Raw genomic sequence first — 72089 nt, 5'->3', positions numbered from 1 at the left:
ATTTCCAGACTCTCCATATGATAAATTAGAGAATTGTCCGGCTTGTGATAGAGTGGGGCTTAATGATGAGGATTCATATAAACAATGTATTTTCTGTGATTTAATTTTAATTAATGATAATAAGAAATATAAAAAAATATATAACTCTTTTAAATTAGAACCAAAAATGAATTACTTTACAAGATTAATAAGAGAGATGAATGTTAAGTATTGTGATGATAATACACCATTTCTTTCAAGGGAAGAGACTAATTGTATTGAGGAAATGTATAAGGGTTTAATGATATTTATTATTCAAAATAATTTTAATGGAAATGTTAATACAAGATACTATATAAATAAAATAATGGATTATTTTGAAATTAAACCCGAACTCAGGATAAAATATAGAGTTTCTCAAATAGCTCAAAAAAAGTTGGATAACTTGTTTTCCAAATATATAAATGAATGATTTTTTACCCGTTTGGGAAAATAAGATAAAATTTAATAACCATAAAAACATTCCAAATTCATTGAGATGTCTAATAGTTGGTTCAAGCGGATGTGGAAAAACCTGTTTACTTTTAAAGATGCTCCTTGGTTCTAATTTTTTAGATTATGATAATTTAATAATTTTTACAAAGTCAAGTTTTCAACCCGAGTATCAACTACTCTCACAGGGTTTTAATGCAGGTCTTAAAAAGGAAGACATTATCGGTTTATTTAAACTTCAAAACAAACTGAATGATTATAATATTGAAGATATAATACAATTATTTTGTGATACACAGAAATCAAAATCGAAACCCATAACTTGTATTCTCAGTGATAATACGGATGATATACCTTCACCTCAAGATTTAGATAAATCAAAAAAGAACCTCGTCATCTTTGATGATTGTGTTAATGAGAGAAACCAAACAGTAATGGATAGCTACTATACAAGAGGGAGACATTCTTCTTGTAATTGTATATATCTTAGTCAATCATATTTTCAACTCCCTCGACGCTCAATAAGAAACAATGCCAATACTTTTATTTTATTTAAGTTAAATTCAATAGATGTAAATAATTTTTGGAGAGATAATTGCTCTACGTTATGTAGTAAAAAAGAATTTGAAAATTATATGAAACACACGATTGGAAAATATAAATATATTGTTGTGAAACAAGATGAGATACTAAATGATATTTTTCAATAAATAAATACAGAAAATGAATACCGAAGAAAGAGAAAGAAAGTTTAAGGAACATCAACAATTAGTTTCAAAAGTTGTTAAACAACAGGAAGAGATAAAGAAGAAACGGAGACAGAAACTAACTGGTGAAGAAGCCTTTGAAAGAAAACAAGAGAAATTCTTTAAACCACTTTTGAAAACTCAACACTCACCTACAGTTCCCACGGTAGAATTTACTCCGAAAAAACTTCAAATGCTCAAAGATTTTAGTCAGATAACAAAACAAGAACTTGGTGAATTAGAATATGATGACGAGGGATTATTTCGGAAACTTGAGCAGGTAAATCAACCCCCTAATTATGTTGTGGAAGCTCTTCAAAACAATGAATATTCTGCGGGTTCAAAAACCAGAGCAGGTCTCATTCCAACAGAAGAACCAGCAGTGTTTCATCTTGTGGAAGAAAAGGTATTGATATTTAATGATGAATTGATGTTCTTGAGTTCTACTCAACCAAATGTTAAATTAACTCCAAGATTAATGTTTCTTCTAACAAACCCCGGATTCAGCGGTTCAAAATATTTTGAGGAACCACTTGATATGGAAAGAGAGGAAGATAGGGTATATATTGAGTTGTTAAATACACTTGATTATGGAGTTTCTGTTGCTGGTAAAAGTAAGAAGAATGAGAAGGAGAAACATATTATTGATGCTTTAAGTAAGCTTGGTTCGGGTGTTAGTTTTCTTCCAAATGACCCATCACAATTAGTTAATAGGCTATTATTGTTATTAGGTAGTAAGAAGGCTGGAAACAACAATTGTTTTAATGAATCCTCAGCCATTTTAGATCAGTTGATGAACATGAAAATAATTAATAAATGTCAATACAAAGATATTTTATTAGATATTAAATAAGATGAGAAGCACAATTCTTAGTTTTAATTTCACAACGAGCGATTACACAGCTTCATTCCCTTACCCACTACAACTTGACCCCCTTACCTCATATGAGGCATCTTTGTTGTCAATGGAAACTTACAATACCCTTTTTAATATCACAGAGAAAAACAACAAGTTTAGTTATAATCCAGGCACTGCCTACAAAACTATAACTGTTTCACCTGGAGCTTACGAGATTTCTCAAATATCTTCAGAAGTCTCTCGCCTTATGAAAGAAAAAGGTGATGAACCAAAAAATATTGTAATAGATATTCAAACACACACTTCAAAATCAACTATTAAACTGAAAAATAATTATAAAGTTGATTTCACGATTGAAAATTCGTTCAGAGAGCTATTGGGTTTCTCTTCAAAAAAGATTGAAAATAACGGGACGTTTTACAGTGATAATGTTATCCAAATATCCTCCGGTATAAATTCAGTATTAATTCATTGTGATTTGATTGATGGTGCTTATAACGATGGAATAAGAACAAATACAATATTTTCATTCAGTGCATACTCAACCCCGATTGGTTATAAATTTAATATGGAACCAAAAAATCTTGTCTATTTACCTGTGTCAGGAAAAACCATATACAGAGTAAATTTTAGGATAACCGACCAAGATAATCGTATGATATCCTTTAATGATGAAATTATATCCATCAGAATTCACCTACGTGAAGTTTTTCAATAAATAAATAATGGTTATTGTAAGAAAACACGAGTTGGGAAAATATAAAATAATTACAGGGGAGGGCATGTTCCTTTCACCAGACTATACAAGGTATGTGGGTAAAGGATACTATAAACCTAAGAGACAACGGGGTGTGGGTCATCAATTTCGAAATAAAGGAGATGGGATAATTGATACTCTAATGGGTATTGGTTCAACCATCCTTAAACATAAAGACCTAATTGATTCAACTGCTTCTGCCGTGGGCTCCGTTGCGGGTGCTATAAAGAGTATAAAAGATGCTCAAAAGGAGTCTCATAAATTACAAGCAATCAAAGAAATAAAAAAAGGTAAAACTCAACTATCTTCACAAGAACGACAAAAAATCATTAAAATACTTGGGTCAGGGTTTCAACAATTTTAATGCTATATAAATACAAGTATGGAAGCGATTGATAGTATCTATGATTTGGATGATACGATTATCATTTCAAACTCCACTAAAAAGGAAGACTATTTTAAGGTAAATGCTATAACAGGAACAGACTGGAATTCAAACGGAACAAAAAGTTTTGAAATAAATAATCAACAAACTTACTTGAATATAGCTGATAGTTTCTTGCTGTGTAAATTTAAATTCACTAAGGCTGCGAATAATACTAATGCTACACTCGTAAATGATTTCTTCTGGAAAATGTTTGACAGTGTCCGCCTGTATATTGGAACACAAGAGGTTGAAGCGGTTGATTATGTCTCTGCTACATCTGAAATGATGAAATTTACACTATATTCGTTTAGTGATAGAATGGGTAAGGGAGCTGTTGAAGGTTTTATTCCTGATATGTCAACGGGTACAAACGCAGACCCTGGTTATAGTCAAAGGAAGTCAATGTATAATGATGAAACAAAAGCAGTGAATAGTTTTACCGTAGCAGTACCTCTTAAAGGTATATTTGGATTTTGCGATTATGATAAAGTTTTGTATGGTCTTAAAATTAGATTTCAACTACAAAGGAATGATAATGTAAATAGGTTGCTTTTTGGGGATGAAAATGCTTTTGGAGACAACAATAAATTTGTTATTAATGATTTGTGTTGGTATATCAGTGAATATACTCCTAATCTTAAAACGGAAGAGATGTTAAATAGAAGACTTAACTCAAAGAAACCGCTAAATGTATCATACCTTAAAAGAAGATGTCAACACGTTAAACTGGAACACACTACCTACACTTGGAATTTGGGTGTTCTTCAAGGAAAGCCACGATACCTCTGGCTCATTTTTAAAAAACCAGATGGAGAGGACGGTACTAATAAGAATAATGCGCTGAGTGATAATGCTAAGGTGAAACAACTTCGGGTTTCTCTTGATGGCACATTTTATCCGCGAGATAGATTGGAAATTGATTGGGAAAAAAATGATTATGCGGAAGCCTACAAGTCCTACCAAAAGGTGTGTGAAAGTAATGGTAATAATGATCCTATTTTGGATATGGTTGCGTTTCAAAAACTTTATACAATCTACGCAATTGACCTGAGTTCTCAAAAGGAAACTATAAAGTCTAATCGAGTGGATACTTCTCTATACATTGAAAGAGGGGAGAATGAAGAAGTTGATGCTTATTGTTTGCTTTTGGAGGAAACAGAATTACAGATTAATACAGATAATGGTGTTATGATTAATATCACATAGGTTTTTTCTCATAAATAAATGGTAGGGGTATATGTTAATCAAATCAATCTTAATAAATTAACATCTTGTATTCAAAATCAAAAGCCTTGTATTATTAATGTTAATACAATTCAAAGAAAAGGAGCTGTAAGAATTGATGTTTTACTCACACACACACAAGTAAAAACACTAAATGATGTTGGATCACTTAAAATTAAAATGACGAAACCTATGTTAAAGAAATATTCAATAGACGAGTCAAGAGGAGGATTTCTCCCGTTTCTAATTCCTTTATTTGCTGGTTTAAGTGCGGCGGGAGCATTGACTGGTGGTATTTCAGCAGCGGTAAAAACTGCTAACGAAAGGAAGGCACAACTAAAAGCTCAAAAAGAATTGGAAAGACATAACAAGGAGTTGGAGAAACAAATTAGTGGAAGTGGTGTAATTGTAGATTTTGCTCAAAAACTTGAAAGTCTACCTGATAAAGCTAGATTGTTGGTTGGTGATATGCTTTCCTCTATCGCTCAAGCGGGTGTTAAACTAACTAAACGGGGTAATGGATTGTATCTTTCTCATAAATAAATGGATAAATGGTTTAAACAATTTGGAAAGAATACAACGTCAAATATAGAACTAGCCAAGTATTGTAAAACACTAAAAATTGATAATGTGGTAATCTGTATGAGAGATGAATTAATACATATAAATAAGAATACAAAGAATATTATTATGAATTTAGACACACAGAATGGTTCTCATTGGGTTTGTATTCATAATAGTCAGGATAAATATTATTTTGATAGTTATGGTATGCCACCACCTGTTGAAGTAATACAATTCTTACAGAATGGTGTTTATCAAACATTTCAAGTTCAAGAAATTAATTCTAAATGTTGTGGTCAATTATGTTTATATGTATTATTTCAACTCAACAATAATGAAAATTTTTATGATATCATTTTTAATCTAATATAAATGACTTATGTTGGAAAAGATGGTTCTATCTTTGGAAAATCCTCTCAGGATATTGATTTATCAAATTATTATACAAAGGCACAGGCTGAACGACAAAAATATAGTGTAAGTAAAAATATTAATATGAAGAATACTTATAAATTAATCAATTATCCAAACCCTACAGATGCGAATGACTTAATTAGATTAAGTGATTTATCACAATATATATTTTTAAAGAAAACAGCACGTTTTGTGAAAGAAGTAAAATTTACAACCACAACACCTGGTTATACTGACCATACACCTTTCCTCATTGAATTTAACTACCTGCTTACAATTGAATTTTATAAAGAAGGACATTTAGTTAATATGCGAATTAATAAATGGGGGTATGATATGCCTGATTTAGGGTATAATTGGTCTTTTTCAATAAACATAGAAGACCTACATGATTTAAATCAGTCTCGTAAAGAAGAATATTATCCACTTGGTGAGGATAAGGATTTATGTGGAAGTACAATTAGTAAACAACAAATACGTGATTTTAAGAAAAGAAAAATATATGATAGTATAGCGATGGTTCGCATGACAAAGAAGGAAGGTAATGAGATAAGGATAGAAAGCCGAGGAATACAAACCGATTTGGTAGTGGGAAGATGGGGTGGTATTACCTGTCATAATATTAATCTCACATATATTTCTGATACATAAATGGCAGGAAGAAGACTACAAGAGAATTATAATTTTTGTATTCAAGGATACCTACAAGAAAAGGGTGCTCGGTATTACATACCTTATGATTTGGAGCATATACATGGGAATTTTGTCATTAAAAACTGGCCTTATACTGATATTGTTAAACCCACAAATAGAGACTTGTTTAAAATATTAAATAAAAATGAACTTCTCAAAGTTATGAAATATAAAACTCTTTTAGAAATCGTCAACAAATCTTATTGGTATCCTATTATGAGAAAAATAATTATAGATACAAGAATATCTCAAAATCCAGATGAGTATATGTATAATATTCTTTGGGGTTCAAACTCAAGGGTAGCAAGGGATGAGGAAGGAGTTGAAGAAGAGAAGGAGGAAAGAGAGAAAAAGGAGAAGGAGGAAAGGGAGAGGGAGGAGAAGGAGGAGAGGGAGAAAAAGGAGGAGAAGGAGGAGAGGGAGAAAAATGAGAAGGAGGAAAGGGAGAAAAGGGAGAAGGAGGAAAGGGAGAAAAGGGAGAAAAAGGAGAAGGAGGAGAGGGAGAAAATGGAGGAGGAGGAGAGGGAGCAAAGAGAGAGGGAGGAAAAATATAAAAAGATGGAAATCATTGAGATTCATAAAAGATTGAGTGTATTAAAGCAAATAAATCAATCTCAACGCACCGAAGAGGAAATTAAAGAATTAACAACTCTTATGAAGATAATGGTTTCAAAAATAAGAACGTCAATGTCTTCAATTTCAGGGAGGAGATTTAAACGAGAAAGTGGTGAAGAAGAAGAAGAAGAAGAAGGAAAAGATTATGTGATTGATGATGTTGGTGTCATTGACTTTAGTTAGTTTTTATTTGTAAATAAATGGAGGAGAGAGTGAAGGCATTCCTTAGGATTCTTTATGTTTTAAAAATAAAGATTGAAATGTATATGTTGAAAACCAAAAAGGTTTTGATACTCTGTCGGAATTTTTCTGATAAATAAATATGAGTTATTGTCTCAAATGTAAAAAGAAAACTAAATCTAAAAATATCTCTTATGTTAAAGCTAAAAATAATAGAGTTTATCAAAAAGGAATATGTCAAGTATGTGGCTCTAAAAAGTGCCAATTCATCTCTCCTAAAAGAGGAGGAGACATACAAAAGTTTCTGTCAGGAAGTAAATTTACAACAACTGGAATTCCAGGGGAATTACACCTTCCAGGGTATTCTTTCTGTGGTCCAGGAACAAACTTGGATAAAAGATTAGATGAGGCTGACAATCCTAAACCTTGGTCTAAACCTACAAATAGGGTTGACGAAGTGTGTATGAAGCATGATATTGCTTATGGGAAAACCACTACGTTGACTGAAAAACATAAAGCCGACAGCGAAATGTTGTATAATTTGTCTTTGATACAAAATCCAACGTTGAGAGAGAAAGTTGATAGGTTTATTGTGAGAAATTTGATAAATGCTAAATTGAAACTTGGTCTTGGTTATTCCTCAAAAAACTATTAGGCTCTAATGATGTCATCAAGACTGAGGAGCTTTTGGCTGAAGAATTACACAAACCTATAATCACAAAGTTTAAAAGAAGGAAGGTTTATTCTAAATACACTGACCACATATGGTCCGCTGATTTAATTGAATTGAATAATGACAGGGGATACAGGTATGCTTTAACCGTTATTGATTTGAGGAGTAGATTTGCCTGGGTTGTCCCTTTAAAAAATAAAAGGGGTGATACTTTAATGTTAGCCTTTAAGCTAATATTTGATCGGGATAAAAGGAAACCAAAGAAGTTATGGACTGATGAGGGAACAGAGTTCTATAACAAAATATTCATGAAATTTCTTAAGGGGAAGGGTATTAAATTATACAGCACCTTTAATGAAGGAAAGGCAGTTGTTATTGAGCGTTTTAATCGTACTTTAAAAGAGAAATTATATAAAAAATTCACACAACTCGGTTCTCAAAAATGGGTGTATTTAATTCAGGATATTGTAGATAATTACAATAATACAGTTCATTCATCAACACAATCAAAACCATCAGAAACATTTACAAAATTAGAATATGAAAAGGAGATTAATTTGAGAAAGCCTAAGTTTAAAGTTGGTGATATTGTAAGAATATACAAATGGAAAAGTCATTTTGAGAAAGGTTATACACAAAAATGGACTCGTGAATTATTTAAAATCATTGATGTAATGGATACAGTCCCTTGGACCTACAAATTATATGATTTAAATGGAGAAGAAATCTTGGGTTCATTTTACTCACAAGAATTACAAAAAACACAAGTAAGCAGTTAATACCCTTGAAAATAATAAATAAATAAATAAAATGTAATGGGGATACGTTTTTAAATCTGTGAACCCCAAACACAGAATCCCACAACTTTTTAGTTGGGGCTTAACTTTTGTGTGTGTATAATGGGGATACGTTTTTAAATCTGTGAACCCCAAACACAGAATCCCACAACTTTTTAGTTGGGGCTTAACTTTTGTGTGTGTATAATGGGGATACGTTTTTAAATCTGTGAACCCCAAACACAGAATCCCACAACTTTTTAGTTGGGGCTTAACTTTTGTGTGTGTATAATGGGGATACGTTTTTAAATCTGTGAACCCCAAACACAGAATCCCACAACTTTTTAGTTGGGGCTTAACTTTTGTGTGTGTATAATGGGGATACGTTTTTAAATCTGTGAACCCCAAACACAGAATCCCACAACTTTTTAGTTGGGGCTTAACTTTTGTGTGTGTATAATGGGGATACGTTTTTAAATCTGTGAACCCCAAACACAGAATCCCACAACTTTTTAGTTGGGGCTTAACTTTTGTGTGTGTATAATGGGGATACGTTTTTAAATCTGTGAACCCCAAACACAGAATCCCACAACTTTTTAGTTGGGGCTTAACTTTTGTGTGTGTGTGTATGTGCGAGTGAGTCATAATAATATACAAACCCTAACCCAACCCAAGCCCTAACCCAACCCCATCCCTAACCCAAACCCATCCCTAACCCAACCCATCCCTAACCCAACCCCATCCCTAACCCAACCCCATCCCTAACCCAACCCCATCCCTAACCCAACCCCATCCCTAACCCAACCCCATCCCTAACCCAACCCCAACCCTAACCCAACCCCATCCCTAACCCAACCCCATCCCTAACCCAACCCATCCCTAACCCTCACATTCAAAATCCCAACCCTAACCCAATCCCATCCCTAACCCAACCCCAACCCTAACCCTCACATTCAAAATCCCAACCCTAACCCAACCCATCCCTAACCCAACCCCATCCCTAACCCAACCCCATCCCTAACCCAACCCCAACCCTAACCCTCACATTCAAAATCCCAACCCTAACCCAACCCCATCCCTAACCCTCACATTCAAAATCCCACCCAAACCCTAACATAATCTTTCTTTTCTTCTTTTTTAAATACGTATTTCTTTTTTTTTTTTTCCTCTTCCTCCAATTCTGTCTTTCAAGGCTTTTAAGTTTGAAGAAGTAGAAATGGGAAGAAAGAATTTTCCAGCATTTTCTTCCTCGAACTTTCTTGATATTGCTTAAATCAAGCGTCATTAAATAAAGAACATTGTTCATTGCTTTAGAATCCAAAGAGTCTCCAAGAGGAACCCCACAGGTAGAGTCTCCAAAATAAAACCAACTTTCCAAGTTCCCAAGGTATAACCACATTCCTGTTGAGCCTCCAAGATAGGTATCACATTCCGAGTCATCAAAACAAAACCCCCATTCCGAGTCTCCAAAAATATAACCATCTTTCCAAGTCCCCAAGGTAAAACCACAATTTTCAGAAATATTGGGGGTTTCCGTGATAAGTCTCACATAGTATAACTGCGGACCATCAGGGAAAACTTCCCTTTCCCAATTTTTTAGGGTTTCTATGATGTGTCTCACATAGTATAACTGCGGACCATCAGGGAGAATTCCCATTTCACAATTTTTTAGGGTTTCTATGATGTGTCTCACATAGTATAACTGCGGACCATCAGGGAGAACTCTCCTTGCCCAATTTTTTAGGGTTTCTATGATGTGTCTCACATAGTATAACTGCGGACCATCAGGGAGAACTCTCCTTGCCCAATTTTTTAGGGTTTCTATGATGTGTCTCACATAGTATAACTGCGGACCATCAGGGAGAACTCTCCTTGCCCAATTTTTTAGGGTTTCTATGATGTGTCTCACATAGTATAACTGCGGACCATCAGGGAGAACTCTCCTTGCCCAATTTTTTAGGGTTTCTATGATGTGTCTCACATAGTATAACTGCGGACCATCAGGGAGAACTCTCCTTTCCCAATTTTCAGAAATTTGTGGGTCTCCAATGTATGACTTGTATTCTGGCTCATCAAGGTAGAACTTGTTCAGTGGGTTTTGTTTTGATAACTCACAACAAGTATCATCATGGTAAAACTCTTTTTCAGGATTTTGTGGATCTCCAAGGTATAACTCTTTGGCTGGGTCATCAAGGTAGAACTCGTTCTGGGGGTCTTGGTTGTTCAAAATGTCTTCAAACAAAAAAATAACTTCATCCCAAGTTGTGTTAAAAGCAGAATTTTCATTTCGTATCTCAGATACAATTTCCTGTGAAAGAAAATAACAATGTATTAATTTAATACAATATTTTTTATTTGTATAAATCAAGCTCTATGAATATTAAAATAAACTTTGTTAACTCTTACACGAGTCTCATCTTAAAAAAAAAAAAAAAATTAAATAAATAAATAAATAAATAAACAAACTTACCTCCATTGATAAGAGGTTCGAGTCCAGTTCATCAATCTGAAGGTTGAGTTCTACACAGGTAGTAGGACTCCATGGAATAGCAAAGTTATCCCATTCCATTTCGGCATAGTAGTCCATTCTCAAGTGAAGCAGAAAGCGTGTTTGAAAAAGCCTGTGTGGTCGGTGCCTTTTATAAGGACTGGGTGTGTCTTCCTGTGGAAATTCCCTGGGCGTGTCTTAACTGGAAATGATGTGATGGAAATTCCCTGAAAATGATGTAATGTATTACCTGGAAATGATACAATGCTGAAGAGTTTATAAAGTGGGTGGGACTTAGCAAAAGTGGGAGGAGCTTAGCAAAAGTGGGCGGGGCTTAGTAAAAAGTGGGCGTGGCTTAACAAAAAGTGGGCGGGGCTTAGTAAAAAATGGGCGTGGGTTACCAAAAAGTGGGCGGGGCTTACCAAAAAATGGTATGTGGCACTGGAGGCGCTCAAACAAGAACATTGAGGGAGGTTTACCATTTTATCTTAGCTCAGTTAAAATATCTTAATAAAGAACCAAACTCAAACATATTTTTTGTTAATATATTAGATGGTGAAGAGAGTTGTAGGAGAATTAAATTATTTCCCACGCATAAACAAATATTTGTAGGGTCGTTGTTTGAGTGGGTTATATTCACCAGATGATATTAAGAGTAAAAGGTTAAAAGGTCCATGAGGTCAGAAGGATCACAGGTGTTTAAGTGGTCTAATGAATAAGGATAACATGTCAAAAGGTTAGAAGGTTCGTAAAGAACAGGGTGAGAGAAATATAGGTGTTTAGGGGCAATGAGGGAGGGAAAGAATTAATATGGAAGTGAATGGGTCAATGTTTGAGTGGGTCAAAGATTAATCTGCCAGATGATATGTAGAAGAAGGATGATAGGTCTATAAGAGAAAACAAATATTTGTAGTGTTTGAGTGGTCTAATGAACAACATTAAGGATAGGTACTACAGACAAAAGGTTCATAAAGATGAGGGTGGGAGAAATAGAGGTGTTTATGATTTTTGAAAAAGACAAGGGGGTAAATGACATTAGATAGGGATTTCACATGTTAAACGGAGGTGTCCCAGAAGCAACATTATTACACTACTCTAACACAAGTGCGAAAAGTGGTTTTCCACACTAATACAAGTGCACAAGTGCTTTCCTGCACCAACACAAGTGCAAAAAGTGGTTTTTCAACACTAAAACAAGTGCGAAAAGTGGTTTTTCAACAGTAACACAAGTGCGAAAAGTGGTTTTTCAACACTATCACTAATGCAAAAAGTGGTTTTTCCACACTAATACAAGTGCAAAAAGTGTTTTTTCCACACTAATACAAGTGCAAAAATTGTTTTTTCCACACTAATACAAGTGCAAAAGTGGTTTCCTGCACCAACACAAGTGCGAAAAGTGGTTTTTCCACACTAATACAAGTGCAAAAGTGGTTTCCTGCACCAACACAAGTGCAAAAAGTGGTTTTTCAACACTAACACAAGTGTGAAAAGTGGTTTTTCAACACTATCACAAGTGCAAAAAGTGTTTTTTCCACACTAATACAAGTGCAAAAGTGGTTTCCTGCACCAACACAAGCGTGAAAAGTGGTTTTTCAACACTAACACAAGTGCGAAAAGTGGTTTTTCAACACTAACACAAGTGCGAAAAGTGGTTTTTCAACACTAACACAAGTGCGAAAAGTGGTTTTTCAACACTATCACAAGTGCAAAAAGTGTTTTTTCCACACTAATACAAGTGCAAAAGTGGTTTCCTGCACCAACACAAGTGCAAAAAGTGGTTTTTCAACACTAACACAAGTGCGAAAAGTGGTTTTTCAACACTATCACAAGCGCAAAAATTGTTTTTCCACACTATTACAAATGCAAAAGTGGTTTCCTGCACCAACACAAGTGCGAAAAGTGGTTTTTCAACACTAACACAAGTGCGAAAAGTGGTTTTTCAACACTAACACAAGTGCGAAAAGTGGTTTTTCAACACTAACACAAGTGCGATTTTTTTTTTCCCACACTAATACAAGTGCAAAAGTGGTTTCCTGCACCAACACAAGTGCGAAAAGTGTTTTTCCACACTAATACAACTGCAAAAGTGGTTTCCTGCACCAACACAAGTGCGAAAAGTGGTTTTTCAACACTAACACAAGTGCGAAAAGTGGTTTTTCAACACTAACACAAGTGCGAAAAGTGGTTTTTCAACAATATCACTGATGCAAAAAGTGATTTTTCCACACGAATAGAAGTGCAAAAAGTGTTTTTTCCACACTAATACAAGTGCAATAGTGGTTTCCTGCACCAACACAAGTGCGAAAAGTGGTTTTTCAACACTAACACAAGTGCGAAAAGTGGTTTTTCAACACTATCACAAGTGCAAAAAGTGTTTTTTCCACACTAATACAAGTGCAAAAGTGGTTTCCTGCACCAACACAAGTGCGAAAAGTGGTTTTTCAACACTAACACAAGTGCGAAAAGTGGTTTTTCAACACTATCACAAGTGCAAAAAGTGTTTTTTCCCCACTAATACAAGTGCAAAAGTGGTTTCCTGCACCAACACAAGTGTGAAAAGTGGTTTTTCAACACCAACACAATTGCGAAAAGTGGTTTTTCAACACTATCACAAGTGCGAAAAGTGGTTTTTCAACACTATCACAAGTGCAAAAAGTGTTTCTTCCACACTAATACAAGTGCAAAAGTGGTTTCCTGCACCAACACAAGTGTGAAAAGTGGTTTTTCAACACTAACACAAGTGCGAAAAGTGGTTTTTCAACACTAACACAAGTGCGAAAAGTGGTTTTTCAACACTATCACAAGTGCAAAAAGTGTTTTTTCCACACTAATACAAGTGCAAAAGTGGTTTCCTGCACCAACACAAGTGCGAAAAGTGGTTTTTCAACACTAACACAAGTACGAAAAGTGGTTTTTCAACACTAACACAAGTGCGAAAAGTGGTTTTTCCACACTAATACAAGTGCAAAAGTGGTTTCCTGCACCAACACAAGTGCGAAAAGTGGTTTTTTTACACTAACACAAGTGCGAAAAGTGGTTTTTCAACACTATCACAAGTGCAAAAAGTGTTTTTTCCACACTAATACAAGTGCAAAAGTGGTTTCCTGCACCAACACAAGTGCGAAAAGTGGTTTTTCAACACTAACACAAGTGCGAAAAGTGGTTTTTCAACACTAACACAAGTGCGAAAAGTGGTTTTTCAACACTAACACAAGTGCGACAAGTGTTTTTCCACACTAATACAACTGCAAAAGTGGTTTCCTGCACCAACACAAGTGTGAAAAGTGGTTTTTCAACACTAACACAAGTGCGAAAAGTGGTTTTTCAACACTAACACAAGTGTGAAAAGTGGTTTTTCAACACTATCACAAGTGCAAAAAGTGTTTTTTCCACACTAATACAAGTGCAAAAGTGGTTTCCTGCACCAACACAAGTGCGAAAAGTGGTTTTTCAACACTAACACAAGTGCGAAAAGTGGTTTTTCAACACTAACACAAGTGCGAAAAGTGGTTTTTCCACACTAATACAAGTGCAAAAGTGGTTTCCTGCACCAACACAAGTGCGAAAAGTGGTTTTTCAACACTAACACGAGTGCGAAAAGTGGTTTTTCAACACTATCACAAGTGCAAAAAGTGTTTTTTCCACACTAATACAAGTGCAAAAGTGGTTTCCTGCACCAACACAAGTGCAAAAAGTGGTTTTTCAACACTAACACAAGTGCGAAATGTGGTTTTTCAACACTATCACAAGTGCAAAAATTGTTTTTTTCCACACTAATACAAGTGCAAAAGTGGTTTCCTGCACCAACACAAGTGCAAAAAGTGGTTTTTCAACACTAACACAAGTGTGAAAAGTGGTTTTTCAACACTATCACAAGTGCAAAAAGTGTTTTTTCCACACTAATACAAGTGCAAAAGTGGTTTCCTGCACCAACACAAGTGCGAAAAGTGGTATTTCAACACTAACACAAGTGCGAAAAGTGGTTTTTCAACACTAATAAGTGCGGAAAGTGTTTTTCCACACTAATACAAGTGCAAAAGTGGTTTCCTGCACCAACACAAGCGTGAAAAGTGGTTTTTCAACACTAACACAAGTGCGAAAAGTGGTTTTTCAACACTACCACAAGTGCGAAACGTGGTTTTTCAACACTATCACAAGTGCAAAAAGTGTTTTTTCCACACTAATACAAGTGCAAAAGTGGTTTCCTGCACCAACACAAGTGCGAAAAGTGGTTTTTCAACACTAACACAAGTGCGAAAAGTGGTTTTTCAACACTAACACAAGTGCGAAAAGTGGTATTTCCACACTAATACAAGTGCAAAAGTGTTTTCCTGCTCCAACACAAGTGCGAAAAGTGGTTTTTCAACACTAACACAAGTGCGAAAAGTGGTTTTTCAACACTATCACAAGTGCAAAAAGTGTTTTTTCCACACTAATACAAGTGCAAAAGTGGTTTCCTGCACCAACACAAGTGCGAAAAGTGGTTTTTCAACACTAACACAAGTGCGAAAAGTGGTTTTTCAACACTAACACAAGTGCGAAAAGTGTTTTTCCACACTAATACAACTGCAAAAGTGGTTTCCTGCACCAACACAAGTGCGAAAAGTGGTTTTTCAACACTAACACAAGTGCGAAAAGTGGTTTTTCAACACTAACACAAGTGCGAAAAGTGGTTTTTCAACACTATCACTGATGCAAAAAGTGGTTTTTCCACACTAATAGAAGTGCAAAAAGTGTTTTTTCCACACTAATACAAGTGCAATAGTGGTTTCCTGCACCAACACAAGTGCGAAAAGTGGTTTTTCAACACTAACACAAGTGCGAAAAGTGGTTTTTCAACACTATCACAAGTGCGAAAAGTGGTTTTTCAACACTAACACAAGTGCGAAAAGTGGTTTTTCCACACTAATACAAGTGCAAAAGTGGTTTCCTGCACCAACACAAGTGCAAAAAGTGGTTTTTCAACACTAACACAAGTGTGAAAAGTGGTTTTTCAACACTATCACAAGTGCAAAAAGTGTTTTTTCCACACTTAAACAAGTGCAAAAGTGGTTTCCTGCACCAACACAAGTGCGAAAAGTGGATTTTCAACACTAACACAAGTGCGAAAAGTGGTTTTTCAACACTATCACAAGTGCAAAAAGTGTTTTTTTCCACACTAATACAAGTGCAAAAGTGGTTTCCTGCACCACACAAGTGCGAAAAGTGGTCTTTCAACACTAACACAAGTGCGAAAAGTGGTTTTTCAACACTATCACAAGTGCAAAAAGTGTTTTTTCCACACTAATACAAGTGCAAAAGTGGTTTCCTGCACCAACACAAGTGCGAAAAGTGGATTTTCAACACTAACACAAGTGCGAAAAGTGGTTTTTCAACACTATCACAAGTGCAAAAAGTGTTTTTTTCCACACTAATACAAGTGCAAAAGTGGTTTCCTGCACCAACACAAGTGCGAAAAGTGGTTTTTCAACACTAACACAAGTGCGAAAAGTGGTTTTCAACACTAACACAAGTGCGAAAAGTGTTTTTTCCACACTAATACAAGTGCAAAAGTGGTTTCCTGCACCAACACAAGTGCGAAAAGTGGTTTTTCAACACTAACACAAGTGCGAAAAGTGGTTTTTCAACACTAACACAAGTGCGAAAAGTGGTTTTTCCACACTAATACAAGTGCAAAAGTGGTTTCCTGCACCAACACAAGTGCGAAAAGTGGTTTTTCAACACTAACACAATTGCGAAAAGTGGTTTTTCAACAATAACACAAGTGCGAAAAGTGGTTTTTCAACACTATCACAAGTGCAAAAAGTGTTTTTTCCACACTAATACAAGTGCAAAAGTGGTGTCCTGCACCAACACAAGTGCGAAAAGTGGTTTTTCAACACTAACACAAGTGCGAAAAGTGGTTTTTCAACACTAACACAAGTGCGAAAAGTGGTTTTCCACACTAATACAAGTGCAAAAGTGCTTTCCTGCACCAACACAAGTGCAAAAAGTGGTTTTTCAACACTAAAATAAGTGCGAAAAATGTTTTTTCCACACTAATACAAGTGCAAAAATTGTTTTTTCCACACTAATACAAGTGCAAAAGTGGTTTCCTGCACCAACACAAGTGCGAAAAGTGGTTTTTCCACACTAATACAAGTGTAAAAGTGGTTTCCTGCACCAACACAAGTGCAAAAAGTGGTTTTTCAACACTAACACAAGTGTGAAAAGTGGTTTATCAACACTATCACAAGTGCAAAAAGTGTTTTTTCCACACTAATACAAGTGCAAAAGTGGTTTCCTGCACCAACACAAGCGTGAAAAGTGGTTTTTCAACACTAACACAAGTGCGAAAAGTGGTTTTTCAACACTAACACAAGTGCGAAAAGTGTTTTTCCACACTAATACAACTGCAAAAGTGGTTTCCTGCACCAACACAAGTGTGAAAAGTGGTTTTTCAACACTAACACAAGTGCGAAAAGTGGTTTTTCAACACTAACACAAGTGCGAAAAGTGGTTTTTCAACACTATCACTGATGCAAAAAGTGATTTTTCCACACTAATAGAAGTGCAAAAAGTGTTTTTTCCACACTAATACAAGTGCAATAGTGGTTTCCTGCACCAACACAAGTGCGAAAAGTGGTTTTTCAACACTAACACAAGTGCGAAAAGTGGTTTTTCAACACTATCACAAGTGCAAAAAGTGTTTTTTCCACACTAATACAAGTGCAAAAGTGGTTTCCTGCACCAACACAAGTGCGAAAAGTGGTTTTTCAACACTAACACAAGTGCGAAAAGTGGTTTTTCAACACTATCACAAGTGCAAAAAGTGTTTTTTCCACACTAATACAAGTGCAAAAGTGGTTTCCTGCACCAACACAAGTGCGAAAAGTGTTTTTTCAACACTAACACAAGTGCGAAAAGTGGTTTTCAACACGAACACAAGTGCGAAAAGTGTTTTTTCCACACTAATACAAGTGCAAAAGTGGTTTCCTGCACCAACACAAGTGCGAAAAGTGGTTTTTCAACACTAACACAAGTGCGAAAAGTGGTTTTTCAACACTAACACAAGTGCGAAAAGTGGTTTTTCAACACTAACACAAGTGCGAAAAGTGGTTTTTCAACACTAAAACAAGTGCGAAAAGTGGTTTTTCAACAGTAACACAAGTGCGAAAAGTGGTTTTTCAACACTATCACTAATGCAAAAAGTGGTTTTTCCACACTAATACAAGTGCAAAAAGTGTTTTTTCCACACTAATACAAGTGCAAAAATTGTTTTTTCCACACTAATACAAGTGCAAAAGTGGTTTCCTGCACCAACACAAGTGCAAAAAGTGGTTTTTCAACACTAACACAAGTGCGAAAAGTCGTTTTTCAACACTATCACAAGTGCAAAAATTGTTTTTTCCACACTAATACAAGTGCAAAAGTGGTTTCCTGCACCAACACAAGTGTGAAAAGTGGTTTTTCAACACTAACACAAGTGCGAAAAGTGGTTTTTCAACACTAACACAAGTGCGAAAAGTGGTTTTTCAACACTATCACAAGTGCAAAAAGTGTTTTTTCCACACTAATACAAGTGCAAAAGTGGTTTCCTGCACCAACACAAGTGCGAAAAGTGGTTTTTCAACACTAACACAAGTACGAAAAGTGGTTTTTCAACACTAACACAAGTGCGAAAAGTGGTTTTTCCACACTAATACAAGTGCAAAAGTGGTTTCCTGCACCAACACAAGTGCGAAAAGTGGTTTTTCAACACTAACACAAGTGCGAAAAGTGGTTTTTCAACACTATCACAAGTGCAAAAAGTGTTTTTTCCACACTAATGCAGGTGGCAAAAGTGGTTTCCTGCACCAACACAAGTGCGAAAAGTGGTTTTTCAACACTAACACAAGTGCGAAAAGTGGTTTTTCAACACTATCACAAGTGCAAAAAGTGTTTTTTCCACACTAACACAAGTGCAAAAGTGGTTTCCTGCACCAACACAAGTGCGAAAAGTGGTTTTTCAACACTAACACAAGTGCGAAAAGTGGTTTTTCAACACTAACACAAGTGCGAAAAGTGGTTTTTCAACACTAACACAAGTGCGAAAAGTGTTTTTCCACACTAATACAACTGCAAAAGTGGTTTCCTGCACCAACACAAGTGTGAAAAGTGGTTTTTCAACACTAACACAAGTGCGAAAAGTGGTTTTTCAACACTAACACAAGTGCGAAAAGTGGTTTTTCAACACTATCACAAGTGCAAAAAGTGTTTTTTCCACACTAATACAAGTGCAAAAGTGGTTTCCTGCACCAACACAAGTGCGAAAAGTGGTTTTTCAACACTAACACAAGTGCGAAAAGTGGTTTTTCAACACTAACACAAGTGCGAAAAGTGGTTTTTCCACACTAATACAAGTGCAAAAGTGGTTTCCTGCACCAACACAAGTGCGAAAAGTGGTTTTTCAACACTAACACGAGTGCGAAAAGTGGGTTTTCAACACTATCACAAGTGCAAAAAGTGTTTTTTCCACACTAATACAAGTGCAAAAGTGGTTTCCTGCACCAACACAAGTGCAAAAAGTGGTTTTTCAACACTAACACAAGTGCGAAATGTGGTTTTTCAACACTATCACAAGTGCAAAAATTGTTTTTTTCCACACTAATACAAGTGCAAAAGTGGTTTCCTGCACCAACACAAGTGCAAAAAGTGGTTTTTCAACACTAACATAAGTGTGAAAAGTGGTTTTTCAACACTATCACAAGTGCAAAAAGTGTTTTTTCCACACTAATACAAGTGCAAAAGTGGTTTCCTGCACCAACACAAGTGCGAAAAGTGGTATTTCAACACTAACACAAGTGCGAAAAGTGGTTTTTCAACACTAACAAGTGCGGAAAGTGTTTTTCCACACTAATACAAGTGCAAAAGTGGTTTCCTGCACCAACACAAGCGTGAAAAGTGGTTTTTCAACACTAACACAAGTGCGAAAAGTGGTTTTTCAACACTACCACAAGTGCGAAACGTGGTTTTTCAACACTATCACAAGTGCAAAAAGTGTTTTTTCCACACTAATACAAGTGCAAAAGTGGTTTCCTGCACCAACACAAGTGCGAAAAGTGGTTTTTCAACACTAACACAAGTGCGAAAAGTGGTTTTTCAACACTAACACAAGTGCGAAAAGTGGTTTTTCCACACTAATACAAGTGCAAAAGTGTTTTCCTGCTCCAACACAAGTGCGAAAAGTGGTTTTTCAACACTAACACAAGTGCGAAAAGTGGTTTTTCAACACTATCACAAGTGCAAAAAGTGTTTTTTCCACACTAATACAAGTGCAAAAGTGGTTTCCTGCACCAACACAAGTGCGAAAAGTGGTTTTTCAACACTAACACAAGTGCGAAAAGTGGTTTTTCAACACTAACACAAGTGCGAAAAGTGTTTTTCCACACTAATACAACTGCAAAAGTGGTTTCCTGCACCAACACAAGTGCGAAAAGTGGTTTTTCAACACTAACACAAGTGCGAAAAGTGGTTTTTCAACACTAACACAAGTGCGAAAAGTGGTTTTTCAACACTATCACTGATGCAAAAAGTGGTTTTTCCACACTAATAGAAGTGCAAAAAGTGTTTTTTCCACACTAATACAAGTGCAATAGTGGTTTCCTGCACCAACACAAGTGCGAAAAGTGGTTTTTCAACACTAACACAAGTGCGAAAAGTGGTTTTTCAACACTATCACAAGTGCGAAAAGTGGTTTTTCAACACTAACACAAGTGCGAAAAGTGGTTTTTCCACACTAATACAAGTGCAAAAGTGGTTTCCTGCACCAACACAAGTGCAAAAAGTGGTTTTTCAACACTAACACAAGTGTGAAAAGTGGTTTTTCAACACTATCACAAGTGCAAAAAGTGTTTTTTCCACACTTAAACAAGTGCAAAAGTGGTTTCCTGCACCAACACAAGTGCGAAAAGTGGATTTTCAACACTAACACAAGTGCGAAAAGTGGTTTTTCAACACTATCACAAGTGCAAAAAGTGTTTTTTTCCACACTAATACAAGTGCAAAAGTGGTTTCCTGCACCACACAAGTGCGAAAAGTGGTCTTTCAACACTAACACAAGTGCGAAAAGTGGTTTTTCAACACTATCACAAGTGCAAAAAGTGTTTTTTCCACACTAATACAAGTGCAAAAGTGGTTTCCTGCACCAACACAAGTGCGAAAAGTGGATTTTCAACACTAACACAAGTGCGAAAAGTGGTTTTTCAACACTATCACAAGTGCAAAAAGTGTTTTTTTCCACACTAATACAAGTGCAAAAGTGGTTTCCTGCACCAACACAAGTGCGAAAAGTGGTTTTTCAACACTAACACAAGTGCGAAAAGTGGTTTTCAACACTAACACAAGTGCGAAAAGTGTTTTTTCCACACTAATACAAGTGCAAAAGTGGTTTCCTGCACCAACACAAGTGCGAAAAGTGGTTTTTCAACACTAACACAAGTGCGAAAAGTGGTTTTTCAACACTAACACAAGTGCGAAAAGTGGTTTTTCCACACTAATACAAGTGCAAAAGTGGTTTCCTGCACCAACACAAGTGCGAAAAGTGGTTTTTCAACACTAACACAATTGCGAAAAGTGGTTTTTCAACAATAACACAAGTGCGAAAAGTGGTTTTTCAACACTATCACAAGTGCAAAAAGTGTTTTTTCCACACTAATACAAGTGCAAAAGTGGTGTCCTGCACCAACACAAGTGCGAAAAGTGGTTTTTCAACACTAACACAAGTGCGAAAAGTGGTTTTTCAACACTAACACAAGTGCGAAAAGTGGTTTTCCACACTAATACAAGTGCAAAAGTGCTTTCCTGCACCAACACAAGTGCAAAAAGTGGTTTTTCAACACTAAAACAAGTGCGAAAAGTGTTTTTTCCACACTAATACAAGTGCAAAAATTGTTTTTTCCACACTAATACAAGTGCAAAAGTGGTTTCCTGCACCAACACAAGTGCGAAAAGTGGTTTTTCCACACTAATACAAGTGTAAAAGTGGTTTCCTGCACCAACACAAGTGCAAAAAGTGGTTTTTCAACACTAACACAAGTGTGAAAAGTGGTTTATCAACACTATCACAAGTGCAAAAAGTGTTTTTTCCACACTAATACAAGTGCAAAAGTGGTTTCCTGCACCAACACAAGCGTGAAAAGTGGTTTTTCAACACTAACACAAGTGCGAAAAGTGGTTTTTCAACACTAACACAAGTGCGAAAAGTGGTTTTTCAACACTAACACAAGTGCGAAAAGTGGTTTTTCAACACTATCACAAGTGCAAAAAGTGTTTTTTCCACACTAATACAAGTGCAAAAGTGGTTTCCTGCACCAACACAAGTGCAAAAAGTGGTTTTTCAACACTAACACAAGTGCGAAAAGTGGTTTTTCAACACTATCACAAGCGCAAAAATTGTTTTTTCCACACTATTACAAATGCAAAAGTGGTTTCCTGCACCAACACAAGTGCGAAAAGTGGTTTTTCAACACTAACACAAGTGCGAAAAGTGGTTTTTCAACACTAACACAAGTGCGAAAAGTGGTTTTTCAACACTAACACAAGTGTGAAAAGTGTTTTTTCCACACTAATACAAGTGCAAAAGTGGTTTCCTGCACCAACACAAGTGCGAAAAGTGTTTTTCCACACTAATACAACTGCAAAAGTGGTTTCCTGCACCAACACAAGTGTGAAAAGTGGTTTTTCAACACTAACACAAGTGCGAAAAGTGGTTTTTCAACACCAACACAAGTGCGAAAAGTGGTTTTTCAACACTAACACAAGTGCGAAAAGTGGTTTTTCAACACTATCACAAGTGCAAAAAGTGTTTTTTCCACACTAATACAAGTGCAAAAGTGGTTTCCTGCACCAACACAAGTGCGAAAAGTGGTTTTTCAACACTAACACAAGTGCGAAAAGTGGTTTTTCAACACTATCACAAGTGCAAAAAGTGTTTTTTCCACACTAATACAAGTGCAAAAGTGGTTTCCTGCACCAACACAAGTGCGAAAAGTGTTTTTTCAACACTAACACAAGTGCGAAAAGTGGTTTTCAACACGAACACAAGTGCGAAAAGTGTTTTTTCCACACTAATACAAGTGCAAAAGTGGTTTCCTGCACCAACACAAGTGCGAAAAGTGGTTTTTCAACACTAACACAAGTGCGAAAAGTGGTTTTTCAACACTAACACAAGTGCGAAAAGTGGTTTTTCCACACTAATACAAGTGCAAAAGTGGTTTCCTGCACCAACACAAGTGCGAAAAGTGGTTTTTCAACACTAACACAAGTGCGAAAAGTGGTTTTTCAACACTAACACAAGTGCGAAAAGTGGTTTTTCAACACTAACACAAGTGCGAAAAGTGGTTTTCCACACTAATACAAGTGCAAAAGTGCTTTCCTGCACCAACACAAGTGCAAAAAGTGGTTTTTCAACACTAAAACAAGTGCGAAAAGTGGTTTTTCAACAGTAACACAAGTGCGAAAAGTGGTTTTTCAACACTATCACTAATGCAAAAAGTGGTTTTTCCACACTAATACAAGTGCAAAAAGTGTTTTTTCCACACTAATACAAGTGCAAAAATTGTTTTTTCCACACTAATACAAGTGCAAAAGTGGTTTCCTGCACCAACACAAGTGCAAAAAGTGGTTTTTCAACACTAACACAAGTGCGAAAAGTCGTTTTTCAACACTATCACAAGTGCAAAAATTGTTTTTTCCACACTAATACAAGTGCAAAAGTGGTTTCCTGCACCAACACAAGTGCGAAAAGTGGTTTTTCAACACTAACACAAGTGCGAAAAGTGGTTTTTCAATACTAACACAAGTGCGAAAAGTGGTTTTTCCACACTAATACAAGTGCAAAAGTGGTTTCCTGCACCAACACAAGTGCGAAAAGTGGTTTTTCAACACTATCACAAGTGCGAAAAGTGGTTTTTCAACACTATCACAAGTGCAAAAAGTGTTTCTTCCACACTAATACAAGTGCAAAAGTGGTTTCCTGCACCAACATAAGTGCGAAAAGTGGTTTTTCAACACTAACACAAGTGCGAAAAGTGGTTTTTCAACACTAACACAAGTGCACAAAGTGGTTTTTCCACACTAGTACAAGTGCAAAAGTGGTTTCCTGCACCAACACAAGTGCAAAAAGTGTTTTTTCCACACTAATACAAGTGCAAAAGTGGTTTCCTGCACCAACACAAGTGTGAAAAGTGGTTTTTCAACACTAACACAAGTGCGAAAAGTGGTTTTTCAACACTAACACAAGTGCGAAAAGTGGTTTTTCAACACTATCACAAGTGCAAAAAGTGTTTTTTCCACACTAATACAAGTGCAAAAGTGGTTTCCTGCACCAACACAAGTGCGAAAAGTGGTTTTTCAACACTAACACAAGTACGAAAAGTGGTTTTTCAACACTAACACAAGTGCGAAAAGTGGTTTTTCCACACTAATACAAGTGCAAAAGTGGTTTCCTGCACCAACACAAGTGCGAAAAGTGGTTTTTCAACACTAACACAAGTGCGAAAAGTGGTTTTTCAACACTATCACAAGTGCAAAAAGTGTTTTTTCCACACTAATGCAGGTGGCAAAAGTGGTTTCCTGCACCAACACAAGTGCGAAAAGTGGTTTTTCAACACTAACACAAGTGCGAAAAGTGGTTTTTCAACACTATCACAAGTGCAAAAAGTGTTTTTTCCACACTAACACAAGTGCAAAAGTGGTTTCCTGCACCAACACAAGTGCGAAAAGTGGTTTTTCAACACTAACACAAGTGCGAAAAGTGGTTTTTCAACACTAACACAAGTGCGAAAAGTGGTTTTTCAACACTAACACAAGTGCGAAAAGTGTTTTTCCACACTAATACAACTGCAAAAGTGGTTTCCTGCACCAACACAAGTGCGAAAAGTGGTATTTCAACACTAACACAAGTGCGAAAAGTGGTTTTTCAACACTAACAAGTGCGGAAAGTGTTTTTCCACACTAATACAAGTGCAAAAGTGGTTTCCTGCACCAACACAAGCGTGAAAAGTGGTTTTTCAACACTAACACAAGTGCGAAAAGTGGTTTTTCAACACTAACACAAGTGCGAAAAGTGGTTTTTCAACACTATCACAATTGCAAAAAGTGTTTTTTCCACACTAATACAAGTGCAAAAGTGGTTTCCTGCACCAACACAAGTGCGAAAAGTGGTTTTTCAACACTAACACAAGTGCGAAAAGTGGTTTTTCAACACTAACACAAGTGCGAAAAGTGGTTTTTCCACACTAATACAAGTGCAAAAGTGTTTTCCTGCTCCAACACAAGTGCGAAAAGTGGTTTTTCAACACTAACACAAGTGCTAAAAGTGGTTTTTCAACACTATCACAAGTGCAAAAAGTGTTTTTTCCACACTAATACAAGTGCAAAAGTGGTTTCCTGCACCAACACAAGTGCAAAAAGTGGTTTTTTTCAACACTAACACAAGTGCGAAAAGTGGTTTTTCAACACTAACACAAGTGCGAAAAGTGGTTTTTCAACACTAACACAAGTGCGAAAAGTGTTTTTCCACACTAATACAACTGCAAAAGTGGTTTCCTGCACCAACACAAGTGCGAAAAGTGGTTTTTCAACACTAACACAAGTGCGAAAAGTGGTTTTTCAACACTAACACAAGTGCGAAAAGTGGTTTTTCAACACTATCACTGATGCAAAAAGTGGTTTTTCCACACTAATAGAAGTGCAAAAAGTGTTTTTTCCACACTAATACAAGTGCAATAGTGGTTTCCTGCACCAACACAAGTGCGAAAAGTGGTTTTTCAACACTAACACAAGTGCGAAAAGTGGTTTTTCAACACTATCACAAGTGCGAAAAGTGGTTTTTCAACACTAACACAAGTGCGAAAAGTGGTTTTTCCACACTAATACAAGTGCAAAAGTGGTTTCCTGCACCAACACAAGTGCAAAAAGTGGTTTCCTGCACCAACACAAGTGCAAAAAGTGGTTTTTCAACACTAACACAAGTGTGAAAAGTGGTTTTTCCACACTAATACAAGTGCAAAAGTGGTTTCCTGCACCAACACAAGTGCGAAAAGTGGATTTTCAACACTAACACAAGTGCGAAAAGTGGTTTTTCAACACTATCACAAGTGCAAAAAGTGTTTTTTCAACACTAACACAAGTGCGAAAAGTGGTTTTTCAACACTATCACAAGTGCAAAAAGTGTTTTTTTCCACACTAATACAAGTGCAAAAGTGGTTTCCTGCACCACACAAGTGCGAAAAGTGGTCTTTCAACACTAACACAAGTGCGAAAAGTGGTTTTTCAACACTATCACAAGTGCAAAAAGTGTTTTTTCCACACTAATACAAGTGCAAAAGTGGTTTCCTGCACCAACACAAGTGCGAAAAGTGGTTTTTCAACACTAACACAAGTGCGAAAAGTGGTTTTTCAACACTAATACAAGTGCAAAAGTGGTTTCCTGCACCAACACAAGTGCGAAAAGTGGTTTTTCAACACTAACACAAGTGCGAAAAGTGGTTTTTCAACACTAACACAAGTGCGAAAAGTGGTTTTCAACACTAACACAAGTGCGAAAAGTGTTTTTTCCACACTAATACAAGTGCAAAAGTGGTTTCCTGCACCAACACAAGTGCGAAAAGTGGTTTTTCAACACTAACACAAGTGCGAAAAGTGGTTTTTCAACACTAACACAAGTGCGAAAAGTGGTTTTTCCACACTAATACAAGTGCAAAAGTGGTTTCCTGCACCAACACAAGTGTGAAAAGTGGTTTTTCAACACTAACACAAGTGCGAAAAGTGGTTTTTCAACACTAACACAAGTGCGAAAAGTGGTTTTTCAACACTATCACAAGTGCAAAAAGTGTTTTTTCCACACTAATACAAGTGCAAAAGTGGTTTCCTGCACCAACACAAGTGCGAAAAGTGGTTTTTCAACACTAACACAAGTGCGAAAAGTGGTTTTTCAACACTAACACAAGTGCAAAAAGTGGTTTTTCCACACTAATACAAGTGCAAAAGTGGTTTCCTGCACCAACACAAGTGCGAAAAGTGGTTTTTCAACACTAACACGAGTGCGAAAAGTGGTTTTTCAACACTATCACAAGTGCAAAAAGTGTTTTTTCCACACTAATACAAGTGCAAAAGTGGTTTCCTGCACCAACACAAGTGCGAAAAGTGGTTTTTCAACACTAACACAAGTGCGAAATGTGGTTTTTCAACACTATCACAAGTGCAAAAATTGTTTTTTTCCACACTAATACAAGTGCAAAAGTGGTTTCCTGCACCAACACAAGTGCAAAAAGTGGTTTTTCAACACTAACACAAGTGTGAAAAGTGGTTTTCAACACTATCACAAGTGCAAAAAGTGTTTTTTCCACACTAATACAAGTGCAAAAGTGGTTTCCTGCACCAACACAAGTGCGAGGAGTGGTATTTCAACACTAACACAAGTGCGAAAAGTGGTTTTTCAACACTAACAAGTGCGGAAAGTGTTTTTCCACACTAATACAAGTGCAAAAGTGGTTTCCTGCACCAACACAAGTGCGAAAAGTGGTTTTTCAACACTAACACAAGTGCGAAAAGTGGTTTTTCAACACTAACACAAGTGCGAAAAGTGGTTTTTCAACACTATCACAAGTGCAAAAAGTGTTTTTTCCACACTAATACAAGTGCAAAAGTGGTTTCCTGCACCAACACAAGTGCGAAAAGTGGTTTTTCAACACTAACACAAGTGCGAAAAGTGGTTTTTCAACACTAACACAAGTGCGAAAAGTGGTTTTTCCACACTAATACAAGTGCAAAAGTGGTTTCCTGCACCAACACAAGTGCGAAAAGTGGTTTTTGAACACTAACACGAGTGCGAAATGTGGTTTTTCAACACTATCACAAGTGCAAAAAGTGTTTTTTCCACACTAATACAAGTGCAAAAGTGGTTTCCTGCACCAACACAAGTGCAAAAAGTGGTTTTTCAACACTAACACAAGTGCGAAATGTGGTTTTTCAACACTATCACAAGTGCAAAAATTGTTTTTTTCCACACTAATACAAGTGCAAAAGTGGTTTCCTGCACCAACACAAGTGCAAAAAGTGGTTTTTCAACACTAACACAAGTGTGAAAAGTGGTTTTTCAACACTATCACAAGTGCAAAAAGTGTTTTTTCCACACTAATACAAGTGCAAAAGTGGTTTCCTGCACCAACACAAGTGCGAAAAGTGGTATTTCAACACTAACACAAGTGCGAAAAGTGGTTTTTCAACACTAACACAAGTGCGAAAAGTGGTTTTTCAACACTAACACAAGTGCGAAAAGTGGTTTTTCCACACTAATACAAGTGCAAAAGTGTTTTCCTGCTCCAACACAAGTGCGAAAAGTGGTTTTTCAACACTAACACAAGTGCGAAAAGGGGTTTTTCAACACTATCACAAGTGCAAAAAGTGTTTTTTCCACAATAATACAAGTGCAAAAGTGGTTTCCTGCACCAACACAAGTGCAAAAAGTGGTTTTTTTCAACACTAACACAAGTGCAAAAGTGGTTTCCTGCACCAACACAAGTGCGAAAAGTGGTTTTTCAACACTAACACAAGTGCGAAAAGTGGTTTTTCAACACTAACACAAGTGCGAAAAGTGGTTTTTCAACACTAACACAAGTGCGAAAAGTGTTTTTCCACACTAATACAACTGCAAAAGTGGTTTCCTGCACCAACACAAGTGCGAAAAGTGGTTTTTCAACACTAACACAAGTGCGAAAAGTGGTTTTTCAACACTAACACAAGTGCGAAAAGTGGTTTTTCAACACTATCACTGATGCAAAAAGTGGTTTTTCCACACTAATAGAAGTGCAAAAAGTGTTTTTTCCACACTAATACAAGTGCAATAGTGGTTTCCTGCACCAACACAAGTGCGAAAAGTGGTTTTTCAACACTAACACAAGTGCGAAAAGTGGTTTTTCAACACTATCACAAGTGCGAAAAGTGGTTTTTCAACACTAACACAAGTGCGAAAAGTGGTTTTTCCACACTAATACAAGTGCAAAAGTGGTTTCCTGCACCAACACAAGTGCAAAAAGTGGTTTTTCAACACTAACACAAGTGTGAAAAGTGGTTTTTCAACACTATCACAAGTGCAAAAAGTGTTTTTTCCACACTAATACAAGTGCAAAAGTGGTTTCCTGCACCAACACAAGTGCGAAAAGTGGATTTTCAACACTAACACAAGTGCGAAAAGTGGTTTTTCAACACTATCACAAGTGCAAAAAGTGTTTTTTCAACACTAACACAAGTGCGAAAAGTGGTTTTTCAACACTATCACAAGTGCAAAAAGTGTTTTTTTCCACACTAATACAAGTGCAAAAGTGGTTTCCTGCACCACACAAGTGCGAAAAGTGGTCTTTCAACACTAACACAAGTGCGAAAAGTGGTTTTTCAACACTATCACAAGTGCAAAAAGTGTTTTTTCCACACTAATACAAGTGCAAAAGTGGTTTCCTGCACCAACACAAGTGCGAAAAGTGGTTTTTCAACACTAACACAAGTGCGAAAAGTGGTTTTTCAACACTAATACAAGTGCAAAAGTGGTTTCCTGCACCAACACAAGTGCGAAAAGTGGTTTTTCAACACTAACACAAGTGCGAAAAGTGGTTTTTCAACACTAACACAAGTGCGAAAAGTGGTTTTCAACACTAACACAAGTGCGAAAAGTGTTTTTTCCACACTAATACAAGTGCAAAAGTGGTTTCCTGCACCAACACAAGTGCGAAAAGTGGTTTTTCAACACTAACACAAGTGCGAAAAGTGGTTTTTCCACACTAATACAAGTGCAAAAGTGGTTTCCTGCACCAACACAAGTGCGAAAAGTGGTTTTTCAACACTAACACAAGTGCGAAAAGTGGTTTTTCAACAATAACACAAGTGCGAAAAGTGGTTTTTCAACACTATCACAAGTGCAAAAAGTGTTTTTTCCACACTAATACAAGTGCAAAAGTGGTGTCCTGCACCAACACAAGTGCGAAAAGTGGTTTTTCAACACTAACACAAGTGCGAAAAGTGGTTTTTCAACACTAACACAAGTGCGAAAAGTGGTTTTCCACACTAATACAAGTGCAAAAGTGCTTTCCTGCACCAACACAAGTGCAAAAAGTGGTTTTTCAACACTAAAAGAAGTGTGAAAAGTGGTTTTTCAACAGTAACACAAGTGCGAAAAGTGGTTTTTCAACACTATCACTAATGCAAAAAGTGGTTTTTCCACACTAATACAAGTGCAAAAAGTGTTTTTCCACACTAATACAAGTGCGAAAAGTGGTTTTTCAACACTAACACAAGTGCGAAAAGTGGTTTTTCAACACTATCACAAGTGCAAAAAGTGTTTTTTCCACACTAATACAAGTGCAAAAGTGGTTTCCTGCACCAACACAAGTGCGAAAAGTGGTTTTTCAACACTAACACAAGTGCGAAAAGTGGTTTTTCAACACTATCACAAGTGCAAAAAGTGTTTTTTCCCCACTAATACAAGTGCAAAAGTGGTTTCCTGCACCAACACAAGTGTGAAAAGTGGTTTTTCAACACTAACACAAGTGCGAAAAGTGGTTTTTCAACACTAACACAAGTGCGAAAAGTGGTTTTTCAACACTAACACAAGTGCGAAAAGTGGTTTTTCAACACTATCACAAGTGCGAAAAGTGTTTTTTCCACCATAATACAAGTGCAAAAGTGATTTCCTGCACCAACATGTGCGAAAAGTGGTTTTTCAACACTAAAACAAGTGCGAAAAGTGGTTTTTCAACACTAACACAAGTGCGAAAAGTGGTTTTTCAACACTATCACAAGTGCAAAAAGTGTTTTTTCCACACTAACACAAGTGAAAAAGTGGTTTCCTGCACCAACACAAGTGCGAAAAGTGGTTTTTCAACACTAACACAAGTGCGAAAAGTGGTTTTTCAACACTAACACAAGTGCGAAAAGTGGTTTTTCCACACTAATACAAGTGCAAAAGTGTTTTCCTGCACCAACACAAGTGCGAAAAGTGGTTTTTCAACACTAACACAAGTGCGAAAAGTGGTTTTTCAACACTATCACAAGTGCAAAAAGTGTTTTTTCCACACTAATACAAGTGCAAAAGTGGTTTCCTGCACCAACACAAGTGCAAAAAGTGGTTTTTCAACACTAACACAAGTGCGAAAAGTCGTTTTTCAACACTATCACAAGTGCAAAAATTGTTTTTTCCACACTAATACAAGTGCAAAAGTGGTTTCCTGCACCAACACAAGTGCGAAAAGTGGTTTTTCAACACTAACACAAGTGCGAAAAGTGGTTTTTCCACACTAATACAAGTGCAAAAGTGGTTTCCTGCACCAACACAAGTGCGAAAAGTGGTTTTTCAACACTAACACAAGTGCGAAAAGTGGTTTTTCAACACTAACACAAGTGCGAAAAGTGGTTTTTCCACACTAGTACAAGTGCAAAAGTGGTTTCCTGCACCAACACAAGTGCAAAAAGTGGTTTTTCAACACTAACACAAGTGCGAAAAGTGGTTTTTCAACACTATCACAAGTGCAAAAAGTGTTTTTTCCACACTAATACAAGTGCAAAAGTGGTTTCCTGCACCAACACAAGTGTGAAAAGTGGTTTTTCAACACTAACACAAGTGCGAAAAGTGGTATTTCAACACTAACACAAGTGCGAAAAGTGGTTTTTCAACACTAACAAGTGCGGAAAGTGTTTTTCCACACTAATACAAGTGCAAAAGTGGTTTCCTGCACCAACACAAGCGTGAAAAGTGGTTTTTCAACACTAACACAAGTGCGAAAAGTGGTTTTTCAACACTACCACAAGTGCGAAAAGTGGTTTTTCAACACTATCACAAGTGCAAAAAGTGTTTTTTCCACACTAATACAAGTGCAAAAGTGGTTTCCTGCACCAACACAAGTGCGAAAAGTGGTTTTTCAACACTAACACAAGTGCGAAAAGTGGTTTTTCAACACTAACACAAGTGCGAAAAGTGGTTTTTCCACACTAATACAAGTGCAAAAGTGTTTTCCTGCTCCAACACAAGTGCGAAAAGTGGTTTTTCAACACTAACACAAGTGCGAAAAGGGGTTTTTCAACACTATCACAAGTGCAAAAAGTGTTTTTTCCACACTAATACAAGTGCAAAAGTGGTTTCCTGCACCAACACAAGTGCAAAAAGTGGTTTTTTTCAACACTAACACAAGTGCAAAAGTGGTTTCCTGCACCAACACAAGTGCGAAAAGTGGTTTTTCAACACTAACACAAGTGCGAAAAGTGGTTTTTCAACACTAACACAAGTGCGAAAAGTGGTTTTTCAACACTAACACAAGTGCGAAAAGTGTTTTTCCACACTAATACAACTGCAAAAGTGGTTTCCTGCACCAACACAAGTGCGAAAAGTGGTTTTTCAACACTAACACAAGTGCGAAAAGTGGTTTTTCAACACTAACACAAGTGCGAAAAGTGGTTTTTCAACACTATCACTGATGCAAAAAGTGGTTTTTCCACACTAATAGAAGTGCAAAAAGTGTTTTTTCCACACTAATACAAGTGCAATAGTGGTTTCCTGCACCAACACAAGTGCGAAAAGTGGTTTTTCAACACTAACACGTGCGAAAAGTGGTTTTTCAACACTATCACAAGTGCGAAAAGTGGTTTTTCAACACTAACACAAGTGCGAAAAGTGTTTTTTCCACACTAATACAAGTGCAAAAGTGGTTTCCTGCACCAACACAAGTGCGAAAAGTGGTTTTTCAACACTAACACAAGTGCGAAAAGTGGTTTTTCAACACTAACACAAGTGCGAAAAGTGGTTTTTCCACACTAATACAAGTGCAAAAGTGGTTTCCTGCACCAACACAAGTGCGAAAAGTGGTTTTTCAACACTAACACAAGTGCGAAAAGTGGTTTTTCAACAATAACACAAGTGCGAAAAGTGGTTTTTCAACACTATCACAAGTGCAAAAAGTGTTTTTTCCACACTAATACAAGTGCAAAAGTGGTGTCCTGCACCAACACAAGTGCGAAAAGTGGTTTTTCAACACTAACACAAGTGCGAAAAGTGGTTTTTCAACACTAACACAAGTGCGAAAAGTGGTTTTCCACACTAATACAAGTGCAAAAGTGCTTTCCTGCACCAACACAAGTGCAAAAAGTGGTTTTTCAACACTAAAAGAAGTGTGAAAAGTGGTTTTTCAACAGTAACACAAGTGCGAAAAGTGGTTTTTCAACACTATCACTAATGCAAAAAGTGGTTTTGCCACACTAATACAAGTGCAAAAAGTGTTTTTCCACACTAATACAAGTGCGAAAAGTGGTTTTTCAACACTAACACAAGTGCGAAAAGTGGTTTTTCAACACTATCACAAGTGCAAAAAGTGTTTTTTCCACACTAATACAAGTGCAAAAGTGGTTTCCTGCACCAACACAAGTGCGAAAAGTGGTTTTTCAACACTAACACAAGTGCGAAAAGTGGTTTTTCAACACTATCACAAGTGCAAAAAGTGTTTTTTCCCCACTAATACAAGTGCAAAAGTGGTTTCCTGCACCAACACAAGTGTGAAAAGTGGTTTTTCAACACTAACACAAGTGCGAAAAGTGGTTTTTCAACACTAACACAAGTGCGAAAAGTGGTTTTTCAACACTAACACAAGTGCGAAAGTGGTTTTTCAACACTATCACAAGTGCGAAAAGTGTTTTTTCCACCATAATACAAGTGCAAAAGTGATTTCCTGCACCAACATGTGCGAAAAGTGGTTTTTCAACACTAAAACAAGTGCGAAAAGTGGTTTTTCAACACTAACACAAGTGCGAAAAGTGGTTTTTCAACACTATCACAAGTGCAAAAAGTGTTTTTTCCACACTAACACAAGTGAAAAAGTGGTTTCCTGCACCAACACAAGTGCGAAAAGTGGTTTTTCAACACTAACACAAGTGCGAAAAGTGGTTTTTCAACACTAACACAAGTGCGAAAAGTGGTTTTTCCACACTAATACAAGTGCAAAAGTGTTTTCCTGCACCAACACAAGTGCGAAAAGTGGTTTTTCAACACTAACACAAGTGCGAAAAGTGGTTTTTCAACACTATCACAAGTGCAAAAAGTGTTTTTTCCACACTAATACAAGTGCAAAAGTGGTTTCCTGCACCAACACAAGTGCAAAAAGTGGTTTTTCAACACTAACACAAGTGCGAAAAGTCGTTTTTCAACACTATCACAAGTGCAAAAATTGTTTTTTCCACACTAATACAAGTGCAAAAGTGGTTTCCTGCACCAACACAAGTGCGAAAAGTGGTTTTTCAACACTAACACAAGTGCGAAAAGTGGTTTTTCAATACTAACACAAGTGCGAAAAGTGGTTTTTCCACACTAATACAAGTGCAAAAGTGGTTTCCTGCACCAACACAAGTGCGAAAAGTGGTTTTTCAACACTAACACAAGTGCGAAAAGTGGTTTTTCAACACTATCACAAGTGCAAAAAGTGTTTCTTCCACACTAATACAAGTGCAAAAGTGGTTTCCTGCACCAACATAAGTGCGAAAAGTGGTTTTTCAACACTAACACAAGTGCGAAAAGTGGTTTTTCAACACTAACACAAGTGCGAAAAGTGGTTTTTCCACACTAGTACAAGTGCAAAAGTGGTTTCCTGCACCAACACAAGTGCAAAAAGTGGTTTTTCAACACTAACACAAGTGCGAAAAGTGGTTTTTCAACACTATCACAAGTGCAAAAAGTGTTTTTTCCACACTAATACAAGTGCAAAAGTGGTTTCCTGCACCAACACAAGTGTGAAAAGTGGTTTTTCAACACTAACACAAGTGCGAAAAGTGGTATTTCAACACTAACACAAGTGCGAAAAGTGGTTTTTCAACACTAACAAGTGCGGAAAGTGTTTTTCCACACTAATACAAGTGCAAAAGTGGTTTCCTGCACCAACACAAGCGTGAAAAGTGGTTTTTCAACACTAACACAAGTGCGAAAAGTGGTTTTTCAACACTACCACAAGTGCGAAAAGTGGTTTTTCAACACTATCACAAGTGCAAAAAGTGTTTTTTCCACACTAATACAAGTGCAAAAGTGGTTTCCTGCACCAACACAAGTGCGAAAAGTGGTTTTTCAACACTAACACAAGTGCGAAAAGTGGTTTTTCAACACTAACACAAGTGCGAAAAGTGGTTTTTCCACACTAATACAAGTGCAAAAGTGTTTTCCTGCTCCAACACAAGTGCGAAAAGTGGTTTTTCAACACTAACACAAGTGCGAAAAGGGGTTTTTCAACACTATCACAAGTGCAAAAAGTGTTTTTTCCACACTAATACAAGTGCAAAAGTGGTTTCCTGCACCAACACAAGTGCAAAAAGTGGTTTTTTTCAACACTAACACAAGTGCAAAAGTGGTTTCCTGCACCAACACAAGTGCGAAAAGTGGTTTTTCAACACTAACACAAGTGCGAAAAGTGGTTTTTCAACACTAACACAAGTGCGAAAAGTGGTTTTTCAACACTAACACAAGTGCGAAAAGTGTTTTTCCACACTAATACAACTGCAAAAGTGGTTTCCTGCACCAACACAAGTGCGAAAAGTGGTTTTTCAACACTAACACAAGTGCGAAAAGTGGTTTTTCAACACTAACACAAGTGCGAAAAGTGGTTTTTCAACACTATCACTGATGCAAAAAGTGGTTTTTCCACACTAATAGAAGTGCAAAAAGTGTTTTTTCCACACTAATACAAGTGCAATAGTGGTTTCCTGCACCAACACAAGTGCGAAAAGTGGTTTTTCAACACTAACACAAGTGCGAAAAGTGGTTTTTCAACACTATCACAAGTGCGAAAAGTGGTTTTTCAACACTAACACAAGTGCGAAAAGTGGTTTTTCCACACTAATACAAGTGCAAAAGTGGTTTCCTGCACCAACACAAGTGCAAAAAGTGGTTTTTCAACACTAACACAAGTGTGAAAAGTGGTTTTTCAACACTATCACAAGTGCAAAAAGTGTTTTTTCCACACTAATACAAGTGCAAAAGTGGTTTCCTGCACCAACACAAGTGCGAAAAGTGGATTTTCAACACTAACACAAGTGCGAAAAGTGGTTTTTCAACACTATCACAAGTGCAAAAAGTGTTTTTTCAACACTAACACAAGTGCGAAAAGTGGTTTTTCAACACTATCACAAGTGCAAAAAGTGTTTTTTTCCACACTAATACAAGTGCAAAAGTGGTTTCCTGCACCACACAAGTGCGAAAAGTGGTCTTTCAACACTAACACAAGTGCGAAAAGTGGTTTTTCAACACTATCACAAGTGCAAAAAGTGTTTTTTCCACACTAATACAAGTGCAAAAGTGGTTTCCTGCACCAACACAAGTGCGAAAAGTGGTTTTTCAACACTAACACAAGTGCGAAAAGTGGTTTTTCAACACTAATACAAGTGCAAAAGTGGTTTCCTGCACCAACACAAGTGCGAAAAGTGGTTTTTAAACACTAACACAAGTGCGAAAAGTGGTTTTCAACACTAACACAAGTGCGAAAAGTGTTTTTTCCACACTAATACAAGTGCAAAAGTGGTTTCCTGCACCAACACAAGTGCGAAAAGTGGTTTTTCAACACTAACACAAGTGCGAAAAGTGGTTTTTCAACACTAACACAAGTGCGAAAAGTGGTTTTTCCACACTAATACAAGTGCAAAAGTGGTTTCCTGCACCAACACAAGTGCGAAAAGTGGTTTTTCAACACTAACACAAGTGCGAAAAGTGGTTTTTCAACAATAACACAAGTGCGAAAAGTGGTTTTTCAACACTATCACAAGTGCAAAAAGTGTTTTTTCCACACTAATACAAGTGCAAAAGTGGTGTCCTGCACCAACACAAGTGCGAAAAGTGGTTTTTCAACACTAACACAAGTGCGAAAAGTGGTTTTTCAACACTAACACAAGTGCGAAAAGTGGTTTTCCACACTAATACAAGTGCAAAAGTGCTTTCCTGCACCAACACAAGTGCAAAAAGTGGTTTTTCAACACTAAAAGAAGTGTGAAAAGTGGTTTTTCAACAGTAACACAAGTGCGAAAAGTGGTTTTTCAACACTATCACTAATGCAAAAAGTGGTTTTTCCACACTAATACAAGTGCAAAAAGTGTTTTTCCACACTAATACAAGTGCGAAAAGTGGTTTTTCAACACAATAACACAAGTGCGAAAAGTGGTTTTTCAACACTATCACAAGTGCAAAAAGTGTTTTTTCCACACTAATACAAGTGCAAAAGTGGTTTCCTGCACCAACACAAGTGCGAAAAGTGGTTTTTCAACACTAACACAAGTGCGAAAAGTGGTTTTTCAACACTATCACAAGTGCAAAAAGTGTTTTTTCCCCACTAATACAAGTGCAAAAGTGGTTTCCTGCACCAACACAAGTGTGAAAAGTGGTTTTTCAACACTAACACAAGTGCGAAAAGTGGTTTTTCAACACTAACACAAGTGCGAAAAGTGGTTTTTCAACACTAACACAAGTGCGAAAAGTGGTTTTTCAACACTATCACAAGTGCGAAAAGTGTTTTTTCCACCATAATACAAGTGCAAAAGTGATTTCCTGCACCAACATGTGCGAAAAGTGGTTTTTCAACACTAAAACAAGTGCGAAAAGTGGTTTTTCAACACTAACACAAGTGCGAAAAGTGGTTTTTCAACACTATCACAAGTGCAAAAAGTGTTTTTTCCACACTAACACAAGTGAAAAAGTGGTTTCCTGCACCAACACAAGTGCGAAAAGTGGTTTTTCAACACTAACACAAGTGCGAAAAGTGGTTTTTCAACACTAACACAAGTGCGAAAAGTGGTTTTTCCACACTAATACAAGTGCAAAAGTGGTTTCCTGCACCAACACAAGTGCGAAAAGTGGTTTTTCAACACTAACACAAGTGCGAAAAGTGGTTTTTCAACACTATCACAAGTGCAAAAAGTGTTTTTTCCACACTAATACAAGTGCAAAAGTGGTTTCCTGCACCAACACAAGTGCAAAAAGTGGTTTTTCAACACTAACACAAGTGCGAAAAGTCGTTTTTCAACACTATCACAAGTGCAAAAATTATTTTTTCCACACTAATACAAGTGCAAAAGTGGTTTCCTGCACCAACACAAGTGCGAAAAGTGGTTTTTCCACACTAATACAAGTGCAAAAGTGGGTTTCCTGCACCAACACAAGTGCAAAAAGTGGTTTTTCAACACTAACACAAGTGTGAAAAGTGGTTTTTCAACACTATCACAAGTGCAAAAAGTGTTTTTTCCACACTAATACAAGTGCAAAAGTGGTTTCCTGCACCAACACAAGCGTGAAAAAGTGGTTTTTCAACACTAACACAAGTGCGAAAAGTGGTTTTTCAACACTAACACAAGTGCGAAAAGTGGTTTTTCAACACTAACACAAAGTGCGAAAAGTGGTTTTTCAACACTATCACAAGTGCAAAAAGTGTTTTTTCCACACTAATACAAGTGCAAAAGTGGTTTCCTGCACAACACAAGTGCAAAAAGTGGTTTTTCAACACTAACACAAGTGCGAAAGTGGTTTTTCAACACTATCACAAGCGCAAAAATTGTTTTTTTCCACACTATTACAAATGCAAAAGTGGTTTCCTGCACCAACACAAGTGCGAAAAGTGGTTTTTTCAACACTAACACAAGTGCGAAAAGTGGTTTTTCAACACTAACACAAGTGCGAAAAGTGGTTTTTCAACACTAACACAAGTGCGATTTTTTTTTTTCCACACTAATACAAGTGCAAAAGTGGTTTCCTGCACCAACACAAGTGCGAAAAGTGTTTTTCCACACTAATACAACTGCAAAAGTGGTTTCCTGCACCAACACAAGTGCGAAAAGTGGTTTTTCAACACTAACACAAGTGCGAAAAGTGGTTTTTCAACACTAACACAAGTGCGAAAAGTGGTTTTTCAACACTATCACTGATGCAAAAAGTGATTTTTCCACACTAATAGAAGTGCAAAAAGTGTTTTTTCCACACTAATACAAGTGCAATAGTGGTTTCCTGCACCAACACAAGTGCGAAAAGTGGTTTTTCAACACTAAACACAAGTGCGAAAAGTGGTTTTTCAACACTATCACAAGTGCAAAAAGTGTTTTTTCCACACTAATACAAGTGCAAAAGTGGTTTCCTGCACCAACACAAGTGCGAAAAGTGGTTTTTCAACACTAACACAAGTGCGAAAAGTGGTTTTTCAACACTATCACAAGTGCAAAAAGTGTTTTTTTCCCCACTAATACAAGTGCAAAAGTGGTTTCCTGCACCAACACAAGTGTGAAAAGTGGTTTTTCAACACTAACACAAGTGCGAAAAAGTGGTTTTTCAACACTAACACAAGTGCGAAAAGTGGTTTTTCAACACTAACACAAGTGCGAAAAGTGGTTTTTCAACACTATCACAAGTGCGAAAAGTGTTTTTTCCACAATAATACAAGTGCAAAAGTGGTTTCCTGCACCAACATAAGTGCGAAAAGTGGTTTTTCAACACTAAAACAAGTGCGAAAAGTGGTTTTTCAACACTAACACAAGTGCGAAAAGTGGTTTTTTCAACACTATCACAAGTGCAAAAAGTGTTTTTTCCACACTAATACAAGTGAAAAAGTGGTTTCCTGCACCAACACAAGTGCGAAAAGTGGTTTTTCAACACTAACACAAGTGCGAAAAGTGGTTTTTCAACACTAACACAAGTGCGAAAAGTGGTTTTTCCACACTACTACAAGTGCAAAAGTGTTTTCCTGCACCAACACAAGTGCGAAAAGTGGTTTTTCAACCCTAACACAAGTGCGAAAAGTGGTTTTTCAACACTATCACAAGTGCAAAAAGTGTTTTTTTCCACACTAATACAAGTGCAAAAGTGGTTTCCCTGCACCAACACAAGTGCAAAAAGTGGTTTTTCAACACTAACACAAGTGCGAAAAGTCGTTTTTCAACACTATCACAAGTGCAAAAATTGTTTTTTTCCACACTAATACAAGTGCAAAAGTGGTTTCCTGCACCAACACAAGTGCGAAAAGTGGTTTTTCAACACTAACACAAGTGTGAAAAGTGGTTTTTCAATTACTAACACAAGTGCGAAAAGTGGTTTTTTCCACACTAATACAAGTGCAAAAGTGGTTTCCTGCACCAACACAATTGCGAAAAGTGGTTTTTCAACACTATCACAAGTGCGAAAAGTGGTTTTTCAACACTATCACAAGTGCAAAAAGTGTTTCTTCCACACTAATACAAGTGCAAAAGTGGTTTCCTGCACCAACATAAGTGCGAAAAGTGGTTTTTCAACACTAACACAAGTGCGAAAAGTGGTTTTTCAACACTAACACAAGTGCGAAAAGTGGTTTTTCCCACACTAGTACAAGTGCCAAAAGTGGTTTCCTGCACCAACACAAGTGCAAAAAGTGGTTTTTCAACACTAACACAAGTGCGAAAAGTGGTTTTTCAACACTATCACAAGTGCAAAAAGTGTTTTTTCCACACTAATACAAGTGCAAAAGTGGTTTCCTGCACCAACACAAGTGTGAAAAGTGGTTTTTCAACACTAACACAAGTGCGAAAAGTGGTTTTTCAACACTAACACAAGTGCGAAAAGTGGTTTTTCAACACTATCACAAGTGCAAAAAGTGTTTTTTCCACACTAATACAAGTGCAAAAGTGGTTTCCTGCACCAACACAAGTGCGAAAAGTGGTTTTTCAACACTAACACAAGTACGAAAAGTGGTTTTTCAACACTAACACAAGTGCGAAAAGTGGTTTTTCCACACTAATACAAGTGCAAAAGTGGTTTCCTGCACCAACACAAGTGCGAAAAGTGGTTTTTCAACACTAACACAAGTGCGAAAAGTGGTTTTTCAACACTATCACAAGTGCAAAAAGTGTTTTTTCCACACTAATACAAGTGCAAAAGTGGTTTCCTGCACCAACACAAGTGCGAAAAGTGGTTTTTCAACACTAACACAAGTGCGAAAAGTGGTTTTTCAACACTAACACAAGTGCGAAAAGTGGTTTTTCAACACTAACACAAGTGCGACAAGTGTTTTTTCCACACTAATACAACTGCAAAAGTGGTTTCCTGCACCAACACAAGTGTGAAAAGTGGTTTTTCAACACTAACACAAGTGCGAAAAGTGGTTTTTCAACACTAACGACAAGTGCGAAAAGTGGTTTTTCAACACTATCACAAGTGCAAAAAGTGTTTTTTCCACACTAATACAAGTGCAAAAGTGGTTTCCTGCACCAACACAAGTGCGAAAAGTGGTTTTTCAACACTAACACAAGTGCGAAAAGTGGTTTTTCAACACTAACACAAGTGCGAAAAGTGGTTTTTCCACACTAATACAAGTGCAAAAGTGGTTTCCTGCACCAACACAAGTGCGAAAAGTGGTTTTTCAACACTAACACGAGTGCGAAAAGTGGTTTTTCAACACTATCACAAGTGCAAAAAGTGTTTTTTCCACACTAATACAAGTGCAAAAGTGGTTTCCTGCACCAACACAAGTGCAAAAAGTGGTTTTTCAACACTAACACAAGTGCGAAATGTGGTTTTTCAACACTATCACAAGTGCAAAAATTGTTTTTTTCCACACTAATACAAGTGCAAAAGTGGTTTCCTGCACCAACACAAGTGCAAAAAGTGGTTTTTCAACACTAACACAAGTGTGAAAAGTGGTTTTTCAACACTATCACAAGTGCAAAAAGTGTTTTTTCCACACTAATACAAGTGCAAAAGTGGTTTCCTGCACCAACACAAGTGCGAAAAGTGGTATTTCAACACTAACACAAATGCTAAAAGTGGTTTTTCAACACTAATAAGTGCGGAAAGTGTTTTTCCACACTAATACAAGTGCAAAAGTGGTTTCCTGCACCAACACAAGCGTGAAAAGTGGTTTTTCAACACTAACACAAGTGCGAAAAGTGGTTTTTCAACACTACCACAAGTGCGAAAAGTGGTTTTTCAACACTATCACAAGTGCAAAAAGTGTTTTTTCCACACTAATACAAGTGCAAAAGCGGTTTCCTGCACCAACACAAGTGCGAAAAGTGGTTTTTCAACACTAACACAAGTGCGAAAAGTGGTTTTTCAACACTAACACAAGTGCGAAAAGTGGTTTTTCCACACTAATACAAGTGCAAAAGTGTTTTCCTGCTCCAACACAAGTGCGAAAAGTGGTTTTTCAACACTAACACAAGTGCGAAAAGTGGTTTTTCAACACTATCACAAGTGCAAAAAGTGTTTTTTCCACACTAATACAAGTGCAAAAGTGGTTTCCTGCACCAACACAAGTGCGAAAAGTGGTTTTTCAACACTAACACAAGTGCGAAAAGTGGTTTTTCAACACTAACACAAGTGCGAAAAGTGTTTTTCCACACTAATACAACTGCAAAAGTGGTTTCCTGCACCAACACAAGTGCGAAAAGTGGTTTTTCAACACTAACACAAGTGCGAAAAGTGGTTTTTCAACACTAACACAAGTGCGAAAAGTGGTTTTTTCAACACTATCACTGATGCAAAAAGTGGTTTTTCCACACTAATAGAAGTGCAAAAAGTGTTTTTTCCACACTAATACAAGTGCAATAGTGGTTTCCTGCACCAACACAAGTGCGAAAAGTGGTTTTTCAACACTAACACAAGTGCGAAAAGTGGTTTTTCAACACTATCACAAGTGCGAAAAGTGGTTTTTCAACACTAACACAAGTGCGAAAAGTGGTTTTTCCACACTAATACAAGTGCAAAAGTGGTTTCCTGCACCAACACAAGTGCAAAAAGTGGTTTTTCAACACTAACACAAGTGTGAAAAGTGGTTTTTCAACACTATCACAAGTGCAAAAAGTGTTTTTTCCACACTTAAACAAGTGCAAAAGTGGTTTCCTGCACCAACACAAGTGCGAAAAGTGGATTTTCAACACTAACACAAGTGCGAAAAGTGGTTTTTCAACACTATCACAAGTGCAAAAAGTGTTTTTTTTCCACACTAATACAAGTGCAAAAGTGGTTTCCTGCACCACACAAGTGCGAAAAGTGGTCTTTCAACACTAACACAAGTGCGAAAAGTGGTTTTTCAACACTATCACAAGTGCAAAAAGTGTTTTTTCCACACTAATACAAGTGCAAAAGTGGTTTCCTGCACCAACACAAGTGCGAAAAGTGGATTTTCAACACTAACACAAGTGCGAAAAGTGGTTTTTCAACACTATCACAAGTGCAAAAAGTGTTTTTTTCCACACTAATACAAGTGCAAAAGTGGTTTCCTGCACCAACACAAGTGCGAAAAGTGGTTTTTCAACACTAACACAAGTGCGAAAAGTGGTTTTCAACACTAACACAAGTGCGAAAAGTGTTTTTTCCACACTAATACAAGTGCAAAAGTGGTTTCCTGCACCAACACAAGTGCGAAAAGTGGTTTTTCAACACTAACACAAGTGCGAAAAGTGGTTTTTCAACACTAACACAAGTGCGAAAAGTGGTTTTTCCACACTAATACAAGTGCAAAAGTGGTTTCCTGCACCAACACAAGTGCGAAAAGTGGTTTTTCAACACTAACACAAGTGCGAAAAGTGGTTTTTCAACAATAACACAAGTGCGAAAAGTGGTTTTTCAACACTATCACAAGTGCAAAAAGTGTTTTTTCCACACTAATACAAGTGCAAAAGTGGTGTCCTGCACCAACACAAGTGCGAAAAGTGGTTTTTCAACACTAACACAAGTGCGAAAAGTGGTTTTTCAACACTAACACAAGTGCGAAAAGTGGTTTTCCACACTAATACAAGTGCAAAAGTGCTTTCCTGCACCAACAGAAGTGCAAAAAGTGGTTTTTCAACACTAAAACAAGTGCGAAAAGTGGTTTTTCAACAGTAACACAAGTGCGAAAAGTGGTTTTTCAACACTATCACTAAAGCAAAAAGTGGTTTTTCCACACTAATACAAGTGCAAAAAGTGTTTTTTCCACACTAATACAAGTGCAAAAATTGTTTTTTCCACACTAATACAAGTGCAAAATTGGTTTCCTGCACCAACACAAGTGTGAAAAGTGGTTTTTCCACACTAATACAAGTGCAAAAGTGGTTTCCTGCACCAACACAAGTGCAAAAAGTGGTTTTTCAACACTAACACAAGTGTGAAAAGTGGTTTTTCAACACTATCACAAGTGCAAAAAGTGTTTTTTCCACACTAATACAAGTGCAAAAGTGGTTTCCTGCACCAACACAAGCGTGAAAAGTGGTTTTTCAACACTAACACAAGTGCGAAAAGTGGTTTTTCAACACTAACACAAGTGCGAAAAGTGGTTTTTCAACACTAACACAAGTGCGAAAAGTGGTTTTTCAACACTATCACAAGTGCAAAAAGTGTTTTTTCCACACTAATACAAGTGCAAAAGTGGTTTCCTGCACCAACACAAGTGCAAAAAGTGGTTTTTCAACACTAACACAAGTGCGAAAAGTGGTTTTTCAACACTATCACAAGCGCAAAAATTGTTTTTTCCACACTATTACAAATGCAAAAGTGGTTTCCTGCACCAACACAAGTGCGAAAAGTGGTTTTTCAACACTAACACAAGTGCGAAAAGTGGTTTTTCAACACTAACACAAGTGCGAAAAGTGGTTTTTCAACACTAACACAAGTGTGAAAAGTGTTTTTTCCACACTAATACAAGTGCAAAAGTGGTTTCCTGCACCAACACAAGTGCAAAAAGTGTTTTTCCACACTAATACAACTGCAAAAGTGGTTTCCTGCACCAACACAAGTGTGAAAAGTGGTTTTTCAACACTAACACAAGTGCGAAAAGTGGTTTTTCAACACTATCACTGACGCAAAAAGTGATTTTTCCACACTAATAGAAGTGCAAAAAGTGTTTTTTCCACACTAATACAAGTGCAATAGTGGTTTCCTGCACCAACACAAGTGCGAAAAGTGGTTTTTCAACACTAACACAAGTGCGAAAAGTGGTTTTTCAACACTATCACAAGTGCAAAAAGTGTTTTTTCCACACTAATACAAGTGCAAAAGTGGTTTCCTGCACCAACACAAGTGCGAAAAGTGGTTTTTCAACACTAACACAAGTGCGAAAAGTGGTTTTTCAACACTATCACAAGTGCAAAAAGTGTTTTTTCCACACTAATACAAGTGCAAAAGTGGTTTCCTGCACCAACACAAGTGCGAAAAGTGTTTTTTCAACACTAACACAAGTGCGAAAAGTGGTTTTCAACACGAACACAAGTGCGAAAAGTGTTTTTTCCACACTAATACAAGTGCAAAAGTGGTTTCCTGCACCAACACAAGTGCGAAAAGTGGTTTTTCAACACTAACACAAGTGCGAAAAGTGGTTTTTCAACACTAACACAAGTGCAAAAAGTGGTTTTTCCACACTAATACAAGTGCAAAAGTGGTTTCCTGCACCAACACAAGTGCGAAAAGTGGTTTTTCAACACTAACACAAGTGCGAAAAGTGGTTTTTCAACACTAACACAAGTGCGAAAAGTGGTTTTTCAACACTAACACAAGCGCGAAAAGTGGTTTTCCACACTAATACAAGTGCAAAAGTGCTTTCCTGCACCAACACAAGTGCAAAAAGTGGTTTTTCAACACTAAAACAAGTGCGAAAAGTGGTTTTTCAACAGTAACACAAGTGCGAAAAGTGGTTTTTCAACACTATCACTAATGCAAAAAGTGGTTTTTCCACACTAATACAAGTGCAAAAAGTGTTTTTTCCACACTAATACAAGTGCAAAAATTGTTTTTTCCACACTAATACAAGTGCAAAAATTGTTTTTTCCACACTAATACAAGTGCAAAAGTGGTTTCCTGCACCAACACAAGTGCAAAAAGTGGTTTTTCAACACTAACACAAGTGCGAAAAGTCGTTTTTCAACACTATCACAAGTGCAAAAATTGTTTTTTCCACACTAATACAAGTGCAAAAGTGGTTTCCTGCACCAACACAAGTGCGAAAAGTGGTTTTTCAACACTAACACAAGTGCGAAAAGTGGTTTTTCAACACTAACACAAGTGCGAAAAGTGGTTTTTCAACAGTAACACAAGTGCGAAAAGTGGTTTTTCCACACTAATACAAGTGCAAAAGTGGTTTCCTGCACCAACACAAGTGCGAAAAGTGGTTTTTCAACACTATCACAAGTGCGAAAAGTGGTTTTTCAACACTATCACAAGTGCAAAAAGTGTTTCTTCCACACTGATACAAGTGCAAAAGTGGTTTCCTGCACCAACACAAGTGCAAAAAGTGGTTTTTCAACACTAACACAAGTGCGAAAAGTGGTTTTTCAACACTATCACAAGTGCAAAAAGTGTTTTTTCCACACTAATACAAGTGCAAAAGTGGTTTCCTGCACCAACACAAGTGTGAAAAGTGGTTTTTCAACACTAACACAAGTGCGAAAAGTGGTTTTTCAACACTAACACAAGTGCGAAAAGTGGTTTTTCAACACTATCACAAGTGCAAAAAGTGTTTTTTTCCACACTAATACAAGTGCAAAAGTGGTTTCCTGCACCAACACAAGTGCGAAAAGTGGTTTTTCAACACTAACACAAGTACGAAAAGTGGTTTTTCAACACTAACACAAGTGCGAAAAGTGGTTTTTCCACACTAATACAAGTGCAAAAGTGGTTTCCTGCACCAACACAAGTGCGAAAAGTGGTTTTTCAACACTAACACAAGTGCGAAAAGTGGTTTTTCAACACTATCACAAGTGCAAAAAGTGTTTTTTCCACACTAATGCAGGTGGCAAAAGTGGTTTCCTGCACCAACACAAGTGCGAAAAGTGGTTTTTCAACACTAACACAAGTGCGAAAAGTGGTTTTTCAACACTATCACAAGTGCAAAAAGTGTTTTTTCCACACTAACACAAGTGCAAAAGTGGTTTCCTGCACCAACACAAGTGCGAAAAGTGGTTTTTCAACACTAACACAAGTGCGAAAAGTGGTTTTTCAACACTAACACAAGTGCGAAAAGTGGTTTTTCAACACTAACACAAGTGCGAAAAGTGTTTTTCCACACTAATACAACTGCAAAAGTGGTTTCCTGCACCAACACAAGTGTGAAAAGTGGTTTTTCAACACTAACACAAGTGCGAAAAGTGGTTTTTCAACACTAACACAAGTGCGAAAAGTGGTTTTTCAACACTATCACAAGTGCAAAAAGTGTTTTTTCCACACTAATACAAGTGCAAAAGTGGTTTCCTGCACCAACACAAGTGCGAAAAGTGGTTTTTCAACACTAACACAAGTGCGAAAAGTGGTTTTTCAACACTAACACAAGTGCGAAAAGTGGTTTTTCCACACTAATACAAGTGCAAAAGTGGTTTCCTGCACCAACACAAGTGCGAAAAGTGGTTTTTCAACACTAACACGAGTGCGAAAAGTGGTTTTTCAACACTATCACAAGTGCAAAAAGTGTTTTTTCCACACTAATACAAGTGCAAAAGTGGTTTCCTGCACCAACACAAGTGCAAAAAGTGGTTTTTCAACACTAACACAAGTGCGAAATGTGGTTTTTCAACACTATCACAAGTGCAAAAATTGTTTTTTTCCACACTAATACAAGTGCAAAAGTGGTTTCCTGCACCAACACAAGTGCAAAAAGTGGTTTTTCAACACTAACATAAGTGTGAAAAGTGGTTTTTCAACACTATCACAAGTGCAAAAAGTGTTTTTTCCACACTAATACAAGTGCAAAAGTGGTTTCCTGCACCAACACAAGTGCGAAAAGTGGTATTTCAACACTAACACAAGTGCGAAAAGTGGTTTTTCAACACTAACAAGTGCGGAAAGTGTTTTTCCACACTAATACAAGTGCAAAAGTGGTTTCCTGCACCAACACAAGCGTGAAAAGTGGTTTTTCAACACTAACACAAGTGCGAAAAGTGGTTTTTCAACACTAACACAAGTGCGAAAAGTGGTTTTTCAACACTATCACAAGTGCAAAAAGTGTTTTTTCCACACTAATACAAGTGCAAAAGTGGTTTCCTGCACCAACACAAGTGCGAAAAGTGGTTTTTCAACACTAACACAAGTGCGAAAAGTGGTTTTTCAACTCTAACACAAGTGCGAAAAGTGGTTTTTCCACACTAATACAAGTGCAAAAGTGTTTTCCTGCTCCAACACAAGTGCGGAAAGTGGTTTTTCAACACTAACACAAGTGCGAAAAGTGGTTTTTCAACACTATCACAAGTGCAAAAAGTGTTTTTTCCACACTAATACAAGTGCAAAAGTGGTTTCCTGCACCAACACAAGTGCAAAAAGTGGTTTTTTTCAACACTAACACAAGTGCAAAAGTGGTTTCCTGCACCAACACAAGTGCGAAAAGTGGTTTTTCAACACTAACACAAGTGCGAAAAGTGGTTTTTCAACACTAACACAAGTGCGAAAAGTGGTTTTTCAACACTAACACAAGTGCGAAAAGTGTTTTTCCACACTAATACAACTGCAAAAGTGGTTTCCTGCACCAACACAAGTGCGAAAAGTGTTTTTCCACACTAATACAACTGCAAAAGTGGTTTCCTGCACCAACACAAGTGTGAAAAGTGGTTTTTCAACACTAACACAAGTGCGAAAAGTGGTTTTTCAACACTAACACAAGTGCGAAAAGTGGTTTTTCAACACTATCACTGATGCAAAAAGTGATTTTTCCACACTAATAGAAGTGCAAAAAGTGTTTTTTCCACACTAATACAAGTGCAATAGTGGTTTCCTGCACCAACACAAGTGCGAAAAGTGGTTTTTCAACACTAACACAAGTGCGAAAAGTGGTTTTTCAACACTATCACAAGTGCAAAAAGTGTTTTTTCCACACTAATACAAGTGCAAAAGTGGTTTCCTGCACCAACACAAGTGCGAAAAGTGGTTTTTCAACACTAACACAAGTGCGAAAAGTGGTTTTTCAACACTATCACAAGTGCAAAAAGTGTTTTTTCCACACTAATACAAGTGCAAAAGTGGTTTCCTGCACCAACACAAGTGCGAAAAGTGTTTTTTCAACACTAACACAAGTGCGAAAAGTGGTTTTCAACACGAACACAAGTGCGAAAAGTGTTTTTTCCACACTAATACAAGTGCAAAAGTGGTTTCCTGCACCAACACAAGTGCGAAAAGTGGTTTTTCAACACTAACACAAGTGCGAAAAGTGGTTTTTCAACACTAACACAAGTGCGAAAAGTGGTTTTTCCACACTAATACAAGTGCAAAAGTGGTTTCCTGCACCAACACAAGTGCGAAAAGTGGTTTTTCAACACTAACACAAGTGCGAAAAGTGGTTTTTCAACACTAACACAAGTGCGAAAAGTGGTTTTTCAACACTAACACAAGTGCGAAAAGTGGTTTTCCACACTAATACAAGTGCAAAAGTGCTTTCCTGCACCAACACAAGTGCAAAAAGTGGTTTTTCAACACTAAAACAAGTGCGAAAAGTGGTTTTTCAACAGTAACACAAGTGCGAAAAGTGGTTTTTCAACACTATCACTAATGCAAAAAGTGGTTTTTCCACACTAATACAAGTGCAAAAAGTGTTTTTTCCACACTAATACAAGTGCAAAAATTGTTTTTTCCACACTAATACAAGTGCAAAAGTGGTTTCCTGCACCAACACAAGTGCAAAAAGTGGTTTTTCAACACTAACACAAGTGCGAAAAGTCGTTTTTCAACACTATCACAAGTGCAAAAATTGTTTTTTCCACACTAATACAAGTGCAAAAGTGGTTTCCTGCACCAACACAAGTGCGAAAAGTGGTTTTTCAACACTAACACAAGTGCGAAAAGTGGTTTTTCAATACTAACACAAGTGCGAAAAGTGGTTTTTCCACACTAATACAAGTGCAAAAGTGGTTTCCTGCACCAACACAAGTGCGAAAAGTGGTTTTTCAACACTATCACAAGTGCGAAAAGTGGTTTTTCAACACTATCACAAGTGCAAAAAGTGTTTCTTCCACACTAATACAAGTGCAAAAGTGGTTTCCTGCACCAACATAAGTGCGAAAAGTGGTTTTTCAACACTAACACAAGTGCGAAAAGTGGTTTTTCAACACTAACACAAGTGCACAAAGTGGTTTTTCCACACTAGTACAAGTGCAAAAGTGGTTTCCTGCACCAACACAAGTGCAAAAAGTGTTTTTTCCACACTAATACAAGTGCAAAAGTGGTTTCCTGCACCAACACAAGTGTGAAAAGTGGTTTTTCAACACTAACACAAGTGCGAAAAGTGGTTTTTCAACACTAACACAAGTGCGAAAAGTGGTTTTTCAACACTATCACAAGTGCAAAAAGTGTTTTTTCCACACTAATACAAGTGCAAAAGTGGTTTCCTGCACCAACACAAGTGCGAAAAGTGGTTTTTCAACACTAACACAAGTACGAAAAGTGGTTTTTCAACACTAACACAAGTGCGAAAAGTGGTTTTTCCACACTAATACAAGTGCAAAAGTGGTTTCCTGCACCAACACAAGTGCGAAAAGTGGTTTTTCAACACTAACACAAGTGCGAAAAGTGGTTTTTCAACACTATCACAAGTGCAAAAAGTGTTTTTTCCACACTAATGCAGGTGGCAAAAGTGGTTTCCTGCACCAACACAAGTGCGAAAAGTGGTTTTTCAACACTAACACAAGTGCGAAAAGTGGTTTTTCAACACTATCACAAGTGCAAAAAGTGTTTTTTCCACACTAACACAAGTGCAAAAGTGGTTTCCTGCACCAACACAAGTGCGAAAAGTGGTTTTTCAACACTAACACAAGTGCGAAAAGTGGTTTTTCAACACTAACACAAGTGCGAAAAGTGGTTTTTCAACACTAACACAAGTGCGAAAAGTGTTTTTCCACACTAATACAACTGCAAAAGTGGTTTCCTGCACCAACACAAGTGCGAAAAGTGGTATTTCAACACTAACACAAGTGCGAAAAGTGGTTTTTCAACACTAACAAGTGCGGAAAGTGTTTTTCCACACTAATACAAGTGCAAAAGTGGTTTCCTGCACCAACACAAGCGTGAAAAGTGGTTTTTCAACACTAACACAAGTGCGAAAAGTGGTTTTTCAACACTAACACAAGTGCGAAAAGTGGTTTTTCAACACTATCACAATTGCAAAAAGTGTTTTTTCCACACTAATACAAGTGCAAAAGTGGTTTCCTGCACCAACACAAGTGCGAAAAGTGGTTTTTCAACACTAACACAAGTGCGAAAAGTGGTTTTTCAACACTAACACAAGTGCGAAAAGTGGTTTTTCCACACTAATACAAGTGCAAAAGTGTTTTCCTGCTCCAACACAAGTGCGAAAAGTGGTTTTTCAACACTAACACAAGTGCTAAAAGTGGTTTTTCAACACTATCACAAGTGCAAAAAGTGTTTTTTCCACACTAATACAAGTGCAAAAGTGGTTTCCTGCACCAACACAAGTGCAAAAAGTGGTTTTTTTCAACACTAACACAAGTGCGAAAAGTGGTTTTTCAACACTAACACAAGTGCGAAAAGTGGTTTTTCAACACTAACACAAGTGCGAAAAGTGTTTTTCCACACTAATACAACTGCAAAAGTGGTTTCCTGCACCAACACAAGTGCGAAAAGTGGTTTTTCAACACTAACACAAGTGCGAAAAGTGGTTTTTCAACACTAACACAAGTGCGAAAAGTGGTTTTTCAACACTATCACTGATGCAAAAAGTGGTTTTTCCACACTAATAGAAGTGCAAAAAGTGTTTTTTCCACACTAATACAAGTGCAATAGTGGTTTCCTGCACCAACACAAGTGCGAAAAGTGGTTTTTCAACACTAACACAAGTGCGAAAAGTGGTTTTTCAACACTATCACAAGTGCGAAAAGTGGTTTTTCAACACTAACACAAGTGCGAAAAGTGGTTTTTCCACACTAATACAAGTGCAAAAGTGGTTTCCTGCACCAACACAAGTGCAAAAAGTGGTTTCCTGCACCAACACAAGTGCAAAAAGTGGTTTTTCAACACTAACACAAGTGTGAAAAGTGGTTTTTCCACACTAATACAAGTGCAAAAGTGGTTTCCTGCACCAACACAAGTGCGAAAAGTGGATTTTCAACACTAACACAAGTGCGAAAAGTGGTTTTTCAACACTATCACAAGTGCAAAAAGTGTTTTTTCAACACTAACACAAGTGCGAAAAGTGGTTTTTCAACACTATCACAAGTGCAAAAAGTGTTTTTTTCCACACTAATACAAGTGCAAAAGTGGTTTCCTGCACCACACAAGTGCGAAAAGTGGTCTTTCAACACTAACACAAGTGCGAAAAGTGGTTTTTCAACACTATCACAAGTGCAAAAAGTGTTTTTTCCACACTAATACAAGTGCAAAAGTGGTTTCCTGCACCAACACAAGTGCGAAAAGTGGTTTTTCAACACTAACACAAGTGCGAAAAGTGGTTTTTCAACACTAATACAAGTGCAAAAGTGGTTTCCTGCACCAACACAAGTGCGAAAAGTGGTTTTTCAACACTAACACAAGTGCGAAAAGTGGTTTTTCAACACTAACACAAGTGCGAAAAGTGGTTTTCAACACTAACACAAGTGCGAAAAGTGTTTTTTCCACACTAATACAAGTGCAAAAGTGGTTTCCTGCACCAACACAAGTGCGAAAAGTGGTTTTTCAACACTAACACAAGTGCGAAAAGTGGTTTTTCAACACTAACACAAGTGCGAAAAGTGGTTTTTCCACACTAATACAAGTGCAAAAGTGGTTTCCTGCACCAACACAAGTGTGAAAAGTGGTTTTTCAACACTAACACAAGTGCGAAAAGTGGTTTTTCAACACTAACACAAGTGCGAAAAGTGGTTTTTCAACACTATCACAAGTGCAAAAAGTGTTTTTTCCACACTAATACAAGTGCAAAAGTGGTTTCCTGCACCAACACAAGTGCGAAAAGTGGTTTTTCAACACTAACACAAGTGCGAAAAGTGGTTTTTCAACACTAACACAAGTGCAAAAAGTGGTTTTTCCACACTAATACAAGTGCAAAAGTGGTTTCCTGCACCAACACAAGTGCGAAAAGTGGTTTTTCAACACTAACACGAGTGCGAAAAGTGGTTTTTCAACACTATCACAAGTGCAAAAAGTGTTTTTTCCACACTAATACAAGTGCAAAAGTGGTTTCCTGCACCAACACAAGTGCGAAAAGTGGTTTTTCAACACTAACACAAGTGCGAAATGTGGTTTTTCAACACTATCACAAGTGCAAAAATTGTTTTTTTCCACACTAATACAAGTGCAAAAGTGGTTTCCTGCACCAACACAAGTGCAAAAAGTGGTTTTTCAACACTAACACAAGTGTGAAAAGTGGTTTTCAACACTATCACAAGTGCAAAAAGTGTTTTTTCCACACTAATACAAGTGCAAAAGTGGTTTCCTGCACCAACACAAGTGCGAGGAGTGGTATTTCAACACTAACACAAGTGCGAAAAGTGGTTTTTCAACACTAACAAGTGCGGAAAGTGTTTTTCCACACTAATACAAGTGCAAAAGTGGTTTCCTGCACCAACACAAGTGCGAAAAGTGGTTTTTCAACACTAACACAAGTGCGAAAAGTGGTTTTTCAACACTAACACAAGTGCGAAAAGTGGTTTTTCAACACTATCACAAGTGCAAAAAGTGTTTTTTCCACACTAATACAAGTGCAAAAGTGGTTTCCTGCACCAACACAAGTGCGAAAAGTGGTTTTTCAACACTAACACAAGTGCGAAAAGTGGTTTTTCAACACTAACACAAGTGCGAAAAGTGGTTTTTCCACACTAATACAAGTGCAAAAGTGGTTTCCTGCACCAACACAAGTGCGAAAAGTGGTTTTTGAACACTAACACGAGTGCGAAATGTGGTTTTTCAACACTATCACAAGTGCAAAAAGTGTTTTTTCCACACTAATACAAGTGCAAAAGTGGTTTCCTGCACCAACACAAGTGCAAAAAGTGGTTTTTCAACACTAACACAAGTGCGAAATGTGGTTTTTCAACACTATCACAAGTGCAAAAATTGTTTTTTTCCACACTAATACAAGTGCAAAAGTGGTTTCCTGCACCAACACAAGTGCAAAAAGTGGTTTTTCAACACTAACACAAGTGTGAAAAGTGGTTTTTCAACACTATCACAAGTGCAAAAAGTGTTTTTTCCACACTAATACAAGTGCAAAAGTGGTTTCCTGCACCAACACAAGTGCGAAAAGTGGTATTTCAACACTAACACAAGTGCGAAAAGTGGTTTTTCAACACTAACACAAGTGCGAAAAGTGGTTTTTCAACACTAACACAAGTGCGAAAAGTGGTTTTTCCACACTAATACAAGTGCAAAAGTGTTTTCCTGCTCCAACACAAGTGCGAAAAGTGGTTTTTCAACACTAACACAAGTGCGAAAAGGGGTTTTTCAACACTATCACAAGTGCAAAAAGTGTTTTTTCCACAATAATACAAGTGCAAAAGTGGTTTCCTGCACCAACACAAGTGCAAAAAGTGGTTTTTTTCAACACTAACACAAGTGCAAAAGTGGTTTCCTGCACCAACACAAGTGCGAAAAGTGGTTTTTCAACACTAACACAAGTGCGAAAAGTGGTTTTTCAACACTAACACAAGTGCGAAAAGTGGTTTTTCAACACTAACACAAGTGCGAAAAGTGTTTTTCCACACTAATACAACTGCAAAAGTGGTTTCCTGCACCAACACAAGTGCGAAAAGTGGTTTTTCAACACTAACACAAGTGCGAAAAGTGGTTTTTCAACACTAACACAAGTGCGAAAAGTGGTTTTTCAACACTATCACTGATGCAAAAAGTGGTTTTTCCACACTAATAGAAGTGCAAAAAGTGTTTTTTCCACACTAATACAAGTGCAATAGTGGTTTCCTGCACCAACACAAGTGCGAAAAGTGGTTTTTCAACACTAACACAAGTGCGAAAAGTGGTTTTTCAACACTATCACAAGTGCGAAAAGTGGTTTTTCAACACTAACACAAGTGCGAAAAGTGGTTTTTCCACACTAATACAAGTGCAAAAGTGGTTTCCTGCACCAACACAAGTGCAAAAAGTGGTTTTTCAACACTAACACAAGTGTGAAAAGTGGTTTTTCAACACTATCACAAGTGCAAAAAGTGTTTTTTCCACACTAATACAAGTGCAAAAGTGGTTTCCTGCACCAACACAAGTGCGAAAAGTGGATTTTCAACACTAACACAAGTGCGAAAAGTGGTTTTTCAACACTATCACAAGTGCAAAAAGTGTTTTTTCAACACTAACACAAGTGCGAAAAGTGGTTTTTCAACACTATCACAAGTGCAAAAAGTGTTTTTTTCCACACTAATACAAGTGCAAAAGTGGTTTCCTGCACCACACAAGTGCGAAAAGTGGTCTTTCAACACTAACACAAGTGCGAAAAGTGGTTTTTCAACACTATCACAAGTGCAAAAAGTGTTTTTTCCACACTAATACAAGTGCAAAAGTGGTTTCCTGCACCAACACAAGTGCGAAAAGTGGTTTTTCAACACTAACACAAGTGCGAAAAGTGGTTTTTCAACACTAATACAAGTGCAAAAGTGGTTTCCTGCACCAACACAAGTGCGAAAAGTGGTTTTTCAACACTAACACAAGTGCGAAAAGTGGTTTTTCAACACTAACACAAGTGCGAAAAGTGGTTTTCAACACTAACACAAGTGCGAAAAGTGTTTTTTCCACACTAATACAAGTGCAAAAGTGGTTTCCTGCACCAACACAAGTGCGAAAAGTGGTTTTTCAACACTAACACAAGTGCGAAAAGTGGTTTTTCCACACTAATACAAGTGCAAAAGTGGTTTCCTGCACCAACACAAGTGCGAAAAGTGGTTTTTCAACACTAACACAAGTGCGAAAAGTGGTTTTTCAACAATAACACAAGTGCGAAAAGTGGTTTTTCAACACTATCACAAGTGCAAAAAGTGTTTTTTCCACACTAATACAAGTGCAAAAGTGGTGTCCTGCACCAACACAAGTGCGAAAAGTGGTTTTTCAACACTAACACAAGTGCGAAAAGTGGTTTTTCAACACTAACACAAGTGCGAAAAGTGGTTTTCCACACTAATACAAGTGCAAAAGTGCTTTCCTGCACCAACACAAGTGCAAAAAGTGGTTTTTCAACACTAAAAGAAGTGTGAAAAGTGGTTTTTCAACAGTAACACAAGTGCGAAAAGTGGTTTTTCAACACTATCACTAATGCAAAAAGTGGTTTTTCCACACTAATACAAGTGCAAAAAGTGTTTTTCCACACTAATACAAGTGCGAAAAGTGGTTTTTCAACACTAACACAAGTGCGAAAAGTGGTTTTTCAACACTATCACAAGTGCAAAAAGTGTTTTTTCCACACTAATACAAGTGCAAAAGTGGTTTCCTGCACCAACACAAGTGCGAAAAGTGGTTTTTCAACACTAACACAAGTGCGAAAAGTGGTTTTTCAACACTATCACAAGTGCAAAAAGTGTTTTTTCCCCACTAATACAAGTGCAAAAGTGGTTTCCTGCACCAACACAAGTGTGAAAAGTGGTTTTTCAACACTAACACAAGTGCGAAAAGTGGTTTTTCAACACTAACACAAGTGCGAAAAGTGGTTTTTCAACACTAACACAAGTGCGAAAAGTGGTTTTTCAACACTATCACAAGTGCGAAAAGTGTTTTTTCCACCATAATACAAGTGCAAAAGTGATTTCCTGCACCAACATGTGCGAGCAAAAGTGATTTCCTGCACCAACATGTGCGAAAAGTGGTTTTTCAACACTAAAACAAGTGCGAAAAGTGGTTTTTCAACACTAACACAAGTGCGAAAAGTGGTTTTTCAACACTATCACAAGTGCAAAAAGTGTTTTTTCCACACTAACACAAGTGAAAAAGTGGTTTCCTGCACCAACACAAGTGCGAAAAGTGGTTTTTCAACACTAACACAAGTGCGAAAAGTGGTTTTTCAACACTAACACAAGTGCGAAAAGTGGTTTTTCCACACTAATACAAGTGCAAAAGTGTTTTCCTGCACCAACACAAGTGCGAAAAGTGGTTTTTCAACACTAACACAAGTGCGAAAAGTGGTTTTTCAACACTATCACAAGTGCAAAAAGTGTTTTTTCCACACTAATACAAGTGCAAAAGTGGTTTCCTGCACCAACACAAGTGCAAAAAGTGGTTTTTCAACACTAACACAAGTGCGAAAAGTCGTTTTTCAACACTATCACAAGTGCAAAAATTGTTTTTTCCACACTAATACAAGTGCAAAAGTGGTTTCCTGCACCAACACAAGTGCGAAAAGTGGTTTTTCAACACTAACACAAGTGCGAAAAGTGGTTTTTCCACACTAATACAAGTGCAAAAGTGGTTTCCTGCACCAACACAAGTGCGAAAAGTGGTTTTTCAACACTAACACAAGTGCGAAAAGTGGTTTTTCAACACTAACACAAGTGCGAAAAGTGGTTTTTCCACACTAGTACAAGTGCAAAAGTGGTTTCCTGCACCAACACAAGTGCAAAAAGTGGTTTTTCAACACTAACACAAGTGCGAAAAGTGGTTTTTCAACACTATCACAAGTGCAAAAAGTGTTTTTTCCACACTAATACAAGTGCAAAAGTGGTTTCCTGCACCAACACAAGTGTGAAAAGTGGTTTTTCAACACTAACACAAGTGCGAAAAGTGGTATTTCAACACTAACACAAGTGCGAAAAGTGGTTTTTCAACACTAACAAGTGCGGAAAGTGTTTTTCCACACTAATACAAGTGCAAAAGTGGTTTCCTGCACCAACACAAGCGTGAAAAGTGGTTTTTCAACACTAACACAAGTGCGAAAAGTGGTTTTTCAACACTACCACAAGTGCGAAAAGTGGTTTTTCAACACTATCACAAGTGCAAAAAGTGTTTTTTCCACACTAATACAAGTGCAAAAGTGGTTTCCTGCACCAACACAAGTGCGAAAAGTGGTTTTTCAACACTAACACAAGTGCGAAAAGTGGTTTTTCAACACTAACACAAGTGCGAAAAGTGGTTTTTCCACACTAATACAAGTGCAAAAGTGTTTTCCTGCTCCAACACAAGTGCGAAAAGTGGTTTTTCAACACTAACACAAGTGCGAAAAGGGGTTTTTCAACACTATCACAAGTGCAAAAAGTGTTTTTTCCACACTAATACAAGTGCAAAAGTGGTTTCCTGCACCAACACAAGTGCAAAAAGTGGTTTTTTTCAACACTAACACAAGTGCAAAAGTGGTTTCCTGCACCAACACAAGTGCGAAAAGTGGTTTTTCAACACTAACACAAGTGCGAAAAGTGGTTTTTCAACACTAACACAAGTGCGAAAAGTGGTTTTTCAACACTAACACAAGTGCGAAAAGTGTTTTTCCACACTAATACAACTGCAAAAGTGGTTTCCTGCACCAACACAAGTGCGAAAAGTGGTTTTTCAACACTAACACAAGTGCGAAAAGTGGTTTTTCAACACTAACACAAGTGCGAAAAGTGGTTTTTCAACACTATCACTGATGCAAAAAGTGGTTTTTCCACACTAATAGAAGTGCAAAAAGTGTTTTTTCCACACTAATACAAGTGCAATAGTGGTTTCCTGCACCAACACAAGTGCGAAAAGTGGTTTTTCAACACTAACACGTGCGAAAAGTGGTTTTTCAACACTATCACAAGTGCGAAAAGTGGTTTTTCAACACTAACACAAGTGCGAAAAGTGTTTTTTCCACACTAATACAAGTGCAAAAGTGGTTTCCTGCACCAACACAAGTGCGAAAAGTGGTTTTTCAACACTAACACAAGTGCGAAAAGTGGTTTTTCAACACTAACACAAGTGCGAAAAGTGGTTTTTCCACACTAATACAAGTGCAAAAGTGGTTTCCTGCACCAACACAAGTGCGAAAAGTGGTTTTTCAACACTAACACAAGTGCGAAAAGTGGTTTTTCAACAATAACACAAGTGCGAAAAGTGGTTTTTCAACACTATCACAAGTGCAAAAAGTGTTTTTTCCACACTAATACAAGTGCAAAAGTGGTGTCCTGCACCAACACAAGTGCGAAAAGTGGTTTTTCAACACTAACACAAGTGCGAAAAGTGGTTTTTCAACACTAACACAAGTGCGAAAAGTGGTTTTCCACACTAATACAAGTGCAAAAGTGCTTTCCTGCACCAACACAAGTGCAAAAAGTGGTTTTTCAACACTAAAAGAAGTGTGAAAAGTGGTTTTTCAACAGTAACACAAGTGCGAAAAGTGGTTTTTCAACACTATCACTAATGCAAAAAGTGGTTTTGCCACACTAATACAAGTGCAAAAAGTGTTTTTCCACACTAATACAAGTGCGAAAAGTGGTTTTTCAACACTAACACAAGTGCGAAAAGTGGTTTTTCAACACTATCACAAGTGCAAAAAGTGTTTTTTCCACACTAATACAAGTGCAAAAGTGGTTTCCTGCACCAACACAAGTGCGAAAAGTGGTTTTTCAACACTAACACAAGTGCGAAAAGTGGTTTTTCAACACTATCACAAGTGCAAAAAGTGTTTTTTCCCCACTAATACAAGTGCAAAAGTGGTTTCCTGCACCAACACAAGTGTGAAAAGTGGTTTTTCAACACTAACACAAGTGCGAAAAGTGGTTTTTCAACACTAACACAAGTGCGAAAAGTGGTTTTTCAACACTAACACAAGTGCGAAAGTGGTTTTTCAACACTATCACAAGTGCGAAAAGTGTTTTTTCCACCATAATACAAGTGCAAAAGTGATTTCCTGCACCAACATGTGCGAAAAGTGGTTTTTCAACACTAAAACAAGTGCGAAAAGTGGTTTTTCAACACTAACACAAGTGCGAAAAGTGGTTTTTCAACACTATCACAAGTGCAAAAAGTGTTTTTTCCACACTAACACAAGTGAAAAAGTGGTTTCCTGCACCAACACAAGTGCGAAAAGTGGTTTTTCAACACTAACACAAGTGCGAAAAGTGGTTTTTCAACACTAACACAAGTGCGAAAAGTGGTTTTTCCACACTAATACAAGTGCAAAAGTGTTTTCCTGCACCAACACAAGTGCGAAAAGTGGTTTTTCAACACTAACACAAGTGCGAAAAGTGGTTTTTCAACACTATCACAAGTGCAAAAAGTGTTTTTTCCACACTAATACAAGTGCAAAAGTGGTTTCCTGCACCAACACAAGTGCAAAAAGTGGTTTTTCAACACTAACACAAGTGCGAAAAGTCGTTTTTCAACACTATCACAAGTGCAAAAATTGTTTTTTCCACACTAATACAAGTGCAAAAGTGGTTTCCTGCACCAACACAAGTGCGAAAAGTGGTTTTTCAACACTAACACAAGTGCGAAAAGTGGTTTTTCAATACTAACACAAGTGCGAAAAGTGGTTTTTCCACACTAATACAAGTGCAAAAGTGGTTTCCTGCACCAACACAAGTGCGAAAAGTGGTTTTTCAACACTAACACAAGTGCGAAAAGTGGTTTTTCAACACTATCACAAGTGCAAAAAGTGTTTCTTCCACACTAATACAAGTGCAAAAGTGGTTTCCTGCACCAACATAAGTGCGAAAAGTGGTTTTTCAACACTAACACAAGTGCGAAAAGTGGTTTTTCAACACTAACACAAGTGCGAAAAGTGGTTTTTCCACACTAGTACAAGTGCAAAAGTGGTTTCCTGCACCAACACAAGTGCAAAAAGTGGTTTTTCAACACTAACACAAGTGCGAAAAGTGGTTTTTCAACACTATCACAAGTGCAAAAAGTGTTTTTTCCACACTAATACAAGTGCAAAAGTGGTTTCCTGCACCAACACAAGTGTGAAAAGTGGTTTTTCAACACTAACACAAGTGCGAAAAGTGGTATTTCAACACTAACACAAGTGCGAAAAGTGGTTTTTCAACACTAACAAGTGCGGAAAGTGTTTTTCCACACTAATACAAGTGCAAAAGTGGTTTCCTGCACCAACACAAGCGTGAAAAGTGGTTTTTCAACACTAACACAAGTGCGAAAAGTGGTTTTTCAACACTACCACAAGTGCGAAAAGTGGTTTTTCAACACTATCACAAGTGCAAAAAGTGTTTTTTCCACACTAATACAAGTGCAAAAGTGGTTTCCTGCACCAACACAAGTGCGAAAAGTGGTTTTTCAACACTAACACAAGTGCGAAAAGTGGTTTTTCAACACTAACACAAGTGCGAAAAGTGGTTTTTCCACACTAATACAAGTGCAAAAGTGTTTTCCTGCTCCAACACAAGTGCGAAAAGTGGTTTTTCAACACTAACACAAGTGCGAAAAGGGGTTTTTCAACACTATCACAAGTGCAAAAAGTGTTTTTTCCACACTAATACAAGTGCAAAAGTGGTTTCCTGCACCAACACAAGTGCAAAAAGTGGTTTTTTTCAACACTAACACAAGTGCAAAAGTGGTTTCCTGCACCAACACAAGTGCGAAAAGTGGTTTTTCAACACTAACACAAGTGCGAAAAGTGGTTTTTCAACACTAACACAAGTGCGAAAAGTGGTTTTTCAACACTAACACAAGTGCGAAAAGTGTTTTTCCACACTAATACAACTGCAAAAGTGGTTTCCTGCACCAACACAAGTGCGAAAAGTGGTTTTTCAACACTAACACAAGTGCGAAAAGTGGTTTTTCAACACTAACACAAGTGCGAAAAGTGGTTTTTCAACACTATCACTGATGCAAAAAGTGGTTTTTCCACACTAATAGAAGTGCAAAAAGTGTTTTTTCCACACTAATACAAGTGCAATAGTGGTTTCCTGCACCAACACAAGTGCGAAAAGTGGTTTTTCAACACTATCACAAGTGCGAAAAGTGGTTTTTCAACACTAACACAAGTGCGAAAAGTGGTTTTTCCACACTAATACAAGTGCAAAAGTGGTTTCCTGCACCAACACAAGTGCAAAAAGTGGTTTTTCAACACTAACACAAGTGTGAAAAGTGGTTTTTCAACACTATCACAAGTGCAAAAAGTGTTTTTTCCACACTAATACAAGTGCAAAAGTGGTTTCCTGCACCAACACAAGTGCGAAAAGTGGATTTTCAACACTAACACAAGTGCGAAAAGTGGTTTTTCAACACTATCACAAGTGCAAAAAGTGTTTTTTCAACACTAACACAAGTGCGAAAAGTGGTTTTTCAACACTATCACAAGTGCAAAAAGTGTTTTTTTCCACACTAATACAAGTGCAAAAGTGGTTTCCTGCACCACACAAGTGCGAAAAGTGGTCTTTCAACACTAACACAAGTGCGAAAAGTGGTTTTTCAACACTATCACAAGTGCAAAAAGTGTTTTTTCCACACTAATACAAGTGCAAAAGTGGTTTCCTGCACCAACACAAGTGCGAAAAGTGGTTTTTCAACACTAACACAAGTGCGAAAAGTGGTTTTTCAACACTAATACAAGTGCAAAAGTGGTTTCCTGCACCAACACAAGTGCGAAAAGTGGTTTTTAAACACTAACACAAGTGCGAAAAGTGGTTTTCAACACTAACACAAGTGCGAAAAGTGTTTTTTCCACACTAATACAAGTGCAAAAGTGGTTTCCTGCACCAACACAAGTGCGAAAAGTGGTTTTTCAACACTAACACAAGTGCGAAAAGTGGTTTTTCAACACTAACACAAGTGCGAAAAGTGGTTTTTCCACACTAATACAAGTGCAAAAGTGGTTTCCTGCACCAACACAAGTGCGAAAAGTGGTTTTTCAACACTAACACAAGTGCGAAAAGTGGTTTTTCAACAATAACACAAGTGCGAAAAGTGGTTTTTCAACACTATCACAAGTGCAAAAAGTGTTTTTTCCACACTAATACAAGTGCAAAAGTGGTGTCCTGCACCAACACAAGTGCGAAAAGTGGTTTTTCAACACTAACACAAGTGCGAAAAGTGGTTTTTCAACACTAACACAAGTGCGAAAAGTGGTTTTCCACACTAATACAAGTGCAAAAGTGCTTTCCTGCACCAACACAAGTGCAAAAAGTGGTTTTTCAACACTAAAAGAAGTGTGAAAAGTGGTTTTTCAACAGTAACACAAGTGCGAAAAGTGGTTTTTCAACACTATCACTAATGCAAAAAGTGGTTTTTCCACACTAATACAAGTGCAAAAAGTGTTTTTCCACACTAATACAAGTGCGAAAAGTGGTTTTTCAACACAATAACACAAGTGCGAAAAGTGGTTTTTCAACACTATCACAAGTGCAAAAAGTGTTTTTTCCACACTAATACAAGTGCAAAAGTGGTTTCCTGCACCAACACAAGTGCGAAAAGTGGTTTTTCAACACTAACACAAGTGCGAAAAGTGGTTTTTCAACACTATCACAAGTGCAAAAAGTGTTTTTTCCCCACTAATACAAGTGCAAAAGTGGTTTCCTGCACCAACACAAGTGTGAAAAGTGGTTTTTCAACACTAACACAAGTGCGAAAAGTGGTTTTTCAACACTAACACAAGTGCGAAAAGTGGTTTTTCAACACTAACACAAGTGCGAAAAGTGGTTTTTCAACACTATCACAAGTGCGAAAAGTGTTTTTTCCACCATAATACAAGTGCAAAAGTGATTTCCTGCACCAACATGTGCGAAAAGTGGTTTTTCAACACTAAAACAAGTGCGAAAAGTGGTTTTTCAACACTAACACAAGTGCGAAAAGTGGTTTTTCAACACTATCACAAGTGCAAAAAGTGTTTTTTCCACACTAACACAAGTGAAAAAGTGGTTTCCTGCACCAACACAAGTGCGAAAAGTGGTTTTTCAACACTAACACAAGTGCGAAAAGTGGTTTTTCAACACTAACACAAGTGCGAAAAGTGGTTTTTCCACACTAATACAAGTGCAAAAGTGTTTTCCTGCACCAACACAAGTGCGAAAAGTGGTTTTTCAACACTAACACAAGTGCGAAAAGTGGTTTTTCAACACTATCACATGTGCAAAAAGTGTTTTTTCCACACTAATACAAGTGCAAAAGTGGTTTCCTGCACCAACACAAGTGCAAAAAGTGGTTTTTCAACACTAACACAAGTGCGAAAAGTCGTTTTTCAACACTATCACAAGTGCAAAAATTGTTTTTTCCACACTAATACAAGTGCAAAAGTGGTTTCCTGCACCAACACAAGTGCGAAAAGTGGTTTTTCAACACTAACACAAGTGCGAAAAGTGGTTTTTCAATACTAACACAAGTGCGAAAAGTGGTTTTTCCACACTAATACAAGTGCAAAAGTGGTTTCCTGCACCAACACAAGTGCGAAAAGTGGTTTTTCAACACTAACACAAGTGCGAAAAGTGGTTTTTCAACACTATCACAAGTGCAAAAAGTGTTTCTTCCACACTAATACAAGTGCAAAAGTGGTTTCCTGCACCAACATAAGTGCGAAAAGTGGTTTTTCAACACTAACACAAGTGCGAAAAGTGGTTTTTCAACACTAACACAAGTGCGAAAAGTGGTTTTTCCACACTAGTACAAGTGCAAAAGTGGTTTCCTGCACCAACACAAGTGCAAAAAGTGGTTTTTCAACACTAACACAAGTGCGAAAAGTGGTTTTTCAACACTATCACAAGTGCAAAAAGTGTTTTTTCCACACTAATACAAGTGCAAAAGTGGTTTCCTGCACCAACACAAGTGTGAAAAGTGGTTTTTCAACACTAACACAAGTGCGAAAAGTGGTTTTTCAACACTAACACAAGTGCGAAAAGTGGTTTTTCAACACTATCACAAGTGCAAAAAGTGTTTTTTCCACACTAATACAAGTGCAAAAGTGGTTTCCTGCACCAACACAAGTGCGAAAAGTGGTTTTTCAACACTAACACAAGTATGAAAAGTGGTTTTTCAACACTAACACAAGTGCGAAAAGTGGTTTTTCCACACTAATACAAGTGCAAAAGTGGTTTCCTGCACCAACACAAGTGCGAAAAGTAGTTTTTCAACACTAACACAAGTGCGAAAAGTGGTTTTTCAACACTATCACAAGTGCAAAAAGTGTTTTTTCCACACTAATGCAGGTGCAAAAGTGGTTTCCTGCACCAACACAAGTGCGAAAAGTGGTTTTTCAACACTAACACAAGTGCGAAAAGTGGTTTTTCAACACTATCACAAGTGCAAAAAGTGTTTTTTCCAAACTAATGCAGGTGCAAAAGTGGTTTCCTGCACCAACACAAGTGCGAAAAGTGGTTTTTCAACACTAACACAAGTGCGAAAAGTGGTTTTTCAACACTATCACAAGTGCAAAAAGTGTTTTTTCCACACTAATACAAGTGCGAAAAGTGTTTTTCCACACTAATACAACTGCAAAAGTGGTTTCCTGCACCAACACAAGTGTGAAAAGTGGTTTTTCAACACTAACACAAGTGCGAAAAGTGGTTTTTCAACACTAACACAAGTGCGAAAAGTGGTTTTTCAACACTATCACAAGTGCAAAAAGTGTTTTTTCCACACTAATACAAGTGCAAAAGTGGTTTCCTGCACCAACACAAGTGCGAAAAGTGGTTTTTCAACACTAACACAAGTGCGAAAAGTGGTTTTTCAACACTAACACAAGTGCGAAAAGTGGTTTTTCCACACTAATACAAGTGCAAAAGTGGTTTCCTGCACCAACACAAGTGCGAAAAGTGGTTTTTCAACACTAACACGAGTGCGAAAAGTGGTTTTTCAACACTATCACAAGTGCAAAAAGTGTTTTTTCCACACTAATACAAGTGCAAAAGTGGTTTCCTGCACCAACACAAGTGCAAAAAGTGGTTTTTCAACACTAACACAAGTGCGAAATGTGGTTTTTCAACACTATCACAAGTGCAAAAATTGTTTTTTTCCACACTAATACAAGTGCAAAAGTGGTTTCCTGCACCAACACAAGTGCAAAAAGTGGTTTTTCAACACTAACACAAGTGTGAAAAGTGGTTTTTCAACACTATCACAAGTGCAAAAAGTGTTTTTTCCACACTAATACAAGTGCAAAAGTGGTTTCCTGCACCAACACAAGTGTGAAAAGTGGTATTTCAACACTAACACAAGTGCGAAAAGTGGTTTTTCAACACTAACAAGTGCGGAAAGTGTTTTTCCACACTAATACAAGTGCAAAAGTGGTTTCCTGCACCAACACAAGCGTGAAAAGTGGTTTTTCAACACTAACACAAGTGCGAAAAGTGGTTTTTCAACACTACCACAAGTGCGAAAAGTGGTTTTTCAACACTATCACAAGTGCAAAAAGTGTTTTTTCCACACTAATACAAGTGCAAAAGTGGTTTCCTGCACCAACACAAGTGCAAAAAGTGGTTTTTCAACACTAACACAAGTGCGAAAAGTGGTTTTTCAACACTATCACAAGCGCAAAAATTGTTTTTTGCACACTAATACAAATGCAAAAGTGGTTTCCTGCACCAACACAAGTGCGAAAAGTGGTTTTTCAACACTAACACAAGTGCGAAAAGTGGTTTTTCAACACTAACACAAGTGCGAAAAGTGGTTTTTCAACACTAACACAAGTGCGAAAAGTGTTTTTTCCACACTAATACAAGTGCAAAAGTGGTTTCCTGCACCAACACAAGTGCGAAAAGTGTTTTTCCACACTAATACAACTGCAAAAGTGGTTTCCTGCACCAACACAAGTGCGAAAAGTGGTTTTTCAACACTAACACAAGTGCGAAAAGTGGTTTTTCAACACTAACACAAGTGCGAAAAGTGGTTTTTCAACACTATCACTGATGCAAAAAGTGGTTTTTCCACACTAATAGAAGTGCAAAAAGTGTTTTTTCCACACTAATACAACTGCAATAGTGGTTTCCTGCACCAACACAAGTGCGAAAAGTGGTTTTTCAACACTAACACAAGTGCGAAAAGTGGTTTTTCAACACTATCACAAGTGCAAAAAGTGTTTTTTCCACACTAATATAAGTGCAAAAGTGGTTTCCTGCACCAACACAAGTGCGAAAAGTGGTTTTTCAACACTAACACAAGTGCGAAAAGTGGTTTTTCCACACTAATACAAGTGCAAAAGTGGTTTCCTGCACCAACACAAGTGCAAAAAGTGGTTTTTCAACACTAACACAAGTGTGAAAAGTGGTTTTTCAACACTATCACAAGTGCAAAAAGTGTTTTTTCCACACTAATACAAGTGCAAAAGTGGTTTCCTGCACCAACACAAGTGTGAAAAGTGGTTTTTCAACACTAACACAAGTGCGAAAAGTGGTTTTTCCACACTAATACAAGTGCAAAAGTGGTTTCCTGCACCAACACAAGTGCAAAAAGTGGTTTTTCAACACTAACACAAGTGTGAAAAGTGGTTTTTCAACACTATCAGAAGTGCAAAAAGTGTTTTTTCCACACTAATACAAGAGCAAAAGTGCTTTCCTGCACCAACACAAGGGCGAAAAGTGGTTTTTCAACACTAACACAAGTGCGAAAAGTGGTTTTTCAACACTAACACAAGTGCGGAAAGTGTTTTTTCCACACTAATACAAGTGCAAAAGTGGTTTCCTGCACCATCACAAGTGCGAAAAGTGGTTTTTCAACACTAACACAAGTGTGAAAAGTAGTTTTTCAACACTATCACAAGTGCAAAAAGTGTTTTTTCCACACTAATACAAGTGCAAAAGTGGTTTCCTGCACCAACACAAGTGTGAAAAGTGGTTTTTCAACACTAACACAAGTGCGAAAAGTGGTTTTTCAACACTAACACAAGTGCGAAAAGTGGTTTTTCAACACTATCACAAGTGCGAAAAGTGTTTTTTCCACACTAATACAAGTGCAAAAGTGGTTTCCTGCACCAACATAAGTGCGAAAAGTGGTTTTTCAACACTAAAACAAGTGCGAAAAGTGGTTTTTCAACACTAACACAAGTGCGAAAAGTGGTTTTTCAACACTATCACAAGTGCAAAAAGTGTTTTTTCCACACTAATACAAGTGCAAAAGTGGTTTCCTGCACCAACACAAGTGCGAAAAGTGGTTTTTCAACACTAACACAAGTGCGAAAAGTGGTTTTTCCACACTAATACAAGTGCAAAAGTGTTTTCCTGCTCCAACACAAGTGCGAAAAGTGGTTTTTCAACACTAACACAAGTGCGAAAAGTGGTTTTTAAACACTATCACAAGTGCAAAAAGTGTTTTTTCCACACTAATACAAGTGCAAAAGTGGTTTCCTGCACCAACACAAGTGCGAAAAGTGGTTTTTTCAATACTAACACAAGTGCGAAAAGTGGTTTTTCCACACTAATACAAGTGCAAAAGTGGTTTCCTGCACCAACACAAGTGCGAAAAGTGGTTATTCAACACTAACACAAGTGCGAAAAGTGGTTTTTCAACACTAACACAAGTGCGAAAAGTGGTTTTTCAACACTATCACAAGTGCGAAAAGTGGTTTTTCCACACTAATACAAGTGCAAAAGTGGTTTCCTGCACCAACACGAGTGCGAAAAGTGGTTTTTCTACACTAACACAAGTGCAAAAAGTGGTTTTTCAACACTATCACAAGTGCAAAAAGTGTTTTTTCCACACTAATACAAGTGCAAAAGTTGTTTCCTGCACCAACACAAGTGCGAAAAGTGGTTTTTCAACACTAACACAAGTGCGAAAAGTGGTTTTTCAACACTAACACAAGTGCAAAAAGTGGTTTTTCAACACTATCACAAGTGCAAAAAGTGTTTTTTCCACACTAATACAAATGCAAAAGTGGTTTCCTGCACCAACACAAGTGCAAAAAGTGGTTTTTCAACACTAACACAAGTGCGTAAAGTGGTTTTTCCACACTAATACAAGTGCAAGAGTGGTTTCCTGCACCAACACAAGTGCGAAAAGTGGTTTTTCAACACTAACACAAGTGCGAAAAGTGGTTTTTCAACACCAACACAAGTGCGAAAAGTGGTTTTTCAACACTATCACTAATGCAAAAAGTGGTTTTTCCACACTAATACAAGTGCAAAAAGTGTTTTTTCCACACTAATACAAGTGCAATAGTGGTTTCCTGCACCAACACAAGTGCGAAAAGTGGTTTTTCAACACTAACACAAGTGCGAAAAGTGGTTTTTCAACACTATCACAAGTGCAAAAAGTGGTTTTTCCACACTAATACAAGTGCAAAAGTGGTTTCCTGCACCAACACAAGTGCGAAAAGTGGTTTTTCAACACTAACACAAGTGCGAAAAGTGGTTTTTCAACACTAACACAAGTGCGAAAAGTGGTTTTTCAACACTAACACAAGTGCGAAAAGTGTTTTTCCACACTAATACAACTGCAAAAGTGGTTTCCTGCACCAACACAAGTGCGAAAAGTGGTTTTTCAATACTAACACAAGTGCGAAAAGTGGTTTTTCAACACTAACACAAGTGCGAAAAGTGGTTTTTCAACACTATCACTGATGCAAAAAGTGGTTTTTCCACACTAATAGAAGTGCAAAAAGTGTTTTTTCCACACTAATACAAGTGCAATAGTGGTTTCCTGCACCAACACAAGTGCGAAAAGTGGTTTTTCAACACTAACACAAGTGCGAAAAGTGGTTTTTCAACACTATCACAAGTGCAAAAAGTGTTTTTTCCACACTAATACAAGTGCAAAAGTGGTTTCCTGCACCAACACAAGTGCGAAAAGTGGTTTTTCAACACTAACACAAGTGCGAAAAGTGGTTTTTCAACACTAACACAAGTGCGAAAAGTGGTTTTTCCACACTAATACAAGTGCAAAAGTGGTTTCCTGCACCAACACAAGTGCAAAAAGTGGTTTTTCAACACTAACACAAGTGTGAAAAGTGGTTTTTCAACACTATCACAAGTGCAAAAAGTGTTTTTTCCACACTAATACAAGTGCAAAAGTGGTTTCCTGCACCAACACAAGTGCGAAAAGTGGTTTTTCAACATTAACACAAGTGCGAAAAGTGGTTTTTCAACACTAACACAAGTGCAAAAAGTGTTTTTTCCACACTAATACAAGTGCAAAAGTGGTTTCCTGCACCAACACAAGTGTGAAAAGTGGTTTTTCAACACTAACACAAGTGCGAAAAGTGGTTTTTCAACACTAACACAAGTGCTAAAAGTGGTTTTTCCACACTAATACAAGTGCAAAAGTGGTTTCCTGCACCAACACAAGTGCGAAAAGTGGATTTTCAACACTAACACAGGTGCGAAAAGTGGTTTTTCAACACTATCACAAGTGCAAAAAGTGTTTTTTTCCATACTAATACAAGTGCAAAAGTGGTTTCCTGCACCAACACAAGTGCGAAAAGTGTTTTTTCCACACTAATACAAGTGCAAAAGTGGTTTCCTGCACCAACACAAGTGCGAAAAGTGGTTTTTCAACACTAACTCAAGTGCGAAAAGTGGTTTTTCAACACTAACACAAGTGCGAAAAGTGGTTTTTCCACACTAATACAAGTGCAAAAGTGGTTTCCTGCACCAACACAAGTGCGAAAAGTGGTTTTTCAACACTAACACAAGTGCGAAAAGTCGTTTTTCAACAATAACACAAGTGCGAAAGTGGTTTTTCAACACTATCACAAGTGCAAAAAGTGTTTTTTCCACACTAATACAAGTGCAAAAGTGGTGTCCTGCACAAACACAAGTGCGAAAAGTGGTTTTTCAACACTAACACAAGTGCGAAAAGTGGTTTTTCAACACTAACACAAGTGCGAAAAGTGGTTTTTCCACACTAATACAAGTGCAAAAGTGGTTTCCTGCACCAACACAAGTGCAAAAAGTGGTTTTTCAACACTAACACAAGTGCGAAAAGTGGTTTTTCAACACTAACACAAGTGCGAAAAGTGGTTTTTCAACACTATCACTAATGCAAAAAGTGTTTTTTCCACACTAATACAAGTGCAAAAATTGTTTTTCCACACTAATACAAGTGCAAAAGTGGTTTCCTGCACCAACACAAGTGCGAAAAGTGGTTTTTCAACACTAACACAAGTGCGAAAAGTGGTTTTTCAACACTAACACAAGTGCGAAAAGTGGTTTTTCAACACTAACACAAGTGCGAAAAGTGTTTTTTCCACACTAATACAAGTGCAAAAGTGGTTTCCTGCACCAACACAAGTGCGAAAAGTGGTTTTTCAACACTAACACAAGTGCGAAAAGTGGTTTCCTGCACCAACACAAGTGCGAAAAGTGGTTTTTCAACACTAACACAAGTGCGAAAAGTGGTTTTTCAACACTAACACAAGTGCGAAAAGTGTTTTTCCACACTAATACAACTGCAAAAGTGGTTTCCTGCACCAACACAAGTGCGAAAAGTGGTTTTTCAACACTAACACAAGTGCGGAAAGTGGTTTTTCAACACTAACACAAGTGCGAAAAGTGGTTTTTCAACACTATCACTGATGCAAAAAGTGGTTTTTCCACACTAATAGAAGTGCAAAAAGTGTTTTTTCCACACTAATACAAGTGCAATAGTGGTTTCCTGCACCAACACAAGTGCGAAAAGTGGTTTTTCAACACTAACACAAGTGCGAAAAGTGGTTTTTCAACACTATCACAAGTGCAAAAAGTGTTTTTTCCACACTACTACAGGTGCAAAAGTGGTTTCCTGCACCAACACAAGTGTGAAAAGTGGTTTTTCAACACTAACACAAGTGCGAAAAGTGGTTTTTCAACACTAACACAAGTGCGAAAAGTGGTTTTTCCACACTAATACAAGTGCAAAAGTGGTTTCCTGCACCAACACAAGTGTGAAAAGTGGTTTTTCAACACTAACACAAGTGCGAAAAGTGGTTTTTCAACACTATCACAAGTGCAAAAAGTGTTTTTTCCACACTAATACAAGTGCAAAAGTGGTTTCCTGCACCAACACAAGTGCGAAAAGTGGTTTTTCAACACTAACACAAGTGCGAAAAGTGGTTTTTCAACACTAACACAAGTGCGAAAAGTGGTTTTTCAACACTAACACAAGTGCGAAAAGTGGTTTTTCAACACTATCACAAGTGCAAAAGTGGTTTCCTGCACCAACATAAGTGCGAAAAGTGGTTTTTCAACACTAACACAAGTGCGAAAAGTGGTTTTTCCACACTAATACAAGTGCAAAAGTGGTTTCCTGCACCAACACAAGTGCGAAAAGTGGTTTTTCAACACTAACACGAGTGCGAAAAGTGGTTTTTCAACACTATCACAAGTGCAAAAAGTGTTTTTTCCACACTAATACAAGTGCAAAAGTGGTTTCCTGCACCAACACAAGTGCAAAAAGTGGTTTTTCAACACTAACACAAGTGCGAAATGTGATTTTTCAACACTATCACAAGTGCAAAAAT

Source organism: Myxine glutinosa, chromosome 5 (genome assembly GCF_964187855.1).
Source record: "Myxine glutinosa chromosome 5, kmMyxGlut1.1, whole genome shotgun sequence".
Classification (NCBI taxonomy): Eukaryota; Metazoa; Chordata; class Myxini; order Myxiniformes; family Myxinidae; genus Myxine; species Myxine glutinosa.
This window is presented reverse-complemented; position numbering follows the sequence as displayed.